The 72,089-nt window shown below is 45.8% G+C and overlaps 1 pseudogene; it reads right to left on the bottom strand.

The window, feature by feature from the left end:
- Nucleotides 1-33,597: 33,597 nt before the first annotated feature.
- Nucleotides 33,598-33,708, bottom strand: LOC143928523 (U2 spliceosomal RNA; annotated as a pseudogene).
- Nucleotides 33,709-72,089: the final 38,381 nt, after the last annotated feature.

Genomic DNA, 72,089 nt, shown 5'->3' with positions numbered 1-72,089 from the left:
CCATCAGGGTTTACTTCCTCTTTAAAGGACATTATAAACTATGTACTATAGGAGGAGAAGAATGCATATCCAAAGGGGGTGCTGGTGTTCTGCCGTATAGTGTCCGGCCATCAAATAGTGTCCGCTCCGTACTGCGCATGCGCAGTACGGAGCAGACGAAGCTTCGGAAAATCTCCGAAGCTGAACGGCGCCTGCGCCGTGAGTGGAGGTGGTAGTCCCACCATCCAAGCGGACATAGGGTTGTGAATTTTAGAGGCCCCATCGCGGGCGCAGGCGCCGTTCATCCTCTGCAATTTTCGGAATCTGTGTTGCTGTGTACTGCGCATGCAGTAGAGGACGTTATTTGACAAGACACCGGTGATGTGTTCTTTCATTTAGCATGGGGTGGGGGGGGGGGGGGGCACTAGAAAAACCAAAGTGGAGTGCTGAGCCTGCCAGCCCATCCTATCAAATTCGACCCCTTGAGTTTGGAAAGGGGGTACCTCTTTGAACACTTTTAGTTGCATTTTAATGAGGGGGGGGGGGGGGACAAGAGACGGTATTATAGGTGTACATCACACTTCAGCTTTACAAACTTTCCCGGAGTTTGTTAAGCTCTGAAGATTTGACGATTTGGCCAATGCGACTTTAATTGCTGTTTATGCGATGATTATGGAGCGTGTATTGCAGGACGCATTAGCCGGGGGCAGGACACGGAGGCCCATTACAGCTCATTACATCCATTAAGAGCGAAGAGCTAAGGAGCGAAGAATAAAGCGCAGGAAGGTTATCGCAAGAAAACCTCGTTTAAAGCACAAATCGGCATACAGGGTAATTATTAGCCGCACTTCTGTGCACGCTCCAGCTGACAGCGGAGGAGGTGACCCCGCCGGGCGTCCTCTGCGACAAGTGTATTATCCGCCAACGCCGCCTGACACCCCTGACACCTTCTTACAAGGGGCAAAGGGGTCCTCTGAAAGCAAAAGGATTCCTCGGGTCCCTCACCGAGGGTCACTGCTAAGAGGCGCCACGTGACTTGGCCTGTTCTCGTGGGGAATGTCAACAACTCTTGATTAAAGCGCTTTGTACAAAGAAGTGGCTTGTAGACGGAATCTCTTGCCCCGGTGTGGATTGGCAGAATCATGCCAAGGAGTGAACAGGGAAACATACAGGAAGCAAAAACAGAAAATACATTTTTCAGACTTTCTAGTAGCTGCATTTTGCCGACAGGAAATAAACACAGACTGAACAGGGTGCATGGAATCGGATTTTTCTGCAGTTCCCTGCGGCCCCCCTAGGTGACTTCAGTATGTAGGCGCCGGTGTCCTCTTGCAGCTTTGCTCCCTGTGATTGTGTTACAGTATGCAATTATATAAATAAATAATTGTTAAATATACACTATATTGTCAAAAGTTTTGGGACACCCGCCTTTACACGCACATGAGCTTTACTTTAAAAACCTGTGTACTGCATTTTTTTTATTGACACTTCCCCCCCCCCCCCCCCAGGTGAATGTGTAGGGGTACGATGTACCCCATACTCATTCACATAGGGTGGGGGGGGGGCCGGGATCTGGGGCCCCCTTATTAAAGTGGGTTCCAGATTCCGATAAGCCCCCCCCGCCCGCAGACCCCAACAACCAACGGCCAGGGTTGTCGGGAAGGGGCCCTTGTCCTCATCAACATGGGGCTTTGGGGGGGGGGGGGCGCTCACTTGTCCCCACCCCCTTTCCTGACAGGCGAGGCTGGTGCTCGGATAAGGGTCTGGTATGGAATTTGCGTGGAGTTCCCCCTAATTATTTGGTAATCAAAGATCCCCTGCTCACTGAAGTCGTACTTCAAGTCGTGGGGTAAAGTCGGATCCACAGTCTTGTCAAAATTGCGGCCGCAAAATCGCGCGACTTTGGAGCAGCACAAGTGTGAAAGGCGCCTAAAGCGGAGTTCTGACAATTTTTTTTTTTTTTAAAGTCAGCAGCTACAAATACTGCAGCTGCTGACTTTTAAAATATGGACACTTACCTGTCCCAGGGCGCCCGCAATGTCGGCACCCAAAGCCGACCCGTCCCTCGGCTCTCGGATGCCCAATGGAGCAGCAGTGTCTATACAGCGATTTTCAGCTTCCAGGGGGATCAGCCAGGTATGGTATACATAATGTTACATTGGTCCATCGGCTGACTAAGGTAACTATGGGGGAGATTTACTTAAATGGGAGCACTCACAATCTGGTACAGATGTGTGCGGCAGCCAATCAGCTTCTAACTTCAGCTTTTTTAACCACTTGGCCACCGGGGACATAAACCCCCTTCCTAACCAGACCAATTTTCAGCTTTTGGTGCTCTCACATTTTGAATCACAATTACTCAGTCATGCAATGCTGTACCTGTCCTTTTCTTCACACAAATAGAGATTTCTTTTGGTGGTATTTAATCACAAAATCAAAAAAGACTGAAAATTCGGTAAAAAAAAAATAAAAAAATTCTTTATTTCTGTTAAAATTTATTGCAGAGTATTGGCAAAGTATTGGCAGAGTATTGGCAGAGTATTGGCAGAGTACTACACATCCAGCCCACAGTGCTGCTGGCATCTCTCCACCTCTCCCCTCTCACTGTACCGATCACTACAGAGAGGGGAGGAGGAACCGGTGTCATTTGACGGAGCGATCACATGGTAAACGGCCACTGCCAGCGGCTGTTTACAGCGGTCCGGAAGACCCGGCGGTCACGGATGTTTGCGGGAGCGCGCCCCAGGGAACGCGCGAGAGCAACATTCTGGGAGGACGTCCACCCAGAAAAACACGACCGCGCTGTAGCCGTCTTTCGATCGGCAAGTGATTAATTAAGCTTTGGCAATAAAACCTGGAAGCTGATTGGTTTCTCTGTGGAGTTGCTTCAGATTTTGCACTCTCCAGCTTTAGTAAATAACCTCCTATGTATTTAATATCCATAACTGGAATTCTTCTTTAATGCCGATTTGTAAACGGGGAGCCCAGTGTATATATATAATATATTGTGGAGCTGCACTGTGCCGATTCATCCCACCTCACCTCACCATACCTAGTATATACAGACCTCCAGTACTATACACCATACGTAGTATATACAGACCTCCAGTACTATACACCATACGTAGTATATACAGACCTCCAGTACTATACACCATACGTAGTATATACAGACCTCCAGTACTATACACCATACGTAGTATATACAGACCTCCAGTACTATACACCATACGTAGTATATACAGACCTCCAGTACTATACACCATATGTAGTATATACAGACCTCCAGTACTATACACCATATGTAGTATATACAGACCTCCAGTACTATACACCATATGTAGTATATACAGACCTCCAGTACTATACACCATATGTAGTATATACAGACCTCCAGTACTATACACCATATGTAGTATATACAGACCTCCAGTACTATACACCATATGTAGTATATACAGACCTCCAGTACTAGACCATATGGGGTATATACAGACCTCCAGTACTAGACCATATGGGGTATATACAGACCTCCAGTACTATACACCATACGTAGTATATACAGACCTCCAGTACTATACACCATACGTAGTATATACAGACCTCCAGTACTATACACCATATGTAGTATATACAGACCTCCAGTACTATACACCATACGTAGTATATACAGACCTCCAGTACTATACACCATACGTAGTATATACAGACCTCCAGTACTATACACCATACGTAGTATATACAGACCTCCAGTACTATACACCATACGTAGTATATACAGACCTCCAGTACTATACACCATACGTAGTATATACAGACCTCCAGTACTATACACCATATGTAGTATATACAGACCTCCAGTACTATACACCATATGTAGTATATACAGACCTCCAGTACTATACACCATATGTAGTATATACAGACCTCCAGTACTATACACCATATGTAGTATATACAGACCTCCAGTACTATACACCATATGTAGTATATACAGACCTCCAGTACTAGACCATATGGGGTATATACAGACCTCCAGTACTAGACCATATGGGGTATATACAGACCTCCAGTACTATACACCATACGTAGTATATACAGACCTCCAGTACTATACACCATACGTAGTATATACAGACCTCCAGTACTATACACCATATGTAGTATATACAGACCTCCAGTACTATACACCATATGTAGTATATACAGACCTCCAGTACTATACACCATATGTAGTATATACAGACCTCCAGTACTAGACCATATGGGGTATATACAGACCTCCAGTACTATACACCATACGTAGTATATACAGACCTCCAGTACTATACACCATACGTAGTATATACAGACCTCCAGTACTATACACCATATGTAGTATATACAGACCTCCAGTACTATACACCATATGTAGTATATACAGACCTCCAGTACTAGACCATATGGGGTATATACAGACCTTCAGTACTAGACCATATGGGGTATATACAGACCTCCAGTACTATACACCATACGTAGTATATACAGACCTCCAGTACTATACACCATACGTAGTATATACAGACCTCCAGTACTATACACCATATGTAGTATATACAGACCTCCAGTACTATACACCATATGTAGTATATACAGACCTCCAGTACTATACACCATATGTAGTATATACAGACCTCTAGTACTATACACCATATGTAGTATATACAGACCTCCAGTACTATACACCATATGTAGTATATACAGACCTCTAGTACTATACACCATACGTAGTATATACAGACCTCTAGTACTATACACCATATGTAGTATATACAGACCTCCAGTACTATACACCTTATGTAGTATATACAGACCTCCAGTACTATACACCGTATGTAGTATATACAGACCTCTAGTACTATACACCATACGTAATATATACAGACCTCTAGTAATATATACACCATACGGCGCCAGGGAACGACTACTGAATAACGTCACAATCACCCTTCAGCGCACCCAGACATCTGCGTACACATGAAGAACATTCAACCGCTGTACCATTAGCGTACGATGAAAAGCCAACAATCAGCATCTCAGAGCCAAGAAGACTTGGGGTAGGGAAGGGTTAGAGCCTCGATCAGGTTTTTATTTTATTTATTACTGTTGCATATATATAGTGCCACTCATTTACGCAGCACTTTACAAAAACTATATTGTGAAAAGTATTGGGAGTGGACGCCGGCCTTTACACACACACATGAACTTTAATGGCATCCCAGTCTAAAGCCTCATACGCACGATCGGATTCTTGGCCAACAAAACCACTGACTTTTGTCTGAAGGGCGTTGGCCCAAACTTGTCTTGCATACAAACGGCAAGGAATTGTTGGTCAACAAACACGAACGTAGTGACGTACAACGTGGTTTTTCAGCTCTTTAGCGCCACCCTTTGGGCTCCTTCTGCTAATTTCGTGTTAAGTTTGGTGAGTGTTGATTTGCGCTTTTCATTTTGTGCTTTTCAGTTAGTTTCTGAACGGCCGTTCGTCAGCCAGCCATATTGCGGAATCGGAGGAGAGAACGTGTTATTTATTATTGGACTTGGAGTTATTGCTTTCACATTATTTTTTTGGTTGAATAATAATGATTCGATTTGGTATATTTTCTATATTTTTGGATGCATAGAACGCACTTTTTGGTTAAGTTCTATTGAAAGATAGCATGTCTAATTTTATTTGTTTTCTTTTTTTATTTGTTTTCTTTTTTTAATGCACAATACAAAAATTTGTGTCGAATAATACTTGGCTGTGTGTGTTACTTCAAATGACAGTTTGGAAGTAGGCAGTTATATTTAAAAAAATACAATGTACAATTAACAAGGAACACCAAAATAATAATGGTGTTGTGGTAACTTGCCCAAAAAAATTAAAAAAAATAAACAAACATAATAATATTGTTCTTGATATCACTAGAAAAAAAAAAGCCTTTGAAAATTAGTTTGCAATAACTCCATCAGTATCACCAGCAAAGCAGCTTCATTATTATCCCATTAAAGCGGGGGTCCACCCTAAAGTGGACCTTCGCTCATTGGAACCCTCCCCCCCCCTCCGGCGCCACAATTGGCACCTTTCAGGGGGGATGGGGGTGCAGGTACCTGTACAGTACAGGTATCTGCACCCACTTCCGGCTTAGATTCTGCAGAAGGTACGCCCCTTTCCGCAGAATCTACGCCCCTTTCCGAAAGTCCCCCGCTGCTTGCTGGGAAACACACGGATCCCAGAGACAGCGGGGACCATCCTTATTGCGCAGCACGACTCGCGCATGCGCAGTAGGGAACTGGGAAATGAAGCCAAAAGGCTCCACTTCCTGATTCCCATACCCAAGATGGCGGCGGCAGCACCCGAGAGACGATCGAGAGATCAGCTTCGGGTGCCGACATCGCGGGCGCGCTGGACAGGTAAGTGTCACTATTTTAAAAGTCAGCAGCTGCAGTATTTGTAGCTGCTGGCTTTTAAAAAAAAAAAACTGCGGACTCCCGGCGGACTCCCGCTTTAAAGAAGAAGAGAATTGTGCGCTGCAATTTCGAGATTTCATAATTTGCCGCATCACGAATGTTAATTCTCCATTACGAACGCTAGTTTACAAGACCGACCGCTTCTGCCTCCTCCTTGCTCCCGCCCATGCGTGTTTGTACTTTGGACTTTTGTCTGACCGACTTGTGTACACACGCTCGGAAAATCCGACAACAGACATTATTTGTCCGCGGAAAACTTTAAGACCTGTCATCCAACATTTGTCTGCGGAAAATCCGACAACAATTGTCTGATGGAGCGTACAAACGGTGGGATTTTCTGCCAACAGCCTGTCATCACACAATTCCCATTGGAAAATCCGATCGTGTGTACGAGGCTTTAGTCCGTAGGGTTCAATGTTGAGTTGGCCCATCCTTTGCAGCTATAACAGCTTCAACTCTTTCTAGGAAGGAGCTGTAAGGCCCCTGGGGGCCCCTGGTCACTGAGAGGCCTCATATGTTCCAAGAAAAGCTTTGTTATGGAAGAAAATCCCAACACCCCCATCCACCTCTGTGTCACCTTGTCATAAAGACGGAAAGTCGGATTTAGTAGAAATAAATAAAAAAGAAAAAGATATGTCTGTCCTTCCATTACCACAATGCTTCATGTTCTGAATTGTACTGGAAGAGTCTCAGCTCTCCATCAAGTCACTCACAACCCAACTTATGCCGCGTACACACGATCGGAATTCTCGTTGGAAAAAGCTCTGATGGTTTTCCCGACGGAATTCCGCTCAAGCTGTCTTGCATACATGCGGTCACACCAAATTCCGATCGTTTAGAACGCGGTGACGTACAACACGTACGACGGGACTAGAAAAAGAAAGTTCAATAGCCAGTAACCAATAGCTTCTGTCTCGTAGTTGAATCTGAGCATGTGTGATTTTTGGAGTGTCGGAATTGCATACACACGATCGGAATTTTCGATAGAATGTTTTTCCGTTGGGAAAATTGAGAACATGCTATCAATTTTTGTCTGGCGGAAATTCGGACAGCTAAATTCCGATGGGGCCTACACACGGTCGCATTTTCCGATGAAAAACTCTCATCGGTCTTTTTCTGTCCGGAATTTCGATCGTGTGTACGCGGCATTACTGGCTCAGTTTTACAGCTTGGGGTGACATGGAAAACTTCAACACCCAATCAGGAAAGAGAGCTTTCACCTTCTTGTTGGTCCAATATATGTACTATGGAATTCCTCAACATTAGCTGTGAAAAAGAAAAATGATTAATTATTATTGATATAATATATACTGTGTGTGTGTGTGTGTATATATATATATATATAGGGCAGATTTGTGGAGAGCACGACTAATAGTTGTCCTGTGGACAGATTCTCCCACCTGAGCTGTGGATCTCTGCAGCTCCTCCAGAGTTACCATGGACCTCTTGGCTGCGTCTGATTAATGCTCTCCTTGCCCGGCCGGTCAGTTTAGGTGGACGGCCATGTCTTGGTAGGTTGCAGTTGTGCCATACTCTTTCCATTTTGGGATGATGGATTGAACAGAGCTCCGTGAGATGTTCAAAGCTTGGGATATTTTTATATAACCTAACCCTAGCTTTATACTTCTCCACAACTTTATCCCTGACCTGTCTGGTGTGTTCCTTGGCCTTCATGATGCTGTTTATTCACCAAGGTTCTCTAACAAACTTCTGAGGGCTTCACAGAACAGCTGTATTTAAACTGAGATTCAATTGCATACAGGTGGACTCAATTTACAAATTAGGGGACTTCTGAAGGCAATTGGTTCCACTAGATTATAGTTAGGGGTATCAGAGTAAATGGGGCTGAATACAAATGCCCCCCACATTTTGAAAACCACTTCACAATTATGCGCCACTTTGTGTTGATCTGTCACATAAAATCCCACATAAAAATACATTTACGTTTTTGGTTGTAACATGACAAAATATGGAACCTTTCAATGGGTGTGAATACTTTTTCAAGGCACTATATATATTACTATATATACTATATATATATATATATATATATATATATATATATATATATATATATTTATATATTACCGAAAGTTTTGGGATGCCTGCCTTTATATTTTACATTCATATCAGTCTCTGCCCTCAAGGAGCTTACAATCCTAAGGTCCCTAACTCACATTCATACAAACACTTACTGGGGCCAAATTAGTCAAGACCCAAATAACCTAAATTATGTCTTTGGAGTACCAGGAGGAAACCCACGCACACACACGGAGAAAACATGCAAATTCCAGGCAGGTGGTGCCATGGTTGGGATTTGAACCCATGACTTTAGTGCTGCTAGCCACTGTGTTGGTCCGTTTTTACTAACTATAGAATAGTTTTATAGATTTCCAGTCCTAAAGAAGTGTGGGGGGGGGGGGGGGGTTACATTTTATAACCCTCAAAATGCATCGGATTTTTCTTGTCAGTTTTTTCCTTTTATATGTGGAGTGGCGAGACATCGCTAGGGGGTGTGGACCTCACCTGGGTGACACCCACCGGAGGGGTGACACCATGTTTTACTGTGGCAGACTAGAAAGGGGTTGTTGGCATGATATTTTACTGGGCAGGCTAGCAGGGGGGGTGTAATGTGACATCATAGTCTAGAGAGGGGTGTAATATGACATCCTGATCTAGCGGGGGGGAGATTGTGACACCACGGTCTAGGGTCTAGCATGACACCATGGTCTAGCGGGGGGACATGACACCATGGTCTAGTGGGGGGACATGACACCATAGTCTAGCGGGGGATAATGTGACACCATGGTCTAGCGGGAGGGGGGGATGTGACGCCATGGTCTAGCGGGGGGGATGTGACACAATGGTCTAGCGGGAGGGGGGGTGTGACACCATGGTCTAGTTGGGGGGGTTGACACAATGGTTTCCTGCACTAGCTGACAGCAACCCTAGTGACGCTACTGTCTGCAGAAGTGCTTCCTCCCCTGGCCATCGGCTTACAAAACAGCCACTCCCACTGTAAGCCTGATTTCGACTTGCTGTCTATAAAAGATTTCAGATACACCAGCCAAGCTGGAGAATAATTTCAGGATAGATGAGGGATGAAAAGTTTCTTTTCACTGTGCTTGGATCTCTGGATCTCCTCTGAGGATCTCCATGTTCTATGGCATCTCGCATAAAAAAATATTTTTGCAGTCCTTGCAATCCTTTAGTAAATATTTATGAGGATTCTAACTGGCTGATGTCAATGTTAGTCACTGGAGCGAGGACCCCAGAGCCAGACAATCATCCCAGGACAGCAACATGTTTCAGGCAGCTGCAGAAAATGGTGACACGTCCCTGGGAATTCTTCCTGTTGTTTTGTGCTTTTCTGCTGATGGCCGTGATTGGCCGATCGCCCTGTTCTTTCACGGAGAAAGGCAAGACTAATTCCAAGAAATTGTAACTCACTGCGAAACGCGTTGCTGGCCGAGCTGCAGAGTTCAAGGCATGGGCTAATGTCCCAGCATGTCCCAGCATGCACCAGAGTTATTTCTGGTCTTTATTGTATATGCAGGACTGTTGTGGAACTGAAAATTGCACAGCAGAGCTGTGCTGTGTTTTCACCGATGATCATCCCGATGGGAACTGTACGATCAGATCTATTTTCTGTAGAAATTCATTGCGGCAAAGAACAGAAAGGATAAGGGCTCATTCACACCAGAATTATTGGTAACATTTTTTTCAGAGAGTGAGGTTTTGGAGGAACTCCGATGGTATGGGGGGACCTCCGAGGTGATGAGGGAACCTCTGATGTGATGGGAGACCTCTGATGTGATTGTGGAACCTCTGAGGTGATGAGGGAACCTCTGAGGTGATGAGGGGACCTCTGATGGGTTGAGGGGACCTCTGATGTGATTGTGGAACCTCTGATGGGATGGGGGGGGGAACTCTGAGGTGATTATAGAACCTTTGAGGGGATGAGAGAACAGTGGCAGATGGTGTTTTTTTTCTTTTGGGGGGCGGCAAACAGCTGATGTGATGAGGGAACCTCTGATGTTACAGGGGACCTCTGATGCAATAAGTGAGCCTCTGATGTGATGAGGGAACCACTAAGGTGATAGGAGGACCTTTAAGGTGATGAGGGAACCTCTGATATGATGAGGGAACATCTGATGGGATAGGGGATCTCTGAGGTGATGAGGGAACCTTTGATATGATGGGGGACCTCTGATGCAATGACGGATCCTCTAAAGTGATGGGGGAACCACTGAGGTGATAGAGGAACTCTGACGGTATGGGGGGACCTCTGAGGTGATGGGAGACCTCTGATGTGATTGTGGAACCTCTGTAGTGATGAGGGAACCTCTGATGGGATGGAGGACCTCGGAGGTGATTATAGAACCTTTGAGGTGATGAGAGAACAGTGCCGGTATTTTTTTCATGGGGGGGGGGGGGGGGGCAAACAGCTGATGTGATGAGGGAACCTCTGATGAGATAGGGGACCTCACATTCAATGAGGGAACCTCTGATGTGATGGGGGAACCACTGAGGTGATGAGGGAACCTCGGATGTGATGGAGGAATTTTGATGGGATGGGGGGGCTCTGATGCTTTTCTTTTGGGGGGCGGCAAACAGCTGCTGTGATGAGGGAACCTCTGATGTTACAGGGGACCTCTGATGCAATAAGTGAGCCTCTGATGTGATGAGGGAACCACTAAGGTGATAGGAGGACCTTTAAGGTGATGAGGGAACCTCTGATATGATGAGGGAACATCTGATGGGATAGGGGATCTCTGAGGTGACGAGGGAACCTTTGATATGACGGGGGACCTCTGATGCAATGAGGGATCCTCTAAAGTGATTAGGGAACCACTGAGGTGATGGAGGAACTCTGATGGTATGGGGGGACCTCTGAGGTGATGAGGGAACCTCTGATGGTATGGGGGACCTCGGAAGTGCTAATACAACCTTTGAGGTGATGAGTGAACAGTGGCGGCTGGTATTTTCTTCATTGGGGGGGGGGGGCAAACAGCTGATGTGATGAGGGAACCTCTGATGAGATGGGGGAACCACTGAAGTGATGAGGAAACCTCTGATGTGATGGGGCGCTCTGATGGAATGCGGGAACCTCTGATGTTACAGGGGACCTCTGATGCAATAAGGAAGCTTCTGATGTGATGGGGGAACCACTGAGGTGATAGGAGGGCCTTTAAGTTTATGGAACATGAGATGGGGGACCTCTGAGGTGATGAGGGAACATCTGATGTGATGGGGGACCTCTGATGTAACAAGGGAACCTCTGATGTGATGGGGGAACCACTGAGGTGATGGAGAAACTCTGATGGGATGGGGGGACCTCTGATGAGATGGGAGACCTTTGATGTGATTGGGAACCTCTGATGGGATGAGAGGACCTCTGATGGGATGAGGGGACCTCTGAAGTGATTATAGAACCTTTGATGGGATGAGAGAACCTCTGAGGTGATGAGAGAACCTCTGATGGGATGGGGAAACCTCTGACGTGATAGGGGACCTCTGATGCAATTGTGGAACCACTGGGGTGATGGGAGGACCTCTAAAGTGATGAGGGAACCTCTGATGTGATGGAGAATCTCTGATGCGATGAGGGGACCTCTGAGGTGATAAGGGAACCTCTGATCTGATGGGGGGACCTCTGCTGTGATGGGGGAACCACTGATGTGATCGGAGGACCTTTAATGTGAAGGGGGACTTCCGTGTTAATTTTATCAAAGCAGTTGTGTGCATCACCTCAGGCTCATGTTTCACATTGATATGTATGTTTTTTACATTGTACACTGGGGCTCTGGGGGTGCCTTGAGATTTGGCATGAATTTAAAGGAGCCTGCGAGTAAACAAAGGTTGAGAAATACTGATCTATTAGTAAGCTCCACAGCAGCATGTAACAGAAACGAATCACCCAAGACTGACCTATTGTGCAATCGTATGTGGTCAACCTCTTTTACAAACGAATGAATATTTCTTGCACATTGCACCACGGGGAACCATCTGAGTTAGTGACCAACCACTAATTAATCAAAGAATGTTTTAGTGGTGGGACTGCGCAACTAAAAATTGCCCACAAAGTGAACGGTGGCCAAAATTTGGGAGATATGTTCGTCCTTGCATGGCCTGTCTCAGTTCTCCAGCAGTGCCTACTGCCTTTTTTATTTTATTTGATAGTAACGGTGGGGTGTGCGATATTCCTGGTCCATCACATAGAAAGGCGAAGGATCGGGACTCACTTGCAGGAAATTTCCCAAAAATATTAAAAAAGTGCTAAAGGGCTTCTTTAAATATCTGAGGTGCAGACTACTGCTCTTAACGTGGACCTGTGCTCACTACACCCATGTAGTACTAAGCCCAGGTTCACACTGCTGTGGGTGCGATTTCAGCTGAACTCTCACGATTTCAAACCGATGTCTTGTCGAATACTGTCCCCCGTCGGATAGTGTCCGCCCTGTACTGCGCTTACTAAGTGCTCCCGTATGTCCACTTGGATGGTGGGGCTTGAATTTGGACTCAGTGCGTATGCGCCGTTCATCTTCGAAGCCTTTCGGTGTCTTCTTGTCTTACGCACTGTGCAAGCGATGCTCCTGCGCAGTACTGGGCGGACACTATCCGATGGTTTAGTTTCGTTTTTGGCAGAACACAGGCAATGCAGTCCGATTTCGGTGGGGGTGATTTGACAGACGTCTGTGCGGGTTCATGCACAGATGTCTATTCAAACCCCCCCTCCCCAAGTCGCCAAAAGTAGTGCAGGTACTACTTTTGGGAGTCAGTGCCGCAGCGATTCAGAAGGTGACATTGCCGGCAATAGCTGCCGATTTGGCTTGCGATTTGAACCCGCATCCAATTCTCTGTAAACCCGAGAGATGGTTGTGCGTGAAAATCTCAGTAGATCAGCAGTTTCTGGAAATACTCAGAGCAGCCCTTCTGGCACCAACAACCATGCCACGTTCAAAGTCACTTAAAGTGGTTGTATAGTCATTTTTATGACTTTTACCTACAGGAAAGCCTATAAGAAGGCTTACCTGTAGGTAAAAAAAAATCTCCTAAACCTGTACGGTTTAGGAGATATTCCCCTCGCAATGCGCCGCTGACTGCAGTGGCGCAATGCGCACAGGGGATTCTCGGCTGAAAGTTTGGCAGACGCCGGACCCTACCGGAAAGAAATCTCCTGCACGCCACTCACAGTGCCAGAGCCGCGATACCTGGAAGAAACCCAGAGGGAACATGTCAGCTCCCTCGGCATGGATCCTGCCAGATGTTGGGGCCTCGTTCTAATGTAAGTATTTCATAATGAGCTAGTATGCAGTGCATACTAGCTCATTATGCCTTTTCCTTTGCAGGTCAGGGGAAAAAAATAAAATGCGGGTATACAACCGCTTTAAATCCCCTTTCTTCCCCATTCTGATGCTCGGTTTGAACTTCAGCAAGTTGTCTTCACCACATCTAGATGCCTAAATGCATTGAGTTGCTGCCATGTAAATGGCTGATTAGCAATTTGTGTTGCCAAGCAATTGAACAAGTGTACCTAATAAAGTGGCCGGTGAGCGTATATCTCATTAGTGATGGACGAACGTTTCGCCCGGCGGTCGTTTCGCGGCGAATTTCCGACTTTCGCCGTCCGCGGGTTCGAACGCCTTTTTCCGTCGTTCGCCCCGGCGGACTTACGTGTTTAATGTATACAAGAACTTTAACCTTTCGTGACACGTTTATCATGTGTTACAGGACAACCAATTGAGACATGACAGCTCATGGACACTTGGACATTCCCCCTAACCTATAAATACACCCGATCCGGTGGCCATTTTACATTCTTTCTTCTGTCACTGTAGGGAAAGGATCCTGTGTGGAGTAGGGACAGAGAAAACGCTAGCTATTTGGTACACAAAAGTTCTTTTCAGGACTGGTATAGGTGTTAGGTCAGCAGCCTGAGTTTCTTTTGTCAGTTTAGATAAAGGGACAGAGCGCTGTATGCTGCTATTTTAGGGACAGCTCAGCCAGATTAGTCTTTCTTCATCATCATCATCATCATCATCATTAGCTGTTACTATCAGGTCCACAAAAGAGCTGTTCCAGCTAATCGTTCCAGCCTACTCTTTTTTGCCAATTTGTATAGGGACAGGCAGGAAGCAGTGTGTCAGGCAGTGAGGATAATTTTAAAGACTTGCTGTTACTATTAGTTCCACAAAGGTTCTTTTCAGGACTGGTATCAGTGGTACGGTAATAGGCTTGTACACGTATAATATTCTTTCTTCCAAATATAGAAAGAATATTATACTTGACTGCTGCCCTTCTGCTGCAGTCTGCTAATCATTCACAACTCACTTGTTCCACAAAGCTCTTTATCAGGACTGGTAACTTGGTCTGTCTAGGGTGCTACGGTACATAGGCTTGGGTGCGGTACAGTCTGCTGTTCTGTAAGGACCGCTATCGGTCCACAATACATAGGGTTGCCGTGCACTACTGCTGACCGCTGCCCTATACTGCAGCAGTCCTTCAGCGGTATAGGGACTGACGCACAGTCTGCTAAACACTAATACACAACCTGCTTGGTCCACAAAAGTTCTTATAAGGACTGGTAACTTGGTATAGGGTGCTACGGTACATAGGCCTGAGTGCGTTACAGTCTGCTGTTCTGTAAGGACCGCTATCGGTCCACAATACATAGGGTTGCCGTGCACTACTGCTGACCGCTGCCCTATACTGCAGCAGTCCTTCATTGGTATAGGGACTGACGTACAGTCTGCTAAACACTAACACACAACCTGCTTGGTCCACAAAAGTTCTTATAAGGACTGGTAACTTGGTATAGGGTGCTACGGTACATAGGCCTGAGTGCGTTACAGTCTGCTGTTCTGTAAGGACCGCTATCGGTCCACAATACATAGGGTTGCCGTGCACTACTGCTGACCGCTGCCCTATACTGCAGCAGTCCTTCATTGGTATAGGGACTGACGTACAGTCTGCTAATCACTAACACACAACCTGCTTGGTCCACAAAAGTTCTTATAAGGACTGGTAACTTGGTATAGGGTGCTACGGTACATAGGCCTGAGTGCGTTACAGTCTGCTGTTCTGTAAGGACCGCTATCGGTCCACAATACATAGGGTTGCCGTGCACTACTGCTGACCGCTGCCCTATACTGCAGCAGTCCTTCAGCGGTATAGGGACTGACGCACAGTCTGCTAAACACTAACACACAACCTGCTTGGTCCACAAAAGTTTTTATAAGGACTGGTAACTTGGTATAGGGTGCTACGGTACATAGGCCTGAGTGCGTTACAGTCTGCTGTTCTGTAAGGACCGCTATCGGTCCACAATACATAGGGTTGCCGTGCACTACTGCTGACCGCTGCCCTATACTGCAGCAGTCCTTCATTGGTATAGGGACTGACGTACAGTCTGCTAAACACTAACACACAACCTGCTTGGTCCACAAAAGTTCTTATAAGGACTGGTAACTTGGTATAGGGTGCTACGGTACATAGGCCTGAGTGCGTTACAGTCTGCTGTTCTGTAAGGACCGCTATCGGTCCACAATACATAGGGTTGCCGTGCACTACTGCTGACCGCTGCCCTATACTGCAGCAGTCCTTCATTGGTATAGGGACTGACGTACAGTCTGCTAATCACTAACACACAACCTGCTTGGTCCACAAAAGTTTTTATAAGGACTGGTAACTTGGTATAGGGTGCTACGGTACATAGGCCTGAGTGCAGTACAGTCTGCTGTTCTGTAAGGACCGCTATCGGTCCACAATACATAGGGTTGCCGTGCACTACTGCTGACCGCTGCCCTATACTGCAGCAGTCCTTCAGCGGTATAGGGACTGACGCACAGTCTGCTAAACACTAACACACAACCTGCTTGGTCCACAAAAGTTTTTATAAGGACTGGTAACTTGGTATAGGGTGCTACGGTACATAGGCCTGAGTGCGTTACAGTCTGCTGTTCTGTAAGGACCGCTATCGGTCCACAATACATAGGGTTGCCGTGCACTACTGCTGACCGCTGCCCTATACTGCAGCAGTCCTTCATTGGTATAGGGACTGACGTACAGTCTGCTAAACACTAACACACAACCTGCTTGGTCCACAAAAGTTCTTATAAGGACTGGTAACTTGGTATAGGGTGCTACGGTACATAGGCCTGAGTGCGTTACAGTCTGCTGTTCTGTAAGGACCGCTATCGGTCCACAATACATAGGGTTGCCGTGCACTACTGCTGACCGCTGCCCTATACTGCAGCAGTCCTTCATTGGTATAGGGACTGACGTACAGTCTGCTAATCACTAACACACAACCTGCTTGGTCCACAAAAGTTCTTATAAGGACTGGTAACTTGGTATAGGGTGCTACGGTACATAGGCCTGAGTGCGTTACAGTCTGCTGTTCTGTAAGGACCGCTATCGGTCCACAATACATAGGGTTGCCGTGCACTACTGCTGACCGCTGCCCTATACTGCAGCAGTCCTTCAGCGGTATAGGGACTGACGCACAGTCTGCTAAACACTAACACACAACCTGCTTGGTCCACAAAAGTTTTTATAAGGACTGGTAACTTGGTATAGGGTGCTACGGTACATAGGCCTGAGTGCAGTACAGTCTGCTGTTCTGTAAGGACCGCTATCGGTCCACAATACATAGGGTTGACGTGCACTACTGCTGACCGCTGCCCTATACTGCAGCAGTCCTTCAGCGGTATAGGGACTGACGCACAGTCTGCTAAACACTAACACACAACCTGCTTGGTCCACAAAAGTTTTTATAAGGACTGGTAACTTGGTATAGGGTGCTACGGTACATAGGCCTGAGTGCAGTACAGTCTGCTGTTCTGTAAGGACCGCTATCGGTCCACAATACATAGGGTTGACGTGCACTACTGCTGACCGCTGCCCTATACTGCAGCAGTCCTTCAGCGGTATAGGGACTAAGAGTTTTGTCACAGGGTGATTTAAAAAATGACAGGCAGAGGAAGAGGCAGGCCCTTCCGCAGGGGTGGTAGGGGTAGGGCAGGAGCAACAGCCTTGAGCCAAAGTGGGAAGTTGCAGAAGGTGCGTTCAATTACTTTAAAGGACGCACCAGACTTGGTTGAGTGGCTCACTCAGCCTTATTCTTCTGCACCCTCCTCATCCTCTCGATCTGCACCCTCTTCTTCACTCTCTGCTATGTGCACCCCCAAAGACACTACCACCAACAACACCACCACCACCACATACCTTCCGCTTGAGTGCAAATGGGGGCCTTCATGCTCCAGTGTTTTAATAGGGACCCCCGTATAAAAAGCATGAGGGTCAAGGACCAGTACTGGGTGGCAACGTACTTAGATCCCCGGTACAAACACAAAATGGCGGAAATGTTACCGCCGTCGCAGAGGGCTGTCAGAATGCAGCACTTCCAGGCCTTGCTTCGAGAAATGCTGCATTCTGCTTTTGCGTGCGCTGGCAGAGGAGCAATTCCCACTCCCAGAGAAGGATTTGCGGGTACCAATCCAACAGCGCCTGCAAGAAGAGGCCGGTTTGAAGATGTGTTGGTGACTTCGGATATGAGGTCATTCTTTCAGCCGACCCATCGACAGGTGTCATCCGGATCCAGCATCAGGGAACGCCTAGACCGTCAGGTGTCCGACTACATTGGGTTAACGGCCGATGTGGACGCTCTGAGGAGTGATGAACCCCTAGACTACTGGGTGGGCAGGCTTGACCTCTGGCCAGAGCTTGCCCAATTTGCAATCGAACTGTTGGCTTGCCCCTCATCCAGTGTCCTGTCCGAAAGGACGTTCAGCGCAGCAGGGGGGATTGTGACCGATAAGCGTACTCGCCTAGCTCACGACAGTGTTAACTACCTCACATTTCTAAAAATGAATGAGGCATGGATCTCGGAGGAATTCAACACATGTGATCAGTAGACCATGTATATGTCTATAAACAATTTTTGGAATCAAGCACACAGACCTTCTTAATTCATTTGGCTCACTTCCCTGACCCAAAAAAGCACACCGTACTATATGCCCCTACCCTCCTCTTTGAAGAGGTTGAGCGGTGTCATATTTCTACTGGGGCTGCTTATTATGAGGGGTTCCCACCATCCCTGTGCTGTGCTGACTTCCTCCTGGGTGTTCTTATTATGAGGGGCTCCCACCATCCCTGTGCTGTGCTGACTTCCTCCTGGGGGTTCTTATTATGAGGGGATCACACCATCCCTGTGCTGTGCTGACTTCCTCCTGGGGCTGCTTACGGTGCTGCTGTCAGCGCTGTATGTCACGGAGCTGCTGTCAGCGCTGTATGTCACGGAGCTGCTGTCAGCGCTGTATGTCACGGAGCTGCTGTCAGCGCTGTATGTCACGGAGCTGCTGTCAGCGCTGTATGTCACGGAGCTGCTGTCAGCGCTGTATGTCACGGAGCTGCTGTCAGCGCTGTATGTCACGGAGCTGCTGTCAGCGCTGTATGTCACGGAGCTGCTGTCAGCGCTGTATGTCACGGAGCTGCTGTCAGCGCTGTATGTCACGGAGCTGCTGTCAGCGCTGTATGTCACGGTGCTGCTGTCAGCGCTGTATGTCACGGAGCTGCTGTCAGCGCTGTATGTCACGGAGCTGCTGTCAGTGCTGTATGTCACGGAGCTGCTGTCAGCGCTGTATGTCACGGAGCTGCTGTCAGCGCTGTATGTCACGGAGCTGCTGTCAGCGCTGTATGTCACGGTGCTGCTGTCAGCGCTGTATGTCACGGAGCTGCTGTCAGCGCTGTATGTCACGGAGCTGCTGTCAGCGCTGTATGTCACGGAGCTGCTGTCAGCGCTGTATGTCACGGAGCTGCTGTCAGCGCTGTATGTCACGGAGCTGCTGTCAGCGCTGTATGTCACGGTGCTGATGTCAGTGCTCTGTATTACGGTGCTGCTGTCAGTGCTCTGTATCTCCTGCACCCTCTTGTTTGCCTACCCTGGTCCCTGACCTTCCCTCTCCTCCATTGCCTTCATTAGCTCCATAGTCCTGAATTGTCAGAACAATTTCCCAAATAAAAAAAAAATGCTTGTAGTTATCGATCCCAAATTCACCTCATACATGTATTATGCTATTGTCCAGGTGGTGGGACTACGTGCTACCCCCTAATAATTACCCCGTGGCCGCAAATTCGACCTAAAGGTTTGCGAAATTCGCCTCCCATTGAAGTCAATGGAGCCCGCGGCGAACGGTCGTTTTCGCGAACGTTTGTGTCCGTTCGCGTTTCGCGTTCGCGAAACGTCCCGTCGGAAGTTCGTCCATCACTATATCTCATAGCTGTACATATTGTTCAAAACTGAACACCAGGCAGATATAGACAACACAAATGAATGCAGCCCTGTATTCATTAAAGCGGAGCTCCACCCTAAAGTGGAGCTTCCGCTCATTGGAACCCTCCTCCTCTCCGGCGCCACAATTGGCACCTTTCAGGGGGAGGGGGGTGCAGGTACCTGTACAGTACAGGTATCTGCACCCACTTCCGGCATAGATATCCGCAGAATCTGCGGATATTTACGCCCCTTTCCGCAGGTCCCCCGCTGTCTGCTGGGAAACACACGGATCCCAGAGACAGCGAGGACCATCCTTATTGCGCAGCGCGACTCGCGCATGCGCAGTAGGGAACCAGGAAATAAAGCCGCAAGGCTCCACTTCCTGATTCCCATACCCAAGATGGCGGCGGCAGCACCCGAGAGACGATCGAGAGATCAGCTTCGGGTACGGACATCGCGGGCGCGCTGGGCGGGTAAGTGTCCTTATTTTAAAAGTTTTTTTAAAAAAGCCAGCAGCTACAAATACTGCAGCTGCTGGCTTTTTTTTAAAAAACAGCGGAACTCCTGCTTTAATATATCACTAAATGCATTATTTTCATTGCTATAAGAGTAGGTTCCAGGGTTTTAATTGGTATTAGCCTCTTTCAAATCCCCTGTACAGCAGTGCTCCGACTGGGGGAGGGAGAAGCAGCACAAGTAGCCAATCAGATGTGTTAAGAAGGAACATGCTGATTGACTTTGACAACAAGTATAGCTAAAAAAAAAAAATAATAATAATAATTGAAAGGACTCTACATTCCATTTAGGCCAAGGTATGGGATAAACACTCAGGTCTTTGGCAGCTCCAGGCATACCGTCGCGACACTTTATTTATATCCAGCGATATCCGAGAATAGGCACTGATATCAGAACTTGTACGTTTCCATGAGGTTTTGCAACACTGTCTCCTGTTTTCAGACTTTCGACCCGACCGCCCCCCCCCCGACTGGCAAGCTGACAACTGATAATAGTATTTCGGACAAAGCTTTTACTTACTGCGGAGTGCTTGTTCTATTTTTATTCCATTTTCCAAAACATCCCAGGCTTCTCCTGCATCTGGGGATTTCCTAAAAGCCACCGGGAGGATCACAGTTATATAGTTAGTCGCGTTGAACAAAAAAGTCCATCTAGTTCAACCAATAAAATAAATAAAAAATACAATACTGATGATCCAGAGGAAGGCGAAAAACCCCAGAAAAGCATCATCCAAAAAAATCCCTTCCTGATCTCCCGAGAGGCAATCAGATTTTCCCCGGATCAACTTCACCTGGAAATGTTAGTATCCATTTATATTATGTACATTTAGGAAAGAATCCAGACCTTTTTTTAACCGCTTTCCGACCGTCCCACACAGATATACTGCGGCAGAAGGGCACGTACATGCAGATTAACGTACCTGTACGTGGCCCTTTAAGAATTAAAAATATGTAGAAGAATACGTATCGGCCTAAACTGAAGAAAAAAACAGCCACTCCCCCTGTAAGCCTGTTTTTTTTATATTTTTTTGGGGGATATTTATTATAGCAAAAAGTAAAAAATAATGCGTGTTTTTCAAAATTGGCGCTATTTTTTTGTTTATAGCGCAAAAAATAAAAACCACAGAGGTGATCAAATACCACCAAAAGAAAGCTCTATTTGTGGGAAAAAAAGGACGTCAATTTTGTTTGGGAGCCGCGTCCAATGACCGCGCAATTGTCAGTTAAAGCGACGCAGTGCCGAATCGCAAAAAGTGCTCTGGTCTTTGGCCAGCCAAATGGTCCAGGACTGAAGTGGTTAAAGCAGAACCACCTCTGGAGGGAGTCTATTTCACATTTCCACAGCTCTTACTGTGAAGTCACCTCTCCATGTTTGGAGATTAAATCTCTTTTCCTCTAGACGTAAAGAGGGCCCCCCTTGTCCTCTGTGATGACCTTAAAGTGAATAACTCAACACCAAGTTCACTATATGGACCCCTTATATATTTTTACATGTTGATCATATCCCCCTTTAATCTCCTCTTCTCAAGAATAATAAATTCAGTTCCTTTAATCTTTCCTCATAGCTGAGCTCCTCTATGCCTCTTATCAGTTTGGTTGCCCTTCTCTGCACTTTCTCCAGTTCCCCGATATTCCAGATGAGGTCTTACTAATGATTTGTACAGGGGGGCAAAATGATATCTCTCTGGAGTCCATAGCTCTCCTAATACAAGAAAGTATATGGCCCGGAGCAGAAGTGAAACTAGGAGGAGGGCCAGCATGATGGGGATGGGCAGTGAGGTGGAGTGAATAAGGGGTATTATTTGAATTCACTTACTTGATTGGGTCCTTAAGTGATGGGGGGGGGGGTCCAGCAGGGTGTGGAGAGAGGACGTGTTCAGTCGGAGAGTAGTCAGAGCTTCTCATAGGGTAAGGAAGGTGTCTGCCACCCACCCACCCTCCCTAATTGGTTAAGTTTGGGGGTGTGTGTCGACAATTTAAAATGGGTGTGGTTGGTTGTATGGTAGGATGTTTAGGGGGTTTAACTTTTGCCTGTCTGTTCAATTTGTGGATTCTTTTGTTACTAGTCATAGTAGCAGTGGGTCGTATATTGAGTCTTTGAAGGCAGTGCTGGAAAAATTACTGGAGAATTAGGAGGGTTGGGCCCATCTGGAGGTATGGGAGTCCCTTCCCTTCATAATAATACAATGGTAACATGGGGGGTTTTTAAGTTGGTTGCATCTGGTAGTAAGTGAGTGGTACTTGTCCCCGAGCTGGTGTAAGTTGCGGCCGGGGGCCTGTGATGGATGACAGATTTTTTTTTTTTTTTTTTTTTAAAGTGTAAAAATAAAAAATAAAAGGTAAAATAAATGTAAACATTTTTTAAACACGCCTCGTCCCGCCGAGCTCACGTGCAGAAGCAAACGCATACGTGAGTAGCACCCACATATAAAAAGGGTGTTCAAACCACACATGTGAGGTATTGCCGCGATCGGTAGAGCGAGAGCAATAATTCTAGCACTAGACCTCCTCTGTAACTCAAAACATGTAACATGTAGAATTTAATTAATAATGTAATTTAAACGTCGCCTATAGAGATTTTTAAGGGTGAAAGTTTGTCGCCATTCCATGAGTGGGCGCAATTTTGAAGCATGACATGTTGGGTATCAATTTACTCGGCGTAACATTATCTTTCACAATATAAAAAATAATAATTGGGCTAACTTTAGTGTTGTCTTATTTTAATTTAAAAAAAAGTGTATTTTTTCCAAAAAAAAGTTGTAAGATCGCTGCACAGATACGGTGTGACAGAAAGTATTGCAACGACTGGCATTTTATTCTCTAGGGCAGTGATGGCAAACCTTGGCACCCCAGATGTTTTGGAACTACATTTCCCATGATGCTCCACTACACTGCAGAGTGCCAGAGCGTCATGGGAAATGTAGTTCCAAAACATCTGGGGTGCCAAGGTTCGCCATCACTGCTCTAGGGTGTTAGGAAAAAAATTTATAATGTTTGGGGGTTATAAGTAATTTTCTACCAAAAAAAACTGTTAAAAACGTTTTAATTTGTAAACAACACATCTCAAAAACAGGCTCGTTCCTTAAAGGGATTGTAAAGTAATTTTTTTTTTTTTTTTTAAATAACAAACATGTTATACTTACCTCCACTGTGCAGCTCGTTTTGCACAGGGTGGCCCCGAACCTACTTTTCTGGCGTCCCTCGGCGGCTGTCTCGGCTTCCCCCCGCAGGTACTTCTCACATTCATGCGAGCTCCCTCGCATGGAGAGAAGCACCTGCGGGCACGCTCCCGTGCTATAGCCGGCGGCTATAGCCGCTCGCTGTATCACACGGCCCCGCCCCCCGGCGCTCCGCGTCAGTAGATGTGATTGACAGCAGCGCGAGCCAATGGCTGCACTGCTTTCCATCCATCCACTCCAGCCAATCAGCGGCCAGGCTGAGTGGTGAAGAAGAACAGCGGGGTCGAGCGCGGGATTTTCGAGGGGTGAGGTAAGTAAAACGGGGGGGGGGGCTCGGGGCGCCGGTAGTGTTAGATGTTTTTTCACCTTAATGCATAGAATGCATTAAGGTGAAAAAACATTTACCTTTACAACCCCTTTAAGTGGTTAAAAAGTAAGGGTTCCAGCACTGAACCTTGGGGTACACCACTGATAACCTTAGACCATTCAGAGTAAGAATCATTAACCACTACTCTCTGAATTCAGTTTTTCAGCCAGTTTTTTTATCCATTTACAAACTGATCTTTCCAAGCCTGTAGACTTTACCTTACACATGAGCCGTGTGAGGGGAACTGTGTCAAACGCTTTTGCAAAATCCAAGTATACCACGTCCACAGCCAACCCTCTGTACAAGGTTTTATTTACCTTTTCATAAAAAGAAATCTGATTTGTTTGACAACTTCTGGCTCATGAATCCACGCTGTTCTGTTGCTTAAAATATATTTTTAACTTGTCTATGTGGTCTTTTTTTAAACTCTCTAAATTTGTAGGCCTCGTTGACACGGGTTTCCAAGGTATGGCCCATGTGCCAGATCTGGCCAGTAACAAGATTTTTATCCTGTTAAATCATAAATTATTTAACCACGCTCTCACTTGCACAAGTGAACTAAAAAACTCATAAAGACCAGTGAAATAGTGTCATAATAAACTGTATGCGGTGTCCTTTTCAAAAATTTCCAAATATGTCCACCAACACCAAGGTAGTTCCACACCGACAGTGACCCTTTAGCGTCTCCTCTTCACCTGTCAGGGCTGGCTTAGGCCTTCCTTCTCTGGCTGCTCACCTGTTGGCTAATTACCAGCTCTCATCTCTCTCCACAGTTACCAGCTGTTCCTTCCTTATCCAGCTTGTCTGACCTGCCTACTTAAAGCTGTCCAGCTCACTTCATATCTGCCTTCGCTTTGGTCAAATCACAAGAAACCATCTCCTGCAGTTCTGTTTAAAGACTGGATTGCTGACATACCTTCTGGCTCCTTATCCTGCTCGCTGTTGCTCTACTTGGATCCCTGACTTCTGGACTGGCTGATTACCCGATCTGGTTATTGAACTCTGGACTGGCTGACTACTCGATCCGGTTACTGGACTCTGGCTATGCTTTGAATACGCTTACTCTATTTACCTTTTTATTTTTATTAATAAACAAGTGTGATTTAATTGTACTTCTGTCTTGGTCTGATTCATGGTTTCTGACATCACCCTAGTAGGCTCTGAGGAGGAAGGTATCCCTTCGAAACACGTAAGCCAGCAGTGGTCCCGAAGTCCTCTGTTTCACCATCTGGAGACTGTCGTACCTAGATTGGCTAGCACCATTTGGAGGCTTTTACAAAACTAATTATCTTCACATGTTTGTGCGTAGATTTTAATCTGTTTTTACAAATAAAATTACTAAAGGATAATGCACAAGCATGGTGCGCCCTCTTTTCTCTCTTGATTGCTAGAATACCCTTATCCTGGAGGGCAGCAAGGCCTGAGGAATTATCCTTTGAACATTAGATAACCATCACGCTCATGCGCAAGAGTATTTGCTGCTATCAAGAATAGCTCATGGGAACCATGATCCACCTAAAACTCATTTCTAGACTGGCTGACTCCAATGCAACATTTTTGAAAATTTGAGATCCAGGGATATTCTACAATGACCACCTTAACCTGGACCATTCCTCACTCTCCATTTCATGGATTGGATGGCCAACTTTTTTGCTGTGCCATGCTCTGAACAGCACGGAAACCCCCAAGATCTTACCCATCTGTTCCCTCCTTCCTTCCCTGGCAAACCTTTTCTCTTAATTCCACACCCCTCCACCCCTTTTTTCTTTCGTTACTCCTCTCTGAGGCCTTCATGTGGAGGCTTCTGATTTTTTTTCTCTTTTCTCAATTCGAGTTCTCTCTCAGGCTCCAAGCGCTTTCTCTCTTTTCCCTTAGTCAAGGCCATTACCTCCATTCACTACACATGTTTACTTGTCTTTCTTTTGAAATGCCGACTCTAGAGCTTGATTGTTCAGTTGACATACGTACCATATTTTCCCCCCCTTAGGGAATGATTTATTTTCCCTTCTCCCATGTTGTGCTCTCATGTATATGACGATCTGTACATTTCTGTTACACATTTTGAAAATCAATAAAAATCTTTGTGAAGCAAAACATAAATCAACAGAAGAAGCACCAGACCACAACAGTAAAGGTGTCGATATTGTTTAAATGGTTCATAATAAAAGATCCAATGCATTTTGTGGGGGCAAAACCCTCCCACTTCATTGGGGCTTACGATCTAACCATGGACTTTACTGGACTAAAGAAGAGGCTTTACTACTGTATTAATCTGTATGAGCTGAATTTTCACCAGTTATGTTGGCATTATTAGCGATGGTAGCAGTGACCATTGTTCTTAGCAGGGACAACACTGCTAATTATCACTGGCACTGCCAATAGCATTAGCACAAATGGCTAATGTTGCCATCGCTAATAATGTCGGCATTGCTAGCAGAGATTTAACTCATACAGATTAATATAGTAGAGCAGGGGTCTCCAAACTGCGGCCCGAGGGCCTGAGATGGCCCTTTGCTAGCCTTTGTGTGGCCCTTGGGGCACAACTCCTTTCACCGATATGAGGCACTATTCCTCTCACTGACACCAACAATGGGGCGCTCCATCGTCCACCGATACCAATGATGGAATACTATTCCTTCTACTAATAGGGGGAATACGCCTCCTATTGACCACCAACCCTGAGGCCATATTTATACTCACTGATGCTGGGCCCGTGACATTTTCTGCCCTTGCTAGCCACAATCTGGCCCTACTAAAGTCTGAAGGTTAATAAAGTGGCCCTTTGTTTGAAAAGTTTGGAGACCCTTTTAGTAGAGTCTCTAAGTAAGTAAAAATATTAAGCCCTGTCTTTGTTCCTAGAATTCATTGGATGTTTTGTGAACCATTAAAGCAATTTGAAGTCCCTTACCATTTGGTCTGGTGCTTTTTCTGCTGGTTTATGTCTCCCTATAACCGGAAGAGCCTGAACAAAGACCTCCATGACCGGATCATCAAGTATTCTTTTTAAGGTTACAGATTTTAAAATATTGCAAATACTTTTTGAATCAAACTTGTTAAAGCTTGTATGAATTTTTGTATAAATGGGGGCTGCGTGTCCTCCCATTATGCCCAAAATGTAGCAGAGATGAGGGTGACCTATTACACATGATGTGGAAATGCCCAAAATTATTCAGATATTGGCAGTACGTATTAACGACTATATCGCAGGTATATCAAATTCCGATTCTACGGGATCTGGTGGTGTGTCTGTTGGGCGCACTGGAGATCCCCTCTCTCTCGCCCAGCGGCCACACCGCGGTTCTGCGATTACTTTATCTAGCACGCAAAGCTATTGCGAGGTTCTGGATAACTCTGAAAAATCCAAAAGGGAAAGGCTGGGTCGCCTTGGTGAATGCTATGCTTATACGTGAAAAACTTACTTATCAACATAGAAACGTTCTTAAAAAATTGTATGCGCTGTGGCAACCCTGGTTGGACACACCTGGATTGGCTCCCACTCAGCTGATTATGGATAGACTTCTGCAGATATGATGGGCCAGTGAATAGATTATGTGAGGGTAATCCAGTTATCTGAGAAATAGCTGTATCTATATCTAGAGGATCTTGGCATACAACTAACAAGTCATAATGAGTAAGATGAGGAAGTTCATTTCTTTTATTTTTCTGTTTTTTTTTTGGGCTCCGTTAAACTAAATGCAGACCTAGAAAGCAGGACCGCCTAGTGGTCACATCTGCCCTGATAGGGAAAGGTATAAAAATCTGCTAACCCATTGGTTTTCGATACATATGGCAGCTTTACTACTGTGCTCAGGTACACGCTTTGCATATATACACGGTAATCCGGTTGAAGCTTTAATAGGTTACATGTTATATGTTACCTATAGTGATCACTGTTCATACCATATTTGTAACAACATGAATATGCCTATGTATGTAATGTTTTCGGTTTTGCCAAAAAACGTTTTTTCTGATTTAAAAAAAAGCTTGTATGAATTTTTAGCGATCGGCTTTACTTTTAGTGGATGTGTTGATTGGTCGGCCCCTACTGTTGAAAATGATTCATGAGGAACAAGTCCAGGCACCTTCTGTCGAGAGGTTCACCTCCTTGGAGAGATGACTCTGAGAAATAAACTCCGCTAAGCTGCTTTCCTGCGTCATATGGAAAAATAAGGAGATGCTTGCTCTGAAAAAGTGTCCAATTATGTCAACCATGAGAAAAATACAGGAATGGTGTGGGGGAGGGGGGCTGAAAATGCTAATTGCCTGGATGTTCTGATGATCTTATATTTCTGGGTCGCTGACCTTAAAAACTAGGAATATCAGAAGAGTGAGATGCCCTTGTCTGAACGCTTGTTCTGGATTTCTGGTTCAAACTATTGATGCAGGTGAATCAGCATGATAGGGAACAACCGGTGTCCTATCATATAAGGTCCCCCATCCGATAGTGTCCGCTGTGTACTGCGCATGCGCAGTACACAGCAACACAGATTCCGAAAATTGCAGAGGATGAACGGCGCCTGCGCCGTGAGTCCAGGTTCTATCCCCACTATCCAAGTGGACATAGAGTAGGAATATAAAAGAGCCGAGCGCAGCGAGGCCGAGCCCGAAGCATGGTGAGCGAAGCTCGCCCTCGAGGGGCCCTCTAATATTCACAACCCTATGTCCGCTTGGATGGTGGGGCTACCACCTCCACTCACGACGCAGGAGCCGTTCAGCTTCGGAGATTTTCCGAAGCTTCGTCTGCTCCGTACTGCGCATGCGCAGTGCGGGGCGGACACTATATCATGGCCGGACACTATATGGCAGAACACCGGCATCAATAGTACACAGCAACACAGATTCCGAAAATTGCAGAGGATGAACGGCGCATGCGCCGTGAGTCCAGGTTCTATCCCCACTATCCAAGTGGACATAGAGTAGGAATATAAAAGAGCCGAGCGCAGCAGGGCCGAGCCCGAAGCGTGGCGAGCGAAGCTCGCCCGCGAGGGGCCCTCTAATATTCCGAACCCTATGTCCGCTTGGATGGTGAGGCTACCACCTCCACTCACGGCGCAGGAGCCGTTCAGCTTCGCGCATGCGCAGTACGGCGCATGCGCAGTACGGGGCGGACACTATAGCATGGCCGGACACTATATGGCAGAACACCGGTATCAATAGTACACAGCAACACAGATTCCGAAAATTGCAGAGGATGAACGGCGCATGCGCCGTGAGTCCAGGTTCTATCCCCACTATCCAAGTGGACATAGAGTAGGAATATAAAAGAGCCGAGCGCACCTCCACTCACGGCGCAGGATTTTCTGAAGCTTCGTCTGCTCCGTACTGCGCATGCGCAGTACGGGGCGGACACTATATCATGGCCGGACACTATATGGCAGAACACCGGCATCAATAGTTTGAATAAAAAAAACTCCATTGCTCTCTCCGAAAAGGTTTCTTAAAGCAAGCCTGCGGTTTGCCCATGCAGCAGGTTCATGGTGGTCCCACCAGTAGCACAAGCTCACCTTCCCTTCACTCCTACATCACTCCAATCATCTGCAGACAATGAAGGGCCAGGTACCTCCAGGTATGGGGGGAATGCGGCTCCCCCTGCCTCCATCTATTCACCTCCTTCTCTACCCCCTTCCCCTATTTTTTCTTCTCTTACTCATTATTTATGTCCTCTCTATCAGTCTTTCTCTACATCTTTTTTTCCTTCTATATCTCTTTTCTTTCTCCGTCTCTCTATCAATCCACCTCTTTTTTTTTTTCTCTGCTCTCTCATTTTTCTTCTCTCTCTCACTATAATTTCCCTATCTATCTATCTATCTATCTATCTATCTATCTATCTATCTATCTATCTATCTATCTATCTATCTATCTATCTATCTATCTATCCATCTACCCTCCTATCCTCTTTATATCTCTCTTTTGATCTTTCTTGCACTAATTCCCTCCCCCTTTTTTCCTTCTCTTCCTCTCTATTTCTTTTCTCACTTTCCCCCTGTTTTTCCTTCTCTCTCTATCTTTCCTTCTATTTCTCTCTATCTATCTATCTATCTATCTATCTATCTATCTATCTATCTATCTATCTATCTATCTATCTATCTATCTATCTATCTATCTATCTATCGATCTATCGATCTATCTATCTATTCCTCCCCCCCCCCCCTTTTTATCCATCTATCTACTCTCTGTCTTTCGATCTATCCACCCCCCCCCCCCCCCCCCATTTTTCCTTCTCTCTTTCTCACTCTCAATGTTCTTTCTTTCTCCCCTTAGTATCTATCTATCTCACCCCCCCCCCTTTTTATCTATCTATCTATCTATCTATCTATCTATCTATCTATCCATCAATCTATCTATCTACTATTCTATTCACCCTCCTTCTCTACCCCCTTCCCCTATTTTTCTTCTCTTACTCATTATTTCTGTCCTCTCTATCTTTCTCTTCATCTTTTTTCCTTCTATATCTCTTTTCTTTCTCCGTCTCTCTATCAATAAACCTCTCTTTTTTTCTCTGCTCTCTCACTTTTCTTCTCTCTCTCACTATAATTTCCATCTATCTATCTATCTATCTATCTTTTCACTCCCTCCTTTTTTTCGTTTTAGCCATCTACATATTTTTCCTCCTCTCTTTTCTATCCTTTTCTCTTTCTTTCATTTTTTTTTCTCTTCCTCTCCCTCCCTCATTTTATCCTCTCTCGCCATCTCTCCATCTCTCTCTTTTCTTCCCCCCCCCCCCCCTATTTTTAATTCTCTCTCTTATTCTGTCTATTTTTTCTTCCCCCCCTTTCCTTTTCCTTCTCCTGCCCTAAATTTTATCTACATGAAAACATTTGTAGATTTTGCTCCGCCTTCGAGTAGACCAAGTGCTTGTTTTTGCTTTGAAAGGAATTTTTTTTTTTTTTTTTTTAGGTAAATCAGACCCTTGTGTGTTCCAGTCAGTGAAATAATTAGCTGGAGTAACTTCTTCCAAATTACACTCTCATTCCTCAGCAATGTCACAGATTAGCGGACGGGTTTAACCCTCTTCTGAAATGTAAGGAGCTCTCAGCTGTGCGGCTAAGAGGCTAATCAGAAGATGTTGACGTGCGCCACCTAGTGGTTAGAGCAGCAACAATAATATTAGACACATGTAGGAGTCAGGGATATAAAGAGGGTAATAGTTACAATTTGTAGCAAGTTTTTATTTCCATTTGTGTCCCTGTTTGGAAGATTTTTTATCTTATTTCCAGTCTCTGTGACACCCATATAAGAAATAAGGGGTGTAGTTGTCACCTGGACTGGAAGATATGTACAGCAATACAAAACATGGAAGTTCTTAGCCCTTGTACACATGGTCGGACACTCCGACAACAAAATCCGTTGGATTTTGTCTGATGGATTTTGTCCGAAACTTGTGTTGCATACACACGGTCGGACAAAGTTGTCGGAAAATCCGATCGTTCGGAACGTGATGGCGTTTATTTCGTTACGACGGGACTACGTTCAGGCTAGTAGCCAATAGCTTTGGTCTAGGAATTTAAACTGAGCATGTGTGGCACTTTGTCCTTTCGGAATTCTCTACACACAATCTAACAAAGTCCGATCGGATCATGTTGTCGGAAAGTTTTATAGCCCAACTCTAAAACTTTGTCACACACAGTCGGATTATCCGACAACACGGTCCGATCGGACATTTTCCATCGGAATGTCCGACCGTGTGTACAAGGGCTAAGACTTCACTTAATAAAAAAAATTTTTTGTTTGTGCCTGTGTCGATGTTGGAAATTTCCTGAACACAAAGAGCAATAACAACATGGCAGAAGTTCAAACCCTTCCCTGCTACATCCAAAATAATACAAAGTGGTGTCTGGAGTTGGATTTTAAGTATTCTTATTGTGTTGTCGGTTTTAGAATTTTGTACAATGTTGCTGGTCTGCTGTGGCATATTTTAATGATAATATATTTCCTATAGAGAGCAGGAGCTCCCTCTAGTGACCGTCTCGATATAAAACAGGGAAATTGAATACTTGTTGACCGAATGACATATGAGATATCAAGTAGCCAGCCAGTTTGTTTTGGATGGAGTAAGGGAAAAGGTCATAACCTTTGCCCGGTGTTTAATGGTCTGTGTCTTCCTTAAAAAGATTCCTGTGTGGTCTCTAAGACAGGAAGTGAGGGGCAATCTCCCCCCAACAGGGACATAGAGCAATAAAACTTGAGGTTCTACCCCTTTCCTGCTCTATCCTAAACCGAAAAAAACACAGCTAGAGTTCGACGTTAGATCATAGCTTGCTTCCATTTTTGCATCCCTGACAGGGCCGCCAGGGTAAAAGGGGCAGCTGCTCCAGGCCCAGTCATTGTTGTGGGGCCCAAGGCAGCTTCCCCTTGAGCCAACGCTGCCTGCAAATAGTTGATAAATGGATTTGAGAGGGCCCAAGAAAATTTTTGCCTAGGGTCCAATCAATATTAAAGACGGCTCTGATCCCTGACTATCACTAAGCTGAGAACGGGCCTTTGAATGCTATTTACTATTTTGTGTATCAACATGGCCTGGCTCTGTGTAAGTATGTGATGAACAGATATGTTTTACATACCCGCAAGAACTGGTATTTTACAGACATCGGCAATCCAAGCTGGGAAATATACTGGTTTTGCACAGTTATAAGGAGAAGTGTGTTTTCTGTGACATCTCTGTCAGCATTTTAACATTTTTCTGGGGCCCAAGGGTCATTATAATCTGACTGTACCATCTAAGATTTGCCAAGAACAGTATAGTATAAAGGGCTTCCTGACTAAATATAAATGAAATGGATTGTTTAGGCCCTTGAAGTATACAGTGAGGGGAAAAAAAAAGTATTTGACCCCCTGCTGATTTTGTACATTTACCCGCTGACAAAGGAATGATCAGTCTATAATTTTAATGATAAGCTTATTTTAACAGTGAGAGACAGAATAACAACAAAAATATCCAGAAAAAAAGAATTTCAAAAAAGTTATAAATCGATTTGCATTTTAATGATCCCCTATCAATCAGCATGATTTCTGTCTCCCAGGTGTCTTCTATACATGTAACGGGCTGAGATTAGGAATATTTTCTTAAAGGGAGTGCTCCTAATCTCAGCTTGTTACCTGTATAAAACACACCTGTCCACAGAAGCAATCCGATTCCAATCTCTCCATCATTTTTTTATTTTTTTTTTAAAGCCTGTGGCGTGCAAAAACACACTCAACCGGTGCCAAAAAAAATGTGCACACACATAAGGAGTGACACACAAAAAAGTGCAACGGGCACACAAGCCCTCTGAAATCAGAGGGCATTGCACTGACTCCCCCGGGGCGTTAGGCACCTGACAGGGACAAGGATACTTAAAACTTGGTCCATCTGGCCGAAACCAGACGGACCCCATTCTTTGGAAGGTCTGCCGAAACAGACCCACCCAAGTACTAGGTGAGGCTCCCCCAAAGGGAGACCCCAGAAGAAAGAGGGCGAACTAAGCCAGAAGGCCATGTCCACCCCCTCCTCAGACTTTCAGGACAGGCCCAAGGACCTGTGACCCTACTCATCACACAGTGCAGTGACAAACATAAAAACGTGACACACAAACAAAGGAATAAATTAAAGTGGGGGAGGAATAAGTGGAGAGGAGAGTCAATCTAGGCCAGAAGGCCAGAGACCCGACCCTCTGGGTTCAGACCGCATGCAGCACCCATCCTCACCAGGAGCACCCTTCCGGACGGCTCAGACTCAGGCCCCACTGACACCAGCATGGATGCCCAGATGCTGACCCCTACCGAAACCACCCTTCCAGGTGCAAGGACACCATTGTATTTGCATCAGCCCTCCCCACACTCGGGAGTGACGTCAGCGCCTCCTCTGGAGACTGATAAGAACAGATACTACACTTGATCTTAGCCAAAAGGCCGAGAAGCAATCTCTCCATCATGGCCAAGACCAAAGAGCTGTCCAAGGATGTCAGGGACAAGATTGTAGACCTACGCAAGGCTGGAATGGGCTACAAGACCATCGCCAAACAGCATGGTGAGAGGGCAACAACAGTTGGTGCGATTATTCGCAAATGGAAGAAGCACAAAATGACTGTCAATCTCCCTCAGTCTGGGGCTCCATGCAAAGGTCTCACCTTGTGGAGCTTCAATGATCATGAGAACGGTGAGGAATCTGCACAGAACTACACGGGAGAATCTTGTCATGGCCCCTGGGACCATAGTCACCAAGAAAACAATTGGTAATTCACTACGCCGTAAAGGACTGAAATCCTGCAGCACCTGCAAGGTCCTCCTGCTCAAGAAATCACATGTACAGGCCGGTCTGAAGTTTGCTAATGAACATCTGAATGATTCAGAGCAGAACTGGGTGAAAGTGTTGTGGTCAGATGAGACCAAAATCAAGCTCTTTGGCATCAACTCAAGTCGCCGTGTTTGGAGGAGGAGGAATGCTGCCTATGACCCCAAGAACACCATCCCCACCGTTAAACATGGAGGTGGAAATATTATGCTTTAGGGGTGTTCTTCTGCTAAGGGGACAGGACAACTTCACTGCATCAAAGGGACGATGGACGGGGCCATGTACCATCAAATCTTGGGTGAAAACCTCCTTCCCTCTGCCAGGGCATTAAAAATGGATCATGGATGGGAATTTGAGCATGACAATGACCCAAAACACACGGCCAAGGCAACAAAGGAGTGGCTCAAGAAGAAGCAAATTAAGGTCTTGCAGTAGCCTAGCCAGTCTCCAGACCTTAATCCCATAGAAAATATGTGGAGGGAGCTGATGAAGGTTACCAAATGTTACCACACGTCAGCCTCGAAACCTTGGGACTCCGCGTTTTTTTTTTTTTTTTAAAAGCCAGCAGCTACAAATACTGCAGCTGCTGACTTTTAAAATAGTGACACTTACCTGTCCAGCGCGCCCGCGATGTCGGCACCCGAAGCCGATCTCTAGATCGTCACTCGGATGCTGCCGCCGCCATCTTGGGTATGGGAATCAGGAAATGGAGCCTTTAGGCTTCATTTCCCGATTCCCTACTGCGCATGCGCGAGTCGCGCTGCGCAATAAGGACGGTCCCCGCTGCCTCTGGGATCTGTGTGTTTCCCAGCAGGCAGCGGGGCACTTGCGGAAGGGGGCGGGCACTTGTGGAAAGGGGCGTAATATACGCCCCTTTCCGCAGAGAGCTATCCCGGAAGTGGGTGGACCTCCGCTTTAATGACTTGGAGAGGATCTGCAAAGAGAAGTGGGACAAAATCCCTCCTGAGATGTGTGCAAACCTGGTGGCCAACTACAAGAAATGTCTGACCTCTGTGATTGCCAACAAGGGTTTTGCCACCAAGTACTAAGTCATGTTTTGCGAAGGGGTCAAATACTTAGTTCACTCAATAAAATGCAAATCAGTTTATAACTTTTTTGAAATGCGTTTTTCTGGATATTTTTGCTGTTATTCCGTCTCTCTCCCCCCCGTATCCTTTGTATTCTAAGTAGCGCTGGATCATCCACAAGGCAATTTTAGCAGCAGCAGCCTAGGACCCGCTGGATGTACCAGAGCCCCGGAAATAACCTTTATGCTCCTGCAGTAAGCTAAGGGATAGCCCAGCTGGCCAAAGCTGTGTACCTGCTGTCATCACACAAGGGAAGGTGTATTTGTGGGCAGTTGGTGTCTAATGGGGCCATATGAATGGTGGGACTTGTGTGTGCCCCCTGTAATCCTCATTAATCTCAGTTGAAGGGCTGAGGGGAAGCCAAACCTGCATATTTGCCTAGGGCCCCATTCTGTTTTAAGGCACTGACCTGGAACAAGCTCTTAAATGAGAAAGTCAAAGAGAAATCAGAACAAGCTTGCTTTAGATCTCTGACTAGGAATTCATTAACCACTTCAGCTCCGGAAGATTTACCCTCCCCCCTTCATGACCAGGCCATTTTTTTGCGATAGGGCACTGTAATTTAACTGAGAATTGCGCTGTCGTGCAACACTGTACCCCAAAAAAAATTTATGTAATTTTGTTCCCACAAATAGAGTTTTCTTTTGGTGGTATTTGATCACCTCGGTGGTTTTTATTTTTTGCACTATAAACAAAAGAATAGGGACAATTTTGAAAAAAAAATTATATATATATTTTTTACTTTCTGCTATAAAACACATCCAATAAAATTTAAAAAATGTAAGTTTTCAAATTTCTTCATTAATTTAGGCCAATCTGTATTCTGCTACATGTTTTCAGTAAAAAAAAAAAATCCCAATAAGTGTATATTGATTGGTTTGTGCAAAAGTTATAGCGTCTACAACTATGGGATATTTTTATGGAATTTTTATTTATTTTTTAATCTTTACTAGTAATGGCGGCGATCAGTGATTTATAGAGGGACTGCAACATTGTGGTGGACAAGTCGGACAGTGACACCAATACATTGATCAGTGCTTTTTTAATTTTACAAGTCATATTCTTTATTGAGTACTACAAAAAAGCACTGTCACTATACTAATGACACTGGCAGGGAAGGGGGTTAACATCGGGGGCAATCAAATGGTTAAATGTGTGCCTAGGGAGTGCTTGCTAACTATGTGAGGGAGGTGCTTTAACTGTGGGAAGACAGAGATCCGAGTTCCTGCATAGCAGAAACACAGGATCTCTGTCTTCCCTTTAACAAAACAACGATCTGCTTTGTTCACTCAGGCAGACCGCCATTCTGCCTCTTTTGGAAACAGTTGGCAGGTCCTAGAAGTTACTGTTCCAGAAGATTGCTGGCAGGGAGGGGCAACTTAGGGCAAGAGGAGGCGTCGCTTAGGTGGCCGAGAAGAGGAAGGAGGAAGTGGGACAGGAAGTCCCACTAAAAGAAGGTACCCACCCCCCCCCCCCCAAAAAAAAAAAACATGCCAAATGTGGCACGTAAGGGGGCGAGAAGTGCTTAAAGCGGAAGTTCCACTTTTGGGTGGAACTCCGCTTTAAGGGACAGAAAGATTACAGCCATCACTTCCTGAGTGCAGGTCTACTCCCAGCCTCCTGCCCTGTCCAAGGCCTATTCATGCTGATTATATTCATAGTGGTGTGGGGTGTTTAGCTCCCATGCTCCAAGTATACTAAGGCTCCTCACAACCAGGCTTATAACTGGGCACCGACTCCCCCATGACATCACTGCAGGAGGGCTCTACCTAAAAGGAGCCTAGCACCTAATGACCTTACTTACTGTAACTAAACCTATTCTGGTACAGAGACACTTTCAGAAACCATGAATCAGACTGAGACAGAAGTACAATCAAATCACACTTGTTTATTAATAAAAATAAAAAGGTAAATAGAAAAAGCGTAGTCAAGCATAGCCAGAGTCCAGTAACCAGATCGGATAGTCAGCCAGGCCAGAAGTCAGGGATCCAAGTAGAGCAACAGCAAGCAGGATAAGGAGCCAGAAGGGATGTCAGCAAGCCAGTCTTTAAACAAACCGCAGGAGATGGTTTCTAGTGATGTGACCAAGGCAAAGGCAGAGGTGAAGTGAGCTGGAAGGCTTTAAGTAGGCAGGTCAGACAAGCATCATCAGGAACAGCTGGTAACTGTGGAGAGAGAAGAGAGCTGACAATTAGCCGACAGCTGAGCGGCCAGCCCAGAGAAGGAAGGGCTAAGCCAGCCCTGACAGCCACCTATTGGCAAAGTAGCTAGCTGCACCTGCCCACACACCAAGCGGGGAAGGCCGGGGATGTGTGACAAGGGATGAGATGTGTGACATGGGATGGGATGTGTGACATGATCTAAAGAGGCTGCTGGTGGGGCATGCCGAGTCATCCCTATGTCAACCTAGGTGAGGAATGAGGTAGCGGGAACACATACCTGCTCAAAAAAGTACTTGCTACCCCCAATTTTTTTTTTCCAAATATGTAAAAGGGAGGGGGACGTGTTAAGATTAAGTAATGTCCAAAATGTGAGTGGAGGTCCACTATAAAGGCAGAAGCTCAGCATAAAAAAAAAATGTGAGCTAGTATTTTCAGAAAGTAAAGTTGTCAATAACATTGTGTTCTCTTGGTTCAGGCGTACTTCGAAGCACCATGGTATACAAAGCATTCTGTGATTGGCCGAGGTAGAGAGGAAGGGCAGTGAGGTCACGATCTCCACTTTGTCGAATTCATTGAAAAAAATACAAGTGGCTTTATGAGTGGTGGCCCTGCCACAGAAGCCACCCTCTGGTCAGTGTGCAGACCGGGAAGCTCATGGCCACCACTGTAGTAGCGCCAACTAGTACCGTAATTTCCAGCCTCCCCATTGGTCCAGCAGTAATGTAAGTTATGGAATACAAATCACTCCTGGAATTCAGCTTCAACAGACAGTAGAGAGAAAACCTGCCCCAACAACAACACAGTCGCTGAGCCACGTGGAATGGAGATCCCCCCTGAGGCCACCAAACCTGTGTACTTTCTCAGAAAATGTCTGAGCTCAGGCTGGTCACGAGTTCAGTGGGTTCTCTACCGCCTGTAGGGCAAGACTCGAAAAAAACACCCTTTCCTTATCTTCTGCTTATAGCTCCAAGGCGAATTGGCTGTCAAGTTCAAGATACAAGGTGTTTGCCGGAGGAGTTTCTGCTGATTGTACCAGTTAGGAGACATTTTCTTAGAAAAGCAATGTTTGTGCATCCACCTGATGCATCCTATTTGTGTATGGGCATGGAGGTGTGTGTATTATGAGTGAGTTGTGTGTATTAAGGGCCACCGCACTACAGATTAGCGCCGATCAGTTTGAGAAGCTGCAGCACCACCTTGTAGAAGGTTTTCTTTTTAGGAGTTGCTGTCCTCATTGGGAGGTAACTTCATGAATCACATAACGATAACCTAATCAGAGACACGGTCATTGGAAAATAATTTCCAGGTGGGAGAAGGAAAAGCGTTTTAACTTGTCACCTTAAAGTGGTCCTAAAGACACAACTTTTTTTTTTACCCTTATGATGGGGTCTACAAAACTTTCTAAACAAAAGGCCAGTTTATTGTCCTTCAAGTTTTAGGCGGGCCGGACTGTGGTCAGTGTAATCAAGCAATGCCCCATCATCGGTTTTAATGGGAGGAATAGTGCCCCTTTGCTGGTATCAGTGGGAGGAATAGTGCCCCATTGGTGCTGTCAGTAAAAGGAATGGTGTCCCATCATGTGTGTCAGTTGGAGGATTAGTGCCCTAAGGGCCGGCCATATGCAAGCAAAGGGCCACATCCAGCCCCTGGGCCGCACTTGGGAGACCACTGCCCTAATGCATTCCCTGCATTAAAGTGGTTTTAAAAGGTACAAGGTATTTTCACCTTAATGCATTCTATGCATTAAAGTAAAAAAAAACCTTCTGCAAGCAGCCCCCCACCCCCTTATTCTTACTTTAGCCCCATCCCGATCCAGTGATATGCTCCTTATTGGACACAGAGGCAGCAGCGGGAGCCATTAGCTCCTGCTGCTGTCAATCATAGCCAATAAGAAGCCAATAATATAGCCAAAGAGCTCTGAGGATATGAAAAAAAATAATTGTTGTTCTACGATGTCACCGCTGTCCCCTGTTGTCCGAAGCGTCCATCTTCTTCCGGGTATCGCTGCTCTGGCCACTCACAGCACCGGAGCAAAAATGACGTCACTCCCGCGCATGCGCACGGGAGCCGCCACTAACGGCATATCGCCGTTAGCAGCTGCATGCTGCTAACGGCGATAGTGTGCCTGCGCACCGCTGTCTACGGCTCATGCGCCGTAGACAGCTGTCACTGTCTTTTAGTAAATGTCTCCTAAACCGTATAGGTTTAGGAGATATTTCTGGGACCTACAGGTAAGCCTTAATATAGGCTTACCTGTAGGTCAAAGTGGTTTGTAAGGGTTTACAACCACTTTAAGTGACAGTGCACAGCCATTAATTGGGCACAAACACCGACACTTTCTGTGCTGCACCTTGACTACGTTTACAACGCCCCTTCCCTCTATCTGCCTCCTGGACCTTCAAGGCTTCTAAATGACGGGAGGCGCAGGCAGGCATTCAGGTCTTGTGACCGCTGTGATGGGCTGTCACATCGGTCACATGAACGGAAAGCTCCCGATCGCTAGTATGCATCGGGAGCTTTCTGGAAACCGCTAGCTATCATGCTGGGAGTGCACATGGTTTACACAGGGCCCACACACTGAGAGGGCGCATATGTGCAGGCATAAGACAACGTTGTCGTAACAAGTTACAAAAAGATTAAAACAATTTATTTTTTAAGTATTAGGACCCCTCTGACACCGTGGCATTTGATTGAGCACGCCAATGCATGGCAAGAGACCTGCACCACCATGCACAGCGTAGGCATTTGGCGCCTGCAGTACTTGTATGTTGGTTTGTCATTCTAAATGTGCACTATACATTTTGGCCTTCAATTTTGGATGGGGAGGGGTTAAAGCTGTAGTGTAAGCTGTTAATATTTTGCCATTCCTATTTCCTCTCTTTATCAACACACAAGCTAATTTTTTCATCAAAACTTTTCGGCTTTCATTACATACCCAGTGATGTCATCACTGTGTCTCTACCCTAGTCTTTGCAATGTAGGCAGATCATGGATGAGGGGCCAGCGGGGTGCTTTACATAGCTTCCTGAAATCATCACAGCACCCTGTCTTTGTACCATGGGCCTCCCGGCTGCTTCTCTGATGAATGCTCCCCTTGCCCGCCCGGTCAGTTTAGGTGGACGGCCATGTCTTGGTAGGTTTGCAGTTGTGCCCATACTCTTTCCATTTTCGGATGATGGATTGAACAGAGCTCTGTGAGATGTTCAAAGCTTGGCATATTTTTTTTATAACCTAACCCTGCTTTATACTTCTCCACAACTTTATCCCTGACCTGTCTGATCGGTTCCTTGGTTTTCATGATGCTGTTTGTGGATTAAAGTTGCCTAACAAACCCCTGAGGGCTTCATAGAACAGCCGTGTTTATAATGAGATTAAATTACACACAAATGGACTCTATTTACTATTTAGGTCAATGGTCATCAACCCTGTCCTCGGGGCCCACTAACAGGCCAGGTTTTATGTATTACCTTGGGGAGATGCAGACTAGAATACTGCAATCACTGAGCAGCAAATGATATCACCTGTGATGTATTTCAGTTATCTCGCAAACCTGGCCTGTTAGTGGGCCCCGAGGACAAGGTTGATGACCACTGATTTAGGTGACTTCTGAAGGCAATTGGTTCCACTAGATTTTAGTTGTGGGTATCAGAGTAAAGGGGGGCTAAATACAAATGTACCCCCACACACTTTTCACATATTTATTTGTAAAAAATTTTGAAAACCTTTTTATCATTTTCCTTCCACTTCACAATTATGTGCCACTTTGTGTTGGTCTATCACATAAAATCCAAATAAAATACATTTACGGTTTTGGATGTAACGACAAAATGTGGAATATTTCAAGGGGTATGAATACTTTTTTCAAGGCATTGTAGATGACAAAATCTTCAGTTTTACTCAAATTTGTTGATGCAAAAATAAATACACCCCACAACAAAAAACTACTATATCTAGTATTTTGTATAACCTCACCGGGGTCGATGAAGAAGTGGAAAAGCTTCAGCAAGTGCCAACCCAGGGACCCAGCGGGTTAGCGGGGGTAACACTTGAGTATACAGTGGGTTAGCGGGGGTAATGCTTGAATATACAGCGGGTTAGCGGGGGTAACACTTGAGTATACAGCGGGTTAGCGGGGGTAACGCTTGAGTATACAGCGGGTTAGCGGGGGTAACACTTGAGTATACAGCGGGTTAGCGGGGGTAACGCTTGAGTATACAGCGGGTTAGCGGGGGTAACACTTGAGTATACAGCGGGTTAGCGGGGGTAACGCTTGAGTATACAGCGGGTTAGCGGGGGTAACACTTGAGTATACAGCGGGTTAGCGGGGGTAACGCTTGAGTATACAGCGGGTTAGCTGTGGAAGAGCTCAGGGGATCCAGTGATGACTGGGATCTCAGTGAGTGAAGATCTACAGTGGGACACTGAGATGTAAGAAAAGATCTATACAAAGTTACTGTGAGTTACATGTAAAGATCACTATTGACTGTTGCAAGTTCAGTTGCCAAAGGAGACAGCAGTTCTACAAATACAGGGACTGTATGTGGCTGGAAGGCCCTTAACCTGGAAAGCCGTCTGCCTATTTTGTCTCGGGGTCTCCCAATTACCATTGCATCTGCCTAAGGGTGTTCTGGCCCTAATCCTCTCTCCTCCAGTTCTTGTTAAGAGACAATAAATCTCGTCTGTCTGCATCCAAAAAGTGACTGGCGCCCAATCGTTACATCTTGCATTACACCCATTATGCCTAGTAACCAGGGCAGGTGCTACCACTAGGCAAACTAGGCAGCCGCCTAGGGCGCACTTCTACCTGGGGGCGCCAGGCCATTGGTGTTCCTACTCTCTTCTCTCTGCAGCAAGAAACTAAGTCTCAGCATCAGCAGGCAGCCACCTTCGCACATAGTGTCAGAGGTGCAGCCCGACTCCCGAATGAATGGAAGCGAGTAAACATTCATTGATGGGCACTGGTAGGCTGCATTGAAGAGCGTTGGTAGGCTGCATTGATGGGCGTTGGTAGGCTGCATTGATGGGCGCTGGTAGGCTGCATTGATGGGCGCTGGTAGGCTGCATTGATGGGCGCTGGTAGGCTGCATTGATGGGCGTTGGTAGGCTGCATTGATGGGTGTTGGTAGGCTGCATTGATGGGCGCTGGTGAGGCTGCATTGATGGGCGCTGGTGAGGCTGCATTAATGGGCGCTGGTGAGGCTGCATTGATGGGCGTTGATAGGCTGCATTGATGGGCGCTGGGAGGCTGCATTAATGGGCGCTGGTGAGGCTGCATCGATGGGCGCTTCATTAAAAAGGTGGGGTATACATGGGCAGGGGAAAGGGGATGGAGTCAGGGATGGAGCCAGGGGGGGGGGCGGCAAAATGAGGTTTCGCCTAGGGTGTCAAAAATCCTTGCACCAGCCCTGCTAGTAATCCACTCTACAAGGAGAGAGGTCAGCTCTTCCTGATTCTGGAGGTCACCATTAGGGCCTTTGGAGGTCAGGGCCACCACTACATAATGAATAATTAGACTCACCTATAGTTGAATTCTTATTTAGGATTTTGTTGTCTAAAATGTAGCTTTGCTTCTAATGCCCTGTACACACGGTCGGAAATTCCGATGGAAAAAGTCCGATCGGATTATATTGTCGGAAAATCCGATCGTGTGTGGGCTCTAGCAGGACCTCAAATTTTCCGACAACAAAATCCGATCTGACTTTTTCCGATCGTTTGTAGAGAATTCCAATCGCATGCTTAGATCAAATTACGAGACCAAAGCTATTGGCTACTAGCTGCAACATAGTCATGCAATGCATGAATCGGTTGGTCATAGAGGTCGTGGCTGGAGAGAGGGGGTGGCGCCTGTGCGCCCTTAATGGACACACTACCACTGGTCCCATAGGTAACAGTGCATGTCAGAGCACAAACCAAGCCATGAAGTCCAAGGAATTGTCTGTAGACCTCCGAGACAGGATTGTATGGAGGCACAGATCTGGGGAAGGGTACAGAAAAATTTCTCCAGCATTGAAGGTCCCAATGAGCACAATGGCCTCCATCATCTGTAAATGGAAGAAGTTGAAACCACCAGGACTCTTCCTAGAGTGGGCCGCCAGGCCAAACTGAGCGATGGGGGGAGAAGGGCCTTAGTCAGGGAGGTGACCAAGAACCCGATGGTCACTCTGACAGAGCTCCAGTGTTTCTCTGTGGAGAGAGGAGAACCTTCCAGAAGAACAACCATCTCTGCGGCACTCCACCAATCAGCCCTGTATGGTAGAGTGGCCATATGGAAGCCACTTCTCAGTAAAAGGCACATGACGGCCCATCTGGAGTTTGCCAAAAGGCACCCGAAGGTCTCTCAGACCATGAGAAACAAAATTCTCTGGTCTGATGAAACAAAGATTGAACTCTTTGGCCTGAATGGCAAGTGTCACGTCTGGAGGAAACCAGGCACCGCTCATCATCTGGCCAATACCATCCCTACAGTGAAGCATGGTGGTGGCATCATCATACTGTGGGGATGTTTTTCAGCGGGTAGGAGGAACTGGGAGACCAGTCAGGATTTAGGGAAAGATGAATTCAGCAATGTACAGAGACAACCTTGATGAAAACCTGCTCCAGAGCGCTCTGGACCTCAGACTGGGTCGAAGGTTCATCTTCCGACAGGACAACAACCCTAAGCACACAGCCAAGATAACAAAGGAGTGGCTATAGGACAACTCTGTGAATGTCCTTGGATGGACCAGACTTGAACCCGATTGAACCTCTCTGGAGAGATCTGAAGATGGCTGTGCACCGACGCTCCCCATCCAACCTGATGGAGCTTGAGAGGTCCTGCAAAGAGGAATTGGAGAAACGGCCCGAAAATAGGTGTGCCGAGCTTGTAGCATCATACTCAGCAAGACTTGAGGTTGTAATTGGTGCCAAAGGCGCTTCACCAAAGTATTGAGCAAAGGCTGTGATACTTATATACATGGGAGGAGCCTGTGAGACTTATGTACATGGGAGGAGCCTGTGATACTTATGTACATGGGAGGAGCCTGTGAGACTTATGTACATGGGAGGAGCCTGTGATACTTATGTACATGGGAGGAGCCTGTGATACTTATGTACATGGGAGAAGCCTGTGATACTTATGTACATGGGAGAAGCCTGTGATACTTATGTACATGGGAAGAGCCTGTGATACTTATGTACATGGGAGGAGCCTGTGATACTTATGTACATGGGAGGAGCCTGTGATACTTATGTACATGGGAGGAGCCTGTGATACTTATGTACATGGGAGAAGCCTGTGATACTTATGTACATGGGAAGAGCCTGTGATACTTATGTACATGGAAGAGCCTGTGATAGTTATGTACATGGGAGAAGCCTGTGATACTTATGTACATGGGAGGAGCCTGTGAGACATATGTACATGGGAAGAGCCTGTGATACTTATGTACATGGGAGGAGCCTGTGAGACTTATGTACGTGGGAGGAGCCTGTGATACTTATGTACGTGGGAGGAGTCTGTGATACTTATGTACATGGGAGGAGCCTGTGATACTTATGTACATGGGAGGAGCCTGTGATACTTATGTACATGGGAGGAGCCTGTGATACTTATGTACGTGGGAGGAGCCTGTGATACTTATGTAAATGGAAGAGCCTGTGATACTTATGTACATGGGAGGAGCCTGTGATACTTATGTACATGGGAGGAGCCTGTGATACTTATGTACATGGAAGAGCCTGTGATACTTATGTAAATGGAAGAGCCTGTGATAGTTATGTACATGGGAGGAGCCTGTGATACTTATGTACATGGGAGGAGCCTGTGATACTTATGTACATGGGAGGAGCCTGTGATACTTATGTACATGGGAGGAGCCTGTGATACTTATGTACATGGGAGGAGCCTGTGATACTTATGTACGTGGGAGGAGCCTGTGATACTTATGTACGTGGGAGGAGTCTGTGATACTTATGTACGTGGGAGGAGCCTGTGATACTTATGTACACGGGAGGAGCCTGTGATACTTATGTACATGGGAGGAGCCTGTGATACTTATGTACATGGAAGAGCCTGTGATAGTTATGCACATGGGAGGAGCCTGTGATACTTATGTACATAGGATTTTTTTTTTAAATACATTTGCAAATATTTCAAACAAACTTCTTCCATGTTGGCATTATGGGTTATTGTTTGTAGAATTTTGAGGAAAATAATGAATTTAATCCATTTTGGAATAAAGCTGTAACAGAACAAAAATGTGGAAAAAGTGAAGCGCTGTGAATACTTTCCGGATGCACTGTATATCACCATAAAAAGGTGTGCCTATTGGAAGTGGTCTCCTCTGCTCCTGGCCTGGCAACAATCATGAACTTTGTTTGAAAAAAAACAACCTGAAGTTCCTCGAACTACAGCAGACAGAAGTCAAGTCTCCTAACCCTGCCAGACAGGACTGTGCTGTGTAAATCTCAGAACTGGATGGACGGAAACACAAATCCTTTAGCAGGTAAAACAGCTCTCACATATAATTTTCATGTGTGTATTTAGCTGTTTGCGAAGAGCTGAGCTCCCTGTACCACATACCTCCCAACATTTTGAGATGGGAATGAGGGACACCTACCACCAAACGTATGTAGGCATAGGGCACGCCCCCTGTCACACCCCCTTAAAGGAGAATTAACCGAAAAAAAATGGTTAATTAAATCCACAAGTGCTTTTTTTTTACCACTACTATTCCTTTATATTGGCTTTTAAAATTGACAAATGCAGCAATTTACAATTTGGATGAAAGATTTAGCGCTGGGAAACACTTTTTGAAAGATAAAAAGTGCATTTTATATACAACTATATAGATCAGACCAAAATGAGGGACAAATGAGAAGGAAAGAGGGACAGAGGGACATTGCTCCAAATCGGGGACAATCCTTCGAAATCAGGGACAGTCCCTCCAAATCAGGGACAGTTGGGAGCTATGGTACCATATACAGCCTACATAACAGCCACCAGAGACATTCTGGAAGTCTGAATTCTATTGGTGGCTGTGGACAAAACAGTTGTTATGTAGCACATGCTGACAAATGAGTCCATGCATTACTAGGTCATAGTGTAACCCCTATAAGTAGGGGGGGAGGGCAACCCAGATAAGGCACTGCTGTTGGCATGGGTTAAAAATCAGAGGTTCAAAGAGGATGGTATAATTAGGGTAGGCCCACTAATCCGCCTAAGGCTCAAAGTAGAAATATCCTTTCTAAAAACACACAAAGAAGAATATTGTGTGGGGGGGATTACAGCGCCTTACTAGCGATTCATGAACTAATCCCAGTTATATCACCAATCCCACAAACCGTTCACAGAATAAATGACACAGCAGTGCGGCTCTCGTACCAGGACGGCGAGTGCTACAGAATTTAACATCCGAGTGTTAAAAGAATTAAAAACTGCCGAAAAACATAAGGAACACTTTTGTTTGCTCCGGAGCAACCTGGCCCGCTGGTTTCCTGTAGGAAGTCCCTAATCTTAGTATTGGAACATAGCGATATATATATATACGGGAGTATCAGAGAAGGTCTAGCTATATATAAAAAGACATTTCATGTCCTCGGGTGACCTGTCCCTGGGAGTATGCTGGCAGTGCAAAGTGTAATGTACATTTTTTTTTATTGCCTGACCATGGTTTAGACCGGGCCAGTTCTGACATTCATGTGGCTAGAGAACGACTTAGAACCCCCAAACAGTGGCGGCCCATGCATTGCGGGGGGGCACGGGTGCCGCCCCCCCAACACTGTCGCTGCCCTCCCTATCCATGTGCCCGGGCCCTTTCAGGATGCCGGGTGCATGAATTCCTATGGCGGGAATGGGGAGGATAGTGTTTTTTGAAGCACATGATTAGCGCCTGAGGCTCTAATAGGCTTCAAAAAAGGGTGGGCTGGGGGGCGCAGAGCACCACGTCCCCATCAACTGTGTGATGATAGCGAATAAATTTGCTATTTTCACACTAAATCTTCCCCCCGCCAATCAGGAAGAAGGTGTGAGACTTGTTTCCCGTTGGCCAAAAGCTCAGACGATCCTATTGGACACCTGATGTGGAGCCAGGAAGGAAGCCGCTGGAGCCAGAGGAACCCGCTAGCCTGGAGCTGCTGCCCGTACCCGTTAGACTGGAGCTGCTGCCCGTACCCCGCACGCGCTAGCCTGGAGCTGCTGCCCAGACCCCGCACTCGCTAGCCTGGAGCTGCTGCCCGAACCCCGCACTCTCTAGCCTGGAGCTGCTGCCCGGACCCCGCACTCTCTAGCCTGGAGCTGCTGCCCGGACCCCGCACTCACTAGCCTGGAGCTGCTGCCAGGTCCCTGCACCCACAAGCCTGAAGCCGCTGCCCAGACCCCGCACCTGCTAGTCTGGAGCCGCTGCCCGGACCCCGCACCCGCTAGTCTGGAGCCGCTGCCCAGACCCCGCACCTGCTAGTCTGGAGCCGCTGCCTGGAACCCGCACCTGCTAGTCTGGAGCCGCTGCCTGGACCCCGCACCTGCTAGTCTGGAGCCGCTGCCCGGACCCCGCACCTGCTAGTCTGGAGCCGCTGCCCGGACCCCGCACCTGCTAGTCTGGAGCCGCTGCGCGGACCCCGCACCTGCTAGTCTGGAGCCGCTGCACGGAACCCGCAACCGCTAGCCTGGAGATGCTGCCCGGACCCCGCAACCACTAGCCTGAAGATGATGCCTGGACCCCATGCCCGCTAGCCTGGAGCTGCTGTCTGGTCCCTGCACCCACAAGCCTGGAGCCACTGCCGGAACCCTGCACCCACTAGCCTGGAGCTGCTGCCCGGACCCCGCACCCGCTAGCTAGGAGCCACTGCCCGGACCCCCCACCCGCTAGCCTGAAGCCGCTGCCCAGACCCCACACCCACAAGCCTGGAACCACTGCCCGGACTCCGAACCCGCTAGCCTGAAGCCACTGGAAAGCCCCACACTCGTTAGGACCCCCATGCTGGGTGACACCCCCTATCTATCTGGATCTATCTTGGTAAGTGCTGGACTAACCAGCAGACGCTTGTGGGGGGTTGCTAGTGCCAATGCCGCCGGGGGGGGGGAGGGGGGGGTTGTTTTAAACAAAACACCTACCAGCCGCCACTGCCCCCAAACATTATTGTTTTAGGCAGAGGCCTTCGAAAATAAAATGGTGGGTGTACCACTACTTCCAACGCAAACATTCCTGTATAAATGGTTGTGTGTATAAGTGGGTGCTGAAGTGACCACCGGCTGGAACCATGAATAGTCAGAGAGAAATGTCACCAGCACACCATGGATCTCCAGAATCACACCATTACAGCAAATAGCAACGTTTCGGACCCACATAGGACCCTTTCATCGGGCATGTGAGGAAGGGGTCCTACGTCGGCTCTAAAATTTAGCTATTTGCTTTAAGGATGTGATCGCTGAATAAAGCTTTGGAGCCATTCTGGAAATCCATGGTGTGCTGGTGACATTTCTCACTTTGCCTATTTTTTTATGTCACACAATATTTTCATAGCGGAAAAATACACTTTAATGAATTTTAACGCACAAAAACATATTATATAAAAATATAATATACATATATACATACATACATACATATATATATATATATATATATATATATATATATATATATATATATATATATATATATGTATATTTACTACAAAAGTCAGTACTACAAAGTACTGACTTTCAAAAAAAACTTTGAAAACCATTTATTATTTTCCTTTCACTTCACAATTATGTGGTACTTTGTGTTGGTCTATCACACAAAATGTGTGTCCCCAGTTGCTGCATCTTGTACATGCAAAGTAATCAGGAAGTCACACCAAACACCTGAATGCCGGCGGTGGTGTAACGACATATTCGGCGACCCATCGCAGTTTGCTGCAGAAGTGCCGTTCTGTCGCCGCAGTGTAAGGATACACTAACGCCGCATACACACGATCGGAATTTTGGCCAGCAAAAGACAGATGTATGCTCCATCGGAATTTTTCTGGCCGAATTCCGATCGTGTGTATGCAATTCCGACACACCAAAAATCACGCATGCTCAGAATCAAGTACGAGACCGAAGCTATTGGCTACTGGCTATTGAACTTCCTTTTTTCTAGTCCCGTCGTATGTGTTGTACGTCACCGCGTTGTTGACGGTCGGAATTTGGTGTGACTGTGTGTATGCAAGACAGCGTGAGCAAAATCCCGTCGGAATTGCGTCGGGAAAACCATCAGAGCCTTTTCCGACCAAAATTTAGATCGTGTGTACGGGGCATTAGAAGGGGGAAAGCGGACATGTTGTTACACCCACCGGAGTTTTGGATTTTAGACGTATTTATAACAGTAAAATGAGTTTCTATAGTGAAATACAGGACTTACAACTCCGTCTGACTGCGTAGATGTTGCATTTTGAAATCAGCGAACTTGTGTCGGATTAGCAAACCTGTAAGATGAACAGGGTTGACGCTGCTTTTAAAATTCAAGATCTAAGTAGTCAGACTGAGTTGTAAGTCCTGTATTTCACTATATAAACTGACTTTACTGTTATAAATACGTGCAAAATGCAAAACTCCGGTGGGTGTAACAACATGTCCGCTTTACCCCTTCTAAGTGTATCCTTACTGTGGACGAGTGTGGGGTGTAGCAAGATGGCGGCGACGGAACGTCACTTCCGTAGCAAACTGCGATGGGTCACCGAATATGTTGTTACAGAGGCACAAGAACAAAAACAGCAGTAAAGACTTTGGTTCGTCAGAAGGCTGAGGCTGTGGTTTTTTTTTTGTTTTGTTTTTTATTGTTTGTTTTTTGTTTTGTTTTTTTATTGTTTGTTTTTTGTTTTGTTTTTTATTGTTTGTTTTGTTTTTTATTGTTTGTTTTTCTCAGCAGATGTAGTACTTGTAGCTGCTGAATTTGAATTTTTTTTTAAAACGGGTGAAGTTTCTCTTTAACACACAAGCACTTCTTGGTTGTTTGTAGCAGGCAGGGAGCTGAAGACCGGCGCCTTGTCCTGAGGTCACCCTTCAGTGAGGGACGAATAATTGCATTGTACACAGTGAACAGCAGAGGCCGGTTCTTACAGCGACGGCCATCCCGGGGTCCTTTATAGAACAAGCCTAGGACCCCTTTTACCTTGACTTCAGTGTCTGAACCACCACATTTTTCTGTTTCTATAAATTATTCTAATCTTTTTTAGTAACTGAGCACAGTTGGCATTAACCTTTTTTTTTTTTTTTAACTCTTTTAAACATAAACGTTACACCACGCAATGTTGTAGAATGACAAATGATTTGTTGTTTGACTACAGATCTGTCAAAAAGATGGCACACCATTGTCACCCCTCCGGTGCATCGTCTCTCCTACTAGACATGTGCGCCTTCAATAAATTAGTTTCATTTCGTTCCGTATTAGCCATTAATTCGTATTTCGCAGTTCGTGCCCGAAATTCAATTCGGATTTGAAAGAAATACGAATTTTCGTTAGGTTCGTTAACTTTTCGTAACAATTACGAACGTTCTTTATGATGAATTTATCATTATGAGGGGCTCCCACCATCCCTGTGCTGTGCCCATTATGAGGGGTTCCCACCATCCCTGTGCTGTGCCCATTATGAGGGGCTCCCACCATCCGTGTGCTGTGCTCATTATGAGGGGCTCCCACCATCCGTGTGCTGTGCTCATTATGAGGGGCCCCCACTATCCCTGTTCTGTGACCATTATGAGGGGCTCCCACCATCCCAGTGCTGTGCCCATTATGAGGGGCTCCCACCATCCCTGTGCTGTGCTCATTATGAGGGGCCCCCACCATCCCTGTTCTGTGACCATTATGAGGGGCTCCCACCATCCCTGTGCTGTGCCCATTATGAGGGGCTACCACCATCCCTGTGCTGTGCCCATTATGAGGGGCTCCCACCATCCCTGTGCTGTGCCCATTATGAGGGGCTCCCACCATCCCTGTGCTGTGCCCATTATGAGGGGCTCCCATCATCCCTGTGCTGTGCTCATTATGAGGGGCTCCCACCATCCCTGTGCTGTGCTCATTATGAGGGGCTCCCACCATCCCTGTGCTGCGCTCATTATGAGGGGCTCCCACCATTCCTGTGCTGCGCTCATTATGAGGGGCTCCCACCATCCCTGTGCTGTGCTCATTATGAGAGGCTCCCACCATCCCTGTGCTGTGCTGACTTCCTGGGCTTTTAACGTCATCATAACGAATAATCGGAATTAGCGAACATTCTTATTTTGTCCGATTCTGAATCTCCCATCGACTACCAGTACCATATTAAAAAACATAATTTTCCCAACCCTCCCTCAGCAGGAGAAGAAAACCTCTGATCGGTCAACAAAACACCAGTCACGTTTCAATTGCAACGGAATTTGTATCCGAAATTCGTAAACGAAATTTCGTACAAAATTCGGAAGCATAGCAATTCGTATTTGGGATCCTCCTGAATGTACAAATTTACGGAAATTCGTATGAATTTTCAATTCGTACAAAACTAATCGCACATGTCTATCTCCTACCTTGCCTCGGTTCCAGAGCTGCGACCTTCACAAGACTCTTTGCATAAGCATGTGTAAGGGGTGTGCCTGGGCACAACCTAATCACCTCCATGCAACGTAGACTCCCCCTGCTGCCTGGGCCTGTATAATTTACTGGCTGCATCCTTTTCTGAATGAGCAAAGTGAGTGATTGGTACAGGTCACACACTGTGTTCATTCATATATAAAGCCTAATAAACTGTGTTTACTAGGCGTCAGTTTGTGAATGAACAGGAAGCCGCTCAGCACAGAGGACTTCCCATCCATTCACTGTCCAGTACGGCTGATTCTGCACAGAAAGGGAATGGGGAATCTCTGTCTTCAGCCCTTTTCTCTGTCGCAAAAGTGAGACATCAGGGGTCTAGACTCCTGATATTTCACCAAAGCCCCCAGTGGGGCTCCTAAAAGAATGGTAAATAAAAAGCCCAGCTGACACCATCCACGTTTTGATATATTTTAGAGTGAGTGTGAGTGTTCACAAATGCATTTCTGGAAGAATGGTCAAACATGCAATTACAGCTGCAAGTCTTTTTGGGGATGTCTCTACCAGCTTTGCACATCTAGAGAGGGACATTTTTGCCCATTCTTCTTTGCAAAATAGCTCAAGCTCTGTCAGATTGGATGGAGAGCGTCTGTGAACAGCAATTTTCAAGTCTTGCCCCAGATTCTCTATTGGATTTAGGTCTGGCCTGTGACTGGCCCATTCTAACACATGAATATGCTTTGATCTAAGCCATTCCATTGTAGCTCTGGCTGTATGTTTTGGGTTGTTGTCCTGCTGGAAGTGAACCAACAGCATTTCGCTCAAGCTGTCTTGCCTACACTCGGTCACACCAAATTCCGACCGTCAAGAATGCGGTGACGTACAACACGTACGACGGGACTAGAAAAAGGAAGTTCAATACCCAGTAGCCAATAGCTTTCGTCTCGTAGTTGAATCTGAGTATGCGCAAGTTTTTTCACGCGGTCGGAATTGCGTACACACAATTGGAATTTCCGATAGAAACTTTTTCCGTTAGAAAAATTGAGAACCTGCTCTCTTTTCATTCATTCATTCTTTTGCTGGCGGAAATTCGGGCAGCAAAATTCCAATGGAGCATATACACACACGGACGCATTCTCCGACGAAAAGCTCTCATCGGTCTTTTGCTGGCCGAAATTCCGACCGTGTGTACGTGGCATAAGAGTTGATAAGCTGCAATATAATAAATGTATGTTTCAGGTTTAATTCCACTGTAACGTTAGTTTGTTTGGGCCAATGACAAAGGATGACAATCACTTATGACACACACACTGCTTTAGCAGCTAATTGCCAATCAGCTCATTTCCATCTACTTTAATAGCTGTTACTAAACAAGTAATGAGATCATTTTGCAGGAACTTCAGGCACATATTTAAATGCGTTTGCACCACATTTTCACCCCATAGACATGGCATACGTGCAGTGCCGGAGAACAGCTGCAGACCCTCTGGTTATCTTGTGGCAAAGCATGGGGTGAGGTTAATGGGAAGAGCGACTTGGATGAACGGCTATACAGAGAGGCAGCTTGAGTTGGCTCAGTCTGCACTGTGAACATTCGTCACAAAATCTATAAGCCATGGGAAAGAATAAACAGAAAAGGGGGGGGGGGGGGGGGGGTAATGGCATTTGGCATCGGATGAAAGAAAAAAGTTGTCGTCAAAAGTAATTATAAAAGGTGCAACTTCAGCACCCATTACCCCCTATTTAGATAAGGCTCCCGCTGGAGTTTAAAGGGTGACTCTGCTTCTGATAAGGAAAAATTATTTCCTTTCTAGGACATTTATGTGGATAGCAGGAATTTTATCAAAACACTATTTTTTTTTATCCTGCTTCTGCTCTTCAGACACAGAGATAGACCGGAAAACACTTGTTTCTTCCACAATGCAATTAAAGCCGAAGTATGGCTATTTGCACAGTACAAATAAGTGCTCTCTCGTGTTGTGTGTCCCATATCTCTGGCTGCAGCATTTAAGTCTCTTACTTTTAACTCAGACTGCAGTCTCCCATTACATGATGATGTCAAAAGCGGGCTCCTCCCTGCACGTTTTGTCACACCTGACGTCTTCCGGGGGAATTTTATTTTAGAAGATACAGTGCATGTCTTTTCCACAAAAAGAAGCCCGTCTGCTCGCGGTTTCTTACATTGGAACTTCAGTTCTGCGCTAAACCCCATACAGTCATTGAATATAGTGCAGCTTACCAATAATGTGGTGTTGTATTTGTTTTCTTTATTTTTTGGCTTATTTTTTTTTTTTTCACCTGATGATCCTGCCAGTAAAGCTGGCCATAGACACTTTTACCTGCCCAGGCCAATTTTCAGCTTTCAGTGCTGTCGCAGTTTCAACAACAATTGTGTGGTCATGCAACACTATACCCATTTGAAATTTTTTGCATTTTTTTTTCACACAAATAGAGCTTTCTTTTGGTGGCATTCAGCCACTTGCCAGCCAGCCGCCATCATTATACGGCGGCAGGTCGGCTCGTTCCCCCGAATCACCGTAGCTGTACAGCAGTCCCTTTAACAGCTACAGTGGGTGGGTGCGGGGCGCACGCGTGTGCCTGAGCTGATGCACATGGCTGCTGGCCACGATGTCTGCCGGTCACCCGCGATCATTCCACAGGGAGCCAGAATGGGGATCTGTCAGTGTAAACAAACAGATACCTGTTCATTCAGAGTGATTGTCTAATCCTAGTGATCAGGAAACAGCGATCTCTCTAGACTCCCACTCAGTCTCCCCCTCCCTCCCAGTTAGAAACACCTCCCAGGGAACACATTTAACTGATTGCCCCCTAGTGTTAAAGTGGCTGTAAACCCTTACAACCAACTTTGACCTACAGGTAAGCCTAGATTAACGCTTACCTGTAGGTCCAAGAAATATCTCCTAAACCTATACGGGTTAGGAGATACTTACCCGAAGACAGCCACCGCTGTCTACGGCGCATGCGCCGTAGACAGCGGCACTCAGGTGCACTGGGCAGGCCACAGTTCACGGTGATATGCTGCGAGTGTCGGCTCCCGTGCGCAGCCGCGGGAGTGACATCATTGCAGCTCCGGCGAATCACAGCGCCGGAGCCGCGAGATCCGGAAGTCGCTCCGGGATACATGGCAGCGGCGAAGAGGAAGACGGAGGACCGCTTTGGGGGCTTCGTTCTCAGGTAAGTTATTCATAATGAGCTAGTATGCTATGCATACTAGCTCATTATGCCTTTGCCTTACAGGGTGTGCTTTAAAAAATAAAAAATAAATGTTGCCTTTACTTCCTCTTTAATCCCTTCCCTACCAGTGACACTTATACAGTAATCAGTGCATTTTTATAGCACTGATCGCTGTATAAATGTCAATGGTCCCAAAAAAAAGTGTCAAAAGTGTTCGATCTGTCTCCCGCAATACCACGAAAAAATGCTGATCCATTACTAGTATAAAAAAAAAAAAAAAAAAAGAAAAAAAAAAAAGAAATGATAAAGAGACGCTATAATGTTTGCGCAAACCAATTAATATAAGCGAATTGCGATTTTTTTTTTTTTTTTTTACCAAAAATATGTAGAAGAATACATATTGGATTAAACTGATGAAAAAAAATAGTTTTTTTTTACATTTTTTGGGGGGGGGGGGGGGGGGATATTTATTATAGCAAAAAGTAAAAAAAATGTTTTTTTTTTTTTTCAAAATTGTCGCTCTTTTATTGTTTATAGCGCAAAATAATAAAAAAACACAGAGGTGATCAAATACCAGCAAAAGAAAGCTCTATTTGAAACAAACTACAACAATTTAGTTTGGTTGCAACTTTGCACGACCGCGCAATTAAATTGATGCAGTGCCGAATCACAAAAAATAGCCTGGTCAGGAAGTGGGTAAATCCTTCCGGGGCTGAAGTGGTTAACCACCACATTTTTTGTTTTGCTAAATAATCTAAAAAAAAAAAAAAGACCAAAAATTTTGTGGGGAAAAAAACGTGTTTTTCCTCGTCGCTGTTATGAAAAAATATTTTTTGCACATTTTTATAAGTTTTGGCCAAAATGTACACTGCTACATTTCTTTGGTAACAATAGCCCAAATCAGTGCATGTTGTTTATTCTATAGGGAAGTTACAGAGTTCACAAACTATGGTATATATAGTATATCTAGTATGGGGTGATATTAATGGGAAAACAGACTTGGATGAACATCTATACGCAGAGAGGCAGCTTGAGTTGGTTCAGTCTGTGCTGAGAACATTCGTCACGAAATCTATAGGGCATGGGAAAGAATAAACAAGAGCGGGGGATGCAGGAAATGGCTTTGGATGAAAGGAAATTTTTTTTTTTTTCTCCCCGTAAAAAAAATCCCTGAGTTCACTGACGAACACAGCACTTCTATTCTTGACCTCAGGGTTATATCACCACCTTCAGGAGTAAGTACCAGTAAGGACCGCCCCTAGGCGGAGCAGTGCTTGTTCTTTGTTTTCTGCCTAGTCCAACTCCTGAAGGTGGCGATATAACCCTAAGGTCAAGAATGGAAGTGCTGTGTCCGTCAATGAACAAAAGAGAAAAGTTGTTGCTGGCAAAAGCAATACTAAAAAAAAGGACATCAAAACATCTACACCCATGACCCCCTATTTATATAAGGGGCCCTCAGGCGTTTAATCACTTCAGCCTCGGAAGAATTTACCCCCTTCCTGACCAGAGCACGTTTTTTGCGATTCGGCACTGCGCGTTGCTTTAACTAACAATTACGCGGTCGTTGCGACGTGGCTCCCAAACATAATTGATGTCCTTTTTTGCCACAAATAGAGCTTTCTTTTGGTGGTATTTGATCACCTCTGTGTTTTTGTTTTTTTTGCGCTATAAACAAAAAAATAGCGTCAATTTTGAAGAAAAAAAAAACATTTTTGTTTTACTTTTTGCTATAATAAATATCCCCCAAAAATATATTAAAAAAACATTTTTTTTAACTTTTTGCTATAATAAATACCCCCCAAAAATATATTAAAAAACATTTTTACACGTAAAGTTGATTCTAGTCTCCTTGAGGATTCGCTGATGTGGCAAAAAAAGAAAAAAAAAAAAGAAAAAAAAATTTTTTTTTCCTCAGTTTAGGCCGATACGTATTCTTCTACATATTTTTGGTAAAAAAATAAAAATAAAAATCGCAATAAGCGTTTATTGATTGGTTTGCGCAAAACTTATACAGTCTACAAAATAGGGTAAAGAGATGGGGTTACCACTGCTCCAGGTAGGTCTGCTGAAACAAAAAAGGTTTCTCCTCCAGGAAATGAAGAGCCCCAGGTGCCGGCTAATGCATATAGCAAATCAAGGTGAGTAGAAAATTCTGGACAGCCGCACTCCAAATGAAATTTCTCGTGCCTTTATTAGAACATCAGGATCACACTGTACATGTCACAGCAAAGTATTACAGAACCAAAAACACTGACGCGTTTCACACTGAACGTAGTCTACAAAATAGGGGATAGTTTTATGGCATTTTTATTATTATTATTTTTTTACTAGTAATAGCAGCGATCAGCGATTTTTATCGTGACTGCGACATTATGGCGGACACATCAGACAATTTTGACACATTTATGGGGCCATTGGCATTAATACAGCGATCAATGCTAAAAAAAAATTGCATTGATTACTGTAAAAATTTCACTGGCAGTAAAGGGGTTAACCACTAGGTGGCGCTGTAGGGGTTAAGTGTGTCCTAGGGAGTGATTCTAACTGTGGGGAGGAGGGGCTGTGTGTGACATCACTGATCACCACTCCCGATTACAGGGAGTGCTGATCAGTGACAGTGTCATTAGGCAGACCGGGGAGATGCTTGTTTACATCAGCATTTCCCTGTTCTTCTTCTCCGTGAGATGATCACGGGTATCCTCAAGGACATTGGGCTCGTGGTACCCGCAATCACGGTCACGGAGCTCCTAGCAGGCGCGCCCACAAGCCGCCTCTTAAAGTGGTTGTAAACCCTTACAAACCACTTTGACCTACATGTAAGCCTAGATTAAGGCTTACCTGTAGGTCCAGGAAATAAAAAGTCAGGTCTACGGCGCATGTGATATGCTGTTAGTGGCGGCTCCTGTGCGCATGCGCAGGAGTGAAGTCATCACTGCTCCGGTGCTGTGAGTGGCCGGAGCAGCGATACCCGGAAGAAAATGGACGCTCTGTGCTACAGGGGACAGCGGTGACATCGCTGGCTCCTGTGTCAGGTAAGTGACACATAATGGGGTAGTATGCGATGCATAGTAGCCCATTGTGCTTTACCTTTGCAGGAAGACAAAGAGGAAGTAAACCCATCAGGATTTAATTCCTCTTTAAAGTGGTTGTAAACCCATTGGAGGGGAAGCAACCTGCAAGGCAAAGGCATAATGAGCTAGTATGCATAGCATACTAGCTCATTATGAATAACTTACCTGAGAATGAAGCCCCCAAAGCAGTCCTCCGTCTTCAAGTCTGCCGCTGCCATGGATCCCGGAGTGACTTCCGGGTCTCGCTGCTCCGGCGCTGTGATTCGCTGGAGCAGCGATGTTGTCACTCCCACGCATGCGCACGGGAGCCGACATTCATGGCATATCGCCGCGATCTGCGGCCTGCCCAGTGCGCCGTAGACAGCGGTGCCTGTCTTTTTGGAAATATCTCCTAAACAGTATAGGTTTGGGAGATATTTCTTGGACATACAGGTAAGCCCTAATCTCGGCTTACCTGTAGGTCAAAGTGGTTTGTAAGGGTTTACAACCACTTTAAAGGGCAATGTACAGGTACCTAAATCTGCCTGTACTTGCCCTTCTGCCGCAATATATCTACGTGAGGCGGTTAAAGGGTAACTCTGCTTCTGATAAGGAAAATACTTTGCATTACAGGACATTTGTGTGGATTGCAAGAATTTTATCAAAATTTAATTGTAGCGTTTTTTTTTTTTTTTTGATTTTTTTTTTTAAACCTGCAGACACAGATAGACGGGAACACTTGACATGCTGGTAGATTAATTGGCTTCTGTCCAAAATTGGCCCCAGTATATGAATGTGAGTCGGGGACCTTGGATTGTGAGCTCCTTGATGGTACTGACCGATGTCAGTGTGCCATGTATGTGTGGAGCGCTGCGTAAATTGACGGCACTATATGAGTACCTTAAATAAATAGTGATAATTGTAGACACGCACCCACACTCACTCAGGTTGAGCTGGATGGACCGGTGTCTTTATTCTACCATACTATGTGACTTGCTTCTTCAACAATGCAATTAAAGCTGAAGTATAGCCAAAATCTAATTTTGTACATTTGCACAGTACAACTATGTTCCTTGATGGAAGATTACAGAATTCCACTTTCTAATGACTGTCATCTAATGAGTGTGGATTGAGTTTGGTCAGTTGTTCTTTAAAGTAAATATCATCAAATCCAATAAACTTCAAACTGGAAGGTCTGCTAAGCAAATGTTACACACAGGCGCTGCCATCTGGTGGCTGATCTCGGTGTATGCACAACATTGATATTCAGATTAATGCTCATTCAGTATTACCAAGGGTACACACTCATTATAGTGGTTGTAAACCCTTACAACACACTTTGACCTACAGGTAAGCCTAGATTAAGGCTTACCTGTAGGTCCAAGAAATATCTCCTAAACCTACACGGTTTAGGAGATATTTGCCGAAAGACAGGCACCGCTGTCTACGGTGCATGCGCCGTAGACAGCGGTGCACTGAGCGCGCCACGTCGATATGCCACGAGTGGCGGCTCCCGTGCGCATGCGCGGGAGTGACATCATCGCGGCTTCGCCGAATGACAGCGCCGGAGCAGCGAGACCCACCGAGAACATGGATGCTCAGGACTACAGGGGACAGCGGTGACATCGCTGGCTCCTGTGTCAGGTAAGTGACACATAATGGACTACTATGCTATGCATAGTAGTCCATTATGCTTTACCTTTCAGGGAATGAAAGAGGAAGTAAACCCATCAGGGTTTACTTCCTCTTTAACTACTTCAATACCGGGTACTTACACCCCCTTCCTGCCCAGGCCATTTTTCAGCTTTCAGCGCTGTCACACTTTGAAAAACAACTGCGTAGTCATGCAACATTGTAACCATGTGAAATTTTTATTATTTTCTTTACGCAAATAGAGGTTTCTTTTGATGGTATTTAATCAATCCTGGGTTTTTTATTTTTTCCTAAAAAAAAGAAATTTTGAAGTTTTTCTTAGATTCTGTCCAAATTTTTTGTAAATAAGTAATTTTTCTCCTTGACTGATGGGCGCTGATGAGGTGGCACTTACGGGCACTGTTAAGGTGACACCGATGAGGAGGCACGATTATGCCGCACTTATGACTTATGGGCACTGATAGGAGGCACTGGTGGGTGGCACTGATGGGCACAGATAGGTGACACTGATGGGCAGCAGTGACTGGCATCACTAATGGGTACCGATTGCTGGCACTTGTGGGCACTTCATTGTAATCAGGGCACTGATTATCAGTTCCCTGATTACATGCCCAGATGTCCTCTGGGAGAAGATGCCACTGATCGGCTCTCCTTGCCTCACACTAGTCAGTGTGAGACGAGGAGAGCCGATTACCAGCATCTCCATGTTTACATGTGACCGGCTGCGGTTGGACACAGCCGATCACATGGTTAAAGAGCCACGCCTGCGTGAGGCGGTCAGGAAGCGGTTAAAAATAAAAAAAGGGAAGAAAATCCCATGTACATAAGTATTCACAGCCTTTGCCATGATGTGAACAAAACAGTCGAAATTCAACTGTTCAAATTCTGCGCCATGTGAAAAAAACAGATAAAAATAAACACTAAAAGCAGCTCCCTGAAAAAGTGAAAAAAACACCTAACAAGTGATGACAGTAATTAGGGGCGCCCTGCAAAAAAATGTTCCCTAAACAACTAAGTTGCAGTGACTGTGGCAAAAATGTTTATAAACATTTTTGCCACAGTCATTGTAACTAAGTGCCCGTTCACACAGGGGCGACGCAACTTGCAGCACGACTCACAGACGCGACCTGCACACGACTTCAGCAGCGACTTGCAAAATGACTTCTGTATAGAAGTCAATGCAAGTCGCCTGAAGTCGCCCCAAAAATAGTACAGGAACCTTTTTCTAAGTCGGAGCGACTTGAGTCGTTCCTATTAGAACGGTTCCATAGTACAGAACGGAGCGCGACTTGTCAGGCGACTAAGTTGCCTGACAAGTCGCGGTAGTGTGAACGGGCACTTAGTGGTTTAGGGAACATTTTTTTGCAGAGCGCCCCTAATTACTGTCATCAGCCTTTGCCATGATACCCAAAGTTGAGCTCAGGTGCATCCTGTTTCCACTGATCATCCTTGCAATGTTTCTACAACTTGATTGGAGTCCACCTGTGGTAGATTCAGTTGATTGGATAGGATTTGGAAAGGAATACCCCTGTCTAATATAAGGTCCCACAGTTAACAACAGTGCATGTCAGGAGCACAAACCAAGCCATGAAGCCCAAGGAATTGTAGACCTCCGAGACAGGATTGTATGGAGCAGCGTTTCTCAACTCCAGTCCTCAAGGCGCCCCAACAGGTCATGTTTTTAGGCTTTCCATTATTTTGCACAGGTGATTTGATCAGTTTCAATTCCTTAGTAAATACCACCGCTGTTTCATCTGGAGGGAAATCCTGAAAACATGACCTGTTGGGGTGCCTTGAGGACTGGAGTTGAGAAACACTGGTATGGAGGCACAGATCGCGGGGAAGGGTCCAGAAAAATTTCTGCAGGTCCCAATGAGCACAGTGGCCTCCATCATCTGTAAATGGAAGATGTTTGGAGCCACCAGGACTCTTGCTAGTGCGGGCCACCTGGCCAAACCGAGTGATCGGGGGAGAAGGGTCTTAGTGAGGGAAGTAACCAAGAATCCGATGGGCGTTCTGGTCACTCCAGCATTTCAATTAAGAGAGAGGAGAACCTTCCAGAAGAAGCACCATCGATGCAGCACTCCCCCAATCAGGTCTGTATGGTATAGTGGCCAGACAGAAGCCACTCAGTAAAAAGGCACATGACGGCCCATCTGGAGTTTGCCAAAAGGCACCTGAAGGACTCTCAGACCATGAGAAACAAAATTCTCTGGTCTGATGAAACAAAGATTGAACTCTATGGCCTGAATGGCAAGCGTCATGTCTGTAGGAAACCAGCCACCGTTCCATCACCTGGCCAATACCATCCCTACAATGAAGCATGGCGGTGGCAGCATCATGCTGGGGGTGATGTTTTTCAGCAGCAGGAATGGGAAGACTAGTCAAGATCGAGACATTCTTGATGAAAACCTGTTCTAGAGGTTTGGCCCTCAGACTGCGGTGAAGGTTCACCTTCCAACAGGACAATGACCCTAAGCACACAGCCAATATAACAACGGAGACAACTCTGTGAACATCCTTGAGTATCCCAGCCAGAGCCCAGACTTGAACTCGATTGAACATCTCTGGAGAGATATGAAAATGGCTGTGCACCGACACTCCCCACCCAACCTGACGGAGCTTGAGAGGTCCTGCAAAGAAGAATGGGAGAAACGGCCTGAAAATAGGTGTGCCGAGCTTGTAGCATCATACTCAAAAAAAGACTTGAGGCTGTAATTAGTGCCAAAGGCGCTTCAAAGTACTGAACAAAGGCTGTGAATACTTATGGACATGAGATTTTTTTCGTTATTTATTTTTAATAAATTTGCGATTTCAAACAAACTTCTTTCACATTGCCATTATGGGGTCTTGTTTGTAGAATTCTGAAGAAAATAATTAATCGATCCATTTTGTAATAAGGAAATGTGGAAAAAAGTGAAGAGCTGTGAATGGTTTCCGGATGCGCCGTCTAGGAATTACGACTCCGCGATACAATTCGTGTTTAGAGACACTGGCAGGGATTTATCAAACAAAAAAGCAACAAAATTAAAAAGGCAAATAAGGCTGCCCTTCTCAGTTCGCAGTTTTGCATATTTGCGGCTCATGCGCCTGTAATCCCAGGCAGTCAGCTGACACAGATTTGCAAAAGTCTGCAACCAAATTAATGCTGGAGATGAGACAGAATTTCACTGGGACAATTCAGAAGTGTTCGGTCAGATTTTATTGTAAGTTCACACTTGTGCATCTGCAATTTTTTATGCATTTTTCATTCTTTCCCATTAAAGTTTATGGGGCAAAAAAAAAAAAAAAAAAAAAGGTCGCACCAAAAAATTATTTTCCCCAAGAGGACCAGGAAACGGAGACAGTTGTGAATGGGCCCCATAAGAAAATAATCGTAATTGTTGTTGTGCATTGATGCGCAATGGGCAAGGCATGTAAAAATGCACAGGTGAGACAGGGACTCATTCTGCCACAATGCTACAATCGAGCAGCTGAGGGAGGAATTTATAGATCACGCTGCAAAAACGAATGAAGAATCTGCCTCTCTTCGCTCCTGTTTAAGGCTCGGCTCATACTTGTGCAATAAAGAAAACCCTGCGAATCCACTGCGGGCTCCCACATCGCACCTGAATCGCCAGCAGTTCACACTGCCCTCTGCGAACCGCTGCGGGTGTCAATACAAAAGTTAATGACACCCCTAGTTCGGTTTACAGATCGTAGTGCAAACTGTGAATTCGGACAGGAATCGGATCGCATGGGTGTGATTACCAATCCAATTCCAATGCGGACCAAAAAAGGGTCCTCACCATTTTGGTCCGAATTCAATGCAAATTCAGCCATACAAACTGTATTGCCCTGTACACACGGTCGGACATTCCGACAACAAAACGCGTCCGATTTTTTTCAGACGGATTTTAGCCCAAACTTGTCTTGCATACACACGGTCACACAAAGTTTTTGGAAAATCCGATCGTTTTGAACGCAGTGACGTAGAACACGTACGATGGGACTATAAAGAGGGTAGTAGCCAATAGCTTTCGCCTCGTAATTTATTCTGAGCATGGCACTTTGTCCTGTCGGAATTGTCTACACGCGATCGGAATTTAAACAATCAGATTTTGTCGTCGGAAAATAGAATAGGATAGTAATAGGAAAAATAAATCCTGCTCTTAAACTTTGTCGGAAATTCTGATGGAAAAAGTCAGACGGAGCCCACACACGATCAGATTTTCCGACAACAGGATCCAATCGCACATTTTAAGTCGGAAAGTCCGACCGTGTGTACAGGGCATATGGCTGAATTTGCATCACACAGACATCGGATGTGATCTGCACAGCCATGTGGTGCAAATCGCAGTCTATGTCTGACGTCACTATAGTATGAACCCAGCCTTAAGGATGAACTCTTCTTTCAGAGCATGTTACACACTACACCCATAATTCAGGCGCAACATGCTCCAGATTTGCCCCCCCCCCCCCACACTCTTGTGACAGTGGGCCGGGAAACTGATCCCTGCACCCACTGTCACATTTTGAAAATTGCACGGGTGAGGGGCTCTGCCAACACAGCCTTGTCATTTATTCACAGGAATCTGTGAACGAGAGAACGATAAGTACAGTCATCCATTGCAGCTTGTAGTTCTCAATGCACTGCGAGGTTGCTGCTGACAGCTCCACTCTCATAGGTCATTCACAAGCCCAGCAGCTTGTAAACAGTCAGCCCATATCAGAGGTACAGGCTGAAAGCTGTAGGGCTTGTCTGCAGGAGCTTGACATTGTACCTCTGATTCAGGGTGCAATGCATTGCAGGTTCCTGCGGGTAAAATACTAAATGCACATTTTTTTCCTGCAAAAATATGTGCATTTATTTATTTTCCCAAAAAGGTGAACTTTTAACATTGGCTTGCTGTGTGAAAGAACTAATAAGCGACACGTAAATTTGCATGCAACAGTTAAATTGGGCACAGGGTACTATCTCTCTCTCTCTCTCTATATCTATATATATATATATATACACACACACACACACATTTGGTCTCACCTCTAGCAGCTGCTTAGTGACTTTTTGCCCTAGCACGGTATTCACCTCTTTTTACATATTCTTTATCAGCTTTATTGCCCTACTTTTGTCTATTTCCAGTACATCCTTCCTGAGGACTGGTGCCCAGAACTGAACAGCATATTCCAGGTGCGGCCGGACCAAAGTCTTGTAGTGCGGGAGAATTATTGTTTTATCTCTAGAGTTGATCCCCTTTTTAATGCCAATATTCTGTTTGCAGCAGCTTGGCATTGCATGCCATTGCTGAGGCCATCATCTCCTAAGACTCCCAGGTCCTTTTCCATCCTAGATTCCCCCAGAGGTTCTCACCCCAGTGTATAGATTACATTCCTATTTTTGCCACCCAAATGCATTATTTTATATTTTTCTACATTGAACCTCATTTACCATGTAGTTGCCCACCCCATTAATTTGTTCTGATCTTCTTGCAAGGTTTCCACATCCTGCGGAGAAGTTATTGCCCTGCTTAGCTTAGTATCGTCCCCAAATACAGAGATTGAACGGTTTTCCCCATCCTCCAGGTCATTTATGAACAAATTAAATAGGATTTGTCCTAGCACAGAACCCTGGGGGACCCCACTACCCACCCCTGACCATTCTGAGTACTCCCCATTTATCACCACCCTCTGAACTCGTCCTTGTAGCCAGTTTTCAATCCATGTACTCACCCCTATGGTCCATGGCAACGGACCTTATTTGGTACAGTAAGCGTTTATGGGGAACTGTGTCAAATGCTTTTGTAAAATCCAGATACACCACGTCTGCTCACCTCCTCATAGAAGGTTAGTAGATTGGTTTGTCAAGAATGATTCTTCATGAATCCATGACGATTACTGCTAATGATACTGTTCTCATTGATAAAATCTTGTATATAGTCCCTTATCTCCTCCAAGAGTTTACATACTATTGATGTTTGGCTAACTGGTCTGTAATTCACAGGGATGTATTTTGGGACCTTTTTAAATATTGGTGCTACATTGGCTTTTCTCCAATCAGCTGGTACCATTCCAGTCAGTAGACTCAGTAAAAATTGGGAACAATGGTCTGGCAATTACTTGACTGAGTTCCCCAAGTACACTCAGGTGCAAGCCATCTGGTCCTGGTCATTTATTAATGTTAAAGTGGTTGTAAACCCTTACAAACCACTTTGACCTACAGGTAAGCCTAGATTAAGGCTTACCTGTAGGTCCAAGAAATATCTCCTAAACCTATACGGTTTAGGAGATATTTGCCCAAAGACAGCCACCGCTGTCTACGGTGCATGCACCGTAGACAGCGGCGCGCAGGCGCACTGAGCGCGGCATTTCCAACAATGAAGCTGCCGCGCGTGTCGGCTCCCGTGCGCATGCGCGGGAGTGACGTTATCGCGGCTCCGCCCAATGACAGCGGCGGAGCTGCGAGACCCCACCGAAAAGATGGATGCGCCGGACTACAGGGGACAGTGGTGACTTCGCTGGCTCCTGTGTCAGGTAAGTGACACATAATGGGGTAGTATGCGATGCATAGTAGTCCATTATGCTTTGCCTTTGCAGGGAATGAAAGAGGAAGTAAACCCATCAGGGTTTACTTCCTCTTTAAGTTTGCCAAGTCTAATTTTAATTCTGTCCTCTGTTACCCATGGAGGTGCTTCCTGTGATGTGTATTGAGGATAAACAATGCAGTTTTGGTTACCGAAGGCCCCCCCCAATATGAATAAATTCAATACCTTTGCCATCTCCCCATCCTTTGTAACCAGATGTCCTTCCTCATTCTTTATGGGGCCAGTATGGTCAGTCCTCCCTTTTTTACATCCGACCTGAAGGAGGCCGCGCCTCCAAAACATGTAGTCTTGGCAACCATTTTGTTAGCGAGAGACACTTCACTCACCTTATCTTTTCCCTCCGGCCACGAGTGACGTCACGCAGCGCCACCTGGACCGTGCACGTGCCCCACAGCAGTCACAGCCTAATGAGATGAGGAAGCAGAGTCTGCAGTGACATCCCACATCATTACCACTCATTTTTGGGAGCCAACCCAGCCATGCAGGCCAGGAAGGGAGACATAATCCTGCTGTACATGTGATCCAAGGTCCATGTTTTTGAGTGCAATCATCTAATATTTGAATCTGTATTATTAAAACGGTATTACACTAGGGCAGCCGTGCACTCGTTTTCTTGAATATTTTGATCACACAATGAATTTATACATTAGTTGAATGAAGATTTTATTGGTTTAATCCATATATTTACACACGTGCAACACTGAACCATTTTCTGATATTTGGGAGTGAGTGGTGCTCTTGGATTTTAGCAACAGCACTTTGTTTGTTTATGTATTATTTCCTATAGGTGTGCACAGGTTGTGGTTTTTTTTTTGCATGTAAAAGATGAGCATTTTCAAATCAGGAGCTTAAAAAAACGAAAAACTCAAAAATTGTTGACCTGTTTTATTTCAATCAAACAATGCACACCCAAAATGTATTCCAGAAAGTGGCATAGCTATACACCGAAACAAAAGCAATCCCGCCCTTAATTTGTTAGAAAATAAAACAGACGTGAAAAAGTGCAGGGTGTTCAACACAGCTGTGAATAGAAAAAGTTATTTTGGAACAAAATAAGACTATGTACAAAACGTCTAGATAAGAATCTCAGCATTTATTATTAAAACAGGCTTCAATAGCAGAAATACCATAGAAAGGAGTCTATCGGGCCATGTTGCAGGGAGCCCAATACTGCCGTCCGTGTTATTTCTTCTCCTTTCTGACAAATACTGTTGGAGTGTGAAAAAGAACCATGGGGGTCCCAACGAACAGATAGAATCAGGTTTAATTAATTTTTTTTTGTGAAATGAACAAGTCCCTGACACAGTGTGGCAGCTGCCATTTGCAGAGAGAACACATTGCTGGGGACCACTAAGCCATTTCTTTAGGATCACACTTGCAAGGCTAAGAGAAGAGGCGATTCCTGCAATTTATAGCAACCAGATTTGAGTTTTGAGCACATATGAGTTGCTGAGTCTCTGCACTTGTCCCTGGTCTTATTAACAGCCTACAAGAGATAATGGTCAACCCTGGAGAATAACGGAGTTTGCTTTACATATATTAATAAATGGGTGAAGATTTTGTGACACCGAATGCAATATACATTGTCAATTCACTATGAACATAGGCAGTTCTAAGTAAATTTACCAGTTTCCTCAAGCTCATTTTAGGACTAGCCACAGCGAAATGTAACCAAGCACACTTTATAAGTAACTTTGAGAATTGTATTACCCATCTTGCATAGGTAATTTTGCACGCTGCATTCTCAGCAAAGCTATGTCTGCAGAATGCCCTTAGCAGGGACACAGCTATGTCTGCAAAATGCCCTTAGCAGGGACACAGCTATGTCTGCAGAATGCCCTTAGCAGGGACACAGCTATGTCTGCAGAATGCCCTTAGCAGGGACACAGCTATGTCTGCAGAATGCCCTTAGCAGGGACACAGCTATGTCTGCAGAATGCCCTTAGCAGGGACACAGCTATGTCTGCAGAATGCCCTTAGCAGGGACACAGCTATGTCTGCAGAATGCCCTTAGCAGGGACACAGCTATGTCTGCAGAATGCCCTTAGCAGGGACACAGCTATGTCTGCAGAATGCCCTTAGCAGGGACACAGCTATGTCTGCAGAATGCCCTTAGCAGGGACACAGCTATGTCTGCAGAATGCCCTTAGCAGGGACACAGCTATGTCTGCAGAATGCCCTTAGCAGGGACACAGCTATGTCTGCAGAATGCCCTTAGCAGGGACACAGCTATGTCTGCAGAATGCCCTTAGCAGGGACACAGCTATGTCTGCAGAATGTCCTCAGCACAGAGACAGCGCTCAGTCTGCAGAATGTATTCAGCACAGAAACACAGCTCAGTCTACAGAAGGTCCTCAGCATAGGAACACAGCTCAGTCTACAGAACGGATTCAGCAGAGACCCTGCTCAGTCTGTAGAATGTCCTCAGCACAGAGACAGCACTCAGTCTGCAGAATGTATTCAGCACACAGCTTAGTCTGCAGAACGTCCTTGGCACAGAGATACAGCTCAGTCTGCAGAATGTCCTCAGCATAGGAACACAGCTCAGTCTGCAGGATGTTCTCAGCACAGAGACACAGCTCAGTCTGCAGAATTCAAGCGAAAGGGGGTTGTATGGCTCAGAACAGCGAAAACAAAATCTTACATTGGAAGTTGCAGTCAGGGTGTCCAAGCTGAGATGTCCTCCCATACATCGAAAGAAAATGTAGTCATCAGGAAAAGCAGCTGGCAGTTCCATACCATCAATAATATTTATTGTAAAGCCTTCACAGTGAGTAGTCAGTGGAAGATGCGTTTCGGCGATAAGCCTTGTTCATAGCAAGGCTGTATGCTGTGAACAAGGCTTATTGCCAAAACTTGTCTGTCGCTGACTGTACTCACTGTGAAGGCTTTACAATAAATATTTTTGATGGTATGGAGCTGCCAGCTACTTTTTTCCTAATGACTACTCATTCTGCAGAATGTCCTCATCACAGAGACGCTGCTCAGTCGCCAGAACGTCCTCAGCACAGACACAGCTCAGTCGCCAGAACGTCCTCAGCACAGACACAGCTCAGTCGCCAGAACGTCCTCAGCACAGAGACACAGCTCAGTCGCCAGAACGTCCTCAGCACAGAGACACAGCTCAGTCGCCAGAACGTCCTCAGCACAGGGACACAGCTCAGTCGCCAGAACGTCCTCAGCACAGAGACACAGCTCAGTCGCCAGAACGTCCTCAGCACAGAGACCCAGCTCAGTCGCCAGAATGCCCTCAGCACAGAGACACAGCTCAGTCGCCAGAATGCCCTCAGCACAGAGACACAGCTCAGTCGCCAGAACGTCCTCAGCACAGAGACACAGCTCAGTCGCCAGAACGTCCTCAGCACAGAGACACAGCTCAGTCGCCAGAACGTCCTCAGCACAGACACAGCTCAGTCGCCAGAACGTCCTCAGCACAGACACAGCTCAGTCGCCAGAACGTCCTCAGCACAGAGACACAGCTCAGTCGCCAGAACGTCCTCAGCACAGAGACACAGCTCAGTCGCCAGAACGTCCTCAGCACAGGGACACAGCTCAGTCGCCAGAACGTCCTCAGCACAGAGACACAGCTCAGTCGCCAGAACGTCCTCAGCACAGAGACACAGCTCAGTCGCCAGAATGCCCTCAGCACAGAGACACAGCTCAGTCGCCAGAATGCCCTCAGCACAGAGACACAGCTCAGTCGCCAGAACGTCCTCAGCACAGAGACACAGCTCAGTCGCCAGAACGTCCTCAGCACAGAGACACAGCTCAGTCGCCAGAACGTCCTCAGCACAGAGACACAGCTCAGTCGCCAGAATGCCCTCAGCACAGAGACACAGCTCAGTCGCCAGAATGCCCTCAGCACAGAGAAACAGCTCAGTCGCCAGAATGTCCTCAGCACAGAGACACAGCTCAGTCGCCAGAACGTCCTCAGCACAGAGACACAGCTCAGTCGCCAGAATGCCCTCAGCACAGAGACACAGCTCAGTCGCCAGAATGCCCTCAGCACAGAGACACACAGCTCAGTCGCCAGAAAGCCCTCAGCACAGAGAAACAGCTCAGTCGCCAGAATGCCCTCAGCACAGAGACACAGCTCAGTCGCCAGAATGTCCTCAGCACAGAGACACAGCTCAGTCGGCAGAACGTCCTCAGCACAGATACAGCTCAGTCTGTAGAATGTATTCAGCTCAGAAACCCAGCTCAGTCTGCAGAATGTCCTCAGCACAGAGACAGAACATGTCTGCAAAATGCATTCACTACAGGGACACAGGTAAAGCTTGCCAGATATGGATGAAAATTTGGTTGGTTCAACAAGGACCTGCAAAATTTAGATCCATGGCTGTTCCTGATCGACTTCTGACCAAAAAAAAAAACTGGAAAGTTGGAAAATTATCATTTGATCAGCATCTGCTGATTTGTCAAAATACACTGATCAATGCTGCCAATTGGTTGCAGCATTGATCAGTGTTATTTGACAGAGTCGTCATCCCCGCTGTCAGAATACAATAGCACAGATCTGATTCCTCCATCCACCTCCCTTGTGTGGGTGGGGAAGTCCACGTTTTTTGTTTCGATCAGCCAACTGGGTTCGCGGGCTCCGGACATTTGAATGGATGGGTTGCGAGTGGGAGCCACAGCTGTGGGGCAGCTCTCTTAGTGGACGGCATGCCATCCGCTGAGAGCACACTGCACATGCACTAGTGAAGTCACAGGCTTCTACACAAGTAAATATCTCCTTAACGGCACACGTTTAGGAGATCTTTACTGTACCTACAGGTAAGCCGCCTTATAGGTCTACCTGCAAGTACAAGGTAAAAGGCTGACATTCCTACGGCTTTAAGTCATCAGAATGTTGTTGGCAGACAGACAGAGCTAAGTCTGAAGATACCCTCTGCAGAAAGAGCGCTGTGTCTACACAATGAAGACAGCACAGAGACCGCTATGTCTGTAGAATGCACATAGATGCATCTATATTTTCTATATAAAAATGTTTACATGTTCCAGAATCATTGCTGGGTGGACTGCGATTGGCCAGCTAGAAAAGCTTTAATTCCATATGAGACATGCATGCCCCTGGGGGTTAAACCTTTTCAAAACCCTAAAGCAATTGTAATATATTGCAGCTTACCAGCCCCCTCGATGTGGTGGCTGCATTAGTTTTCCTTTTCCAGGCTAAGAACTTTTTTAGCTAGTAGAAAACATCTGGCAATCCTGACAGAAATGCTGTGTCCTTGTCACTTCTGGTGAAGTGGAAAAATACAACACACAAAACATCTTTCTCGCTATTACGTAATCTACTAATCCTATCAACTCCATCGTGTAATTAAAATGAACAAAAATCAGACATGTTTGTTCAAGTCTACACCATTGCCTATTCCACAATACAGTGGATAAAGGAGTGTAAACAGGATTAGCAGGTAAAAACAGGAAAAAAAAATTAATAATTCAGCCACCTGATCCAAGGACCAGTATGCTGCAAAATACTACATTTTTGTTTTTGGGTCTAGGTATGCTTTCAAACTGAAATCAGAGGGCAAAATGTATCTAAACATATTCCATAATAGCCACAGAGGATATAAATCCACTTTGTGTGCATCAAACGTGTTCGAAAACTCAGATATTACCTTAAAAGTAGTGGTGCCGTCATCACTGGGCTGTACGTAACCTGTGCCGAGAGCAGCGCCCTGGGGAGGGAGCTCAGCAGGCTCCACCCACTACAGGCAGCCTGCAGAAACTTATAGGAGGGGGGCGGAGACAAGACCAGTCCCTCTGCACAAA

The sequence above is a fragment of the Lithobates pipiens genome, unplaced genomic scaffold (assembly GCF_037356315.1).
Source record: "Lithobates pipiens isolate NorthernLeopardFrog02 unplaced genomic scaffold, aLitPip1_a1.2 Scaffold_23, whole genome shotgun sequence".
Classification (NCBI taxonomy): domain Eukaryota; kingdom Metazoa; phylum Chordata; class Amphibia; order Anura; family Ranidae; genus Lithobates; species Lithobates pipiens.
This window is presented reverse-complemented; position numbering and strand designations above follow the sequence as displayed.